Consider the following 69,028-nt stretch of genomic DNA (forward strand, 5'->3'; position numbering starts at 1 on the left):
GTATTAACCAAGAAATGAGACAGCTAGATCCTTTTATTTTTTTCTTTTTTTCTTTGAGAGCCTGCACCATTTTACTTTCCCACCAGCAATTCACAAGGATTCCAATTTCTCCACATCCTAGTCAACACTTACTATTTCCTGTATTTTCTTTGTTTATTTTTATAATAGCCATACCAATGGATATGAAGTAGTATCTCATTGTGGTTTTTATTTGCATTTCTCTACTGTTAACGATATGAAAGCACATCTTTTCACGTGCCTATTGGACATCTGTATTTCTTCTCTGGAGAAATGTCTATTCAAGTCCTTTGCCAATTTTTAAACTGGGTTGTTTGGATTTTTGGATGATTTGTGGGATTTCTTTATACATTCTGGGTGTTAACCTCATCAGAGATATGATTTACATGATATCAACATTTTCAAATGATACATTAATTTAAAAGGGGCTATAAAAGGGTAGATGCATTACAATAATTTTATATAAAACAAAATGAAACACAGGATAAAGATTGGAATACTATACATCAGAATGTAATTATTATCTCTGGTGGATAACAAGAATGATTTTTGTTTTCTTGTCTTTTTCTTTGTGCTTTCTATATTTCCAAGTTTTCTGTATCAGTCATGTATTATTTTTATAACTAGGGAAATTATCATAAAGTTACTGTTATTATTGATATTAAAGGTAGGGTGCCAGTAAAATTTTTAAAAGGAAGTTGTTGTTTTCACCATAGTTAAAACAACATTTATTGAGGGTCTCCTACATGCCAGGTACTACTCTCAAAGTTTCCAGTCTAGTAGGCAAGCAACTGGCAACACAGCACAGGGTGGATGGGCTCTGATGGGAAAACCCAGAATGCACAAAGGAACCAGAGGAGGCTGCCTCACCCTCTGGCCAAATATGAATAATTTAAGGATAAAACAAATACAGTACTGAATTATAATCCACTCTGTAACATGTGATTTCCCTGGTGACTCAGATGGTAAAGTGTCTGCCTACAGTGCGGGAGACCCGGGTTCGATCCCTGGGTTGGGAAGATCCCCTGGAGAAGGAAATGGTAACCCACTCCAGTAATGGCAACCCACTCCAGTATTCTTGCCTGGAAAATGCCAAGGATGGAGGAGCCTGGTAGGCTACAGTCCATGGGGCTGCAAAGAGTCGGACACAACTGAACGACTTCACTTTCACTCTTCACTTTCTGTAACATAAGAATCAATCCTTTGATTGATTTGAGTCCATACTGATAACAAATACGTGATACAGAAAAGTTCTTCTTTACAAAAGAATGTGCTTTTTGGACTCAGAGGGAGAGGGAGAGGGTGTGATGATTTGGGAGAATGGCATTGAAACATGTATAATAACATGTAAGAATCGAAGAAAAAAAACAAAACAAAACGAAACAAAAAAATGTGCTGCGCTGTGCTTAGTCCTGTCTGACTCTTTTGTAACCCCATGAACTGTAGCCCGCTCTGGTTCCTCTCTGTCCGTGGGATTTCCTGGGCAAGAATGCTGGAGTGGGTTGCCATTTCCTTCTCCAGGGGACCTTCCTGATCCAAGGATTGAACCTGCACCTCCTGCACTGGTCGGTGGATTCTTTATCACTTCGCCACCCGGGAAGCTCTTGCAGAAGAAGGCCAACTAAAATAAATGGAGACAGAACGATAGATTTAGAAAAATCAGGGAACTCCCTGGCAGTCCAGCAGTGAGGACTCAGTGCTTTCACTGTCATAGTCAGGGAACTAAGGTCCCACAGATTGGAGGTGCAGTCAAAAAAAAATAAAATAAAATCATTTCACACCCATCATAGTGATGATTGATTTAGGCAAGAATCATAAATGGACACTAGAATTAGTGGGTACAAACTTGATGAGAAACAAGATTTTAGATCACTTTAATATATCTCCCCACAAACTGCTTACTAATTACAAAAGAGAGGGAAAAAAAAGTATCTTCACAGTTGAAAAACATAATGGATACCACTAATAATGAGACAAACTGACATCATGGTCTCTTGATGTGATGTACTAATAAGGAAACAGCGTCTCTTCTCTGACATTCTTGCCAAAATTACATAATCTAGTTATGAGGAAACAGGAACCTAAACTAAAAGACATTCTACAGAATAAATGGCCTGTACTCTTCAAAATGCCAATGTTATGAAAGATTTAAGTCTGAGAAATTGCTCCAGATTAGAGGCTAAAGAGACATAAAAATTAAATGCCTTGCATGATCCTGAATTGGATTCTAGATAATAAAGCAAGGTCATATAAAGCACATTATTGGAGCAATTGGTGAAATTTGAATAGGATCTGTATTTTAAATACAGTATTGAACCTATAAGGGCTTCCTTGGTAGCTCAGTTGGTAAAGAATCTGCCTGCAGTGCAGAAGACCTGGGTTCAATCCCTGGGTTGGGAAGATCCCCTGGAGAAGAGAATGCTACCCACCCCAGTATTCTGGCCTGGGTCACAGAGAGTCAGACACAGCTGCACTCGCTCTCTGCGTTGGCCCACACTCTCTGCGTTGGCCCACACTCTGTGCTTCTGAATCTGAATAAATCTACTTCTTACCTATCAAAACAAAACAAACAAAAAGAGAATCAGAAACGACTGAGCCACTTTCACTTTCACTGAATCCTTGTTAAGTTTTTTATTATTTCTGATTTTCTGGTTATGTAAACCAATAGCTTGGTTTTCAGGAAATACACACTTAAGTATTTATGGGTAAAGGGGCATGATGTCGGCAAATTACTCTTGAGTAGTTCAGAAAAAGATAGTGTATGTCTTACACAGAGACAAAAACAAAAATGTGATAAAACGTTAATAATTGGTATAATTGGTTAGAGAACTTAGGTATACTGGAATTTTTTTATAGCAGTCTTGGGACTTTTCTGTAAATTTGAAAGTATGAAAAACAAAATTTAAGAATAACCATTCCAAAAAAATGACAAAATAATAAAAACCACCATTTAATTCCATCTCCACTTTATACTTACAGATGCGATCTTGGATAAACCATGAAATCCTCCACACTTCTAGAAAGTAGCTACTAATACCATCATAGGATCATTCTTGATTGGTAGACTGATTTACCAAATAAAAAAAGAGCCTGGGGTAAATGTAAAGGGGAAAGAGAGCCTGGGATCCCTCCCTCTGAATCCCCAAAGTCCCCAAACCCCAAAGTGAAAGCGTGAGGGGTTGTGGAAAAGGCGGCGGGGGCTGAAGGGGGGCTCAGTGTAGGCCCGAGAGGGCGAGGGTGTCAAATGAGGCACACCTGAGCGGGCTCCACTCAAGTCAATCAGCGCCAGGGGATTTAAGAACGTGCCTCCCAGGCCTCAGCCTCAGTCTCTCCCGACTCTCCCACCCTGTGCTGGCTGGCCCTCCTCCACCTAACCGTGGACCTGAAACTGCGGCACGTCGACTTCTGGGCCAGCCTCCACGGCCAGGTCCCGGGGTTGCTGGACTGGGACATGGGGAACGAGTCCTTCCTGGCCTTCGCCACGTCGCACCTGCCCTTAGCCGAACAGAACCGTGAGTGTCCTGGACGGGGGTCGTGGGGCATGGGCGCGCCGGGACGGCGGAGGGGGCGCTCGCGGGCGCGCAGGCCCGAGGCTCGGCTCTCTGACCTCCTCGCCCGCCCTCACGAGCCCTTTTACGATGTTGCGATTCTGGACTCCTGGCGCCCTTTGCTGCGCCCCTACCCCGCCCCTACTTTTCCCAAGAGGCGAGGGGGTCCCCATCCTCGACTGGAAGCCCGCGGAAGGTAGGGACCTGCCTGAACACTGCTTTTCCACCCTCGTTCACGGGCGCCGTCGCAAAACTTTCTAGGTCTCTTTTCAGCCTTTTCTCCGTGGCGCCCAGGCCGTTTGGGCACACTACTAATCTTCCATCATCTTTCTCTTTAAAAAGATTTTTAAAATCAATTTTGTCTGTGGCCGTATCCCCTCTTAATACATTGTCTGACACCTAGAGCCGCTCAGTATTTGCTGTATGGATAGTTGACCGTTGTCTTAAAAAAATTTTTTTTTTAGTTTGGTTCTCAGGTGTTGAGAGTTGAGGTAATTGCTTACTACATTCTTGATATATGATTGCCATCTGTTTGGGCAAAGTAGTTGGATTAACTCATTTTCTTCCTTCAGTCCCCACTCTCTTTCCTCACTTCCCACACTCCCAATCCATTTAATGTCTTTATAGATAAATGTATCTTTGAAAACTGTTTAGCATTATTTTGCTTCTATAGGTAACCTTACTTGTACAATAATACTTTGCTTCCCCCCATTCACACTATTTTTGAGAGTAATTTGGGGTTGCTAAATGAAGATCTGATTCATCATTTCTGATAGCTGTGTGATATTCTATCATCTGCATATATTATCTTTTTGTATTTTAATTTTCCTTACTGAAGGAGACAAAACTCCATTGGAACTCCTTGTCATCATGAGTAATGCTGAACATTCCTGTGTCTTGATTCAAGAAATATTTACTTATCAAGTGACTTCTCTGGTGGTCCAGTGGTTAAGATTCCACAATTCAGGGGGCCCAGGTTCAATCCCTGGTTACTAAAATCCTGCATGCCACAAGGCATGGCCAAAAAAAAAGAGAAATATTAATTAAGCACCTCCAATTTTCTCAAGCACTATTCTGGACACTCTTGATACACCATGAGCAAGAGAGACAGCTCTTTATGGAGCTGATATTCTACTGGGGCCACACAGGCAGTTTATATTAATATGTATACACACACAACGTGTGTGTGTATGTATATATGTGTATAGATATATATTATATATATTAGTCATGGCATGTGGGATATAGTTCCCTGACCAGGGATTGAACTGGGGTCCCTTGCGTGGGGAGCACCAAGTGTTAGCCAATGGACCACCAATGGATCACCACTGGACCACCAGGGTAGTCCCAGGAACATATTTGAGCACAACTGAAGGAGGTGAGATGGTGAGCTAGACCATACTTAGAGGAAAAGTTTCTCAAGCAGAAGAAATAGCTCATGTAAAAAGCCCTCAGAAAGAAATATGCCTGGAGTGTTTGAGGAACTCATAAAGAGGCTAGTGAGGCTGGATCAAAGTAAATAAAGAGAAGAGTTCAGAGGGTGTGGAGCATGGAGCAGAGGTCAGGAAGAGCCCTCTTCCCCTCTCAGGGCCTTAGGGTTGACTCAGTAAGATTTGGAGAAGGAAATGGCAACCCACTCCAGTGTTCTTGCCTGGAGAATCCCAGGGACAGGGGAGCCTGGTGGGCTGCCGGCTATAGGTTCACACAGAGTTGGACACAACTGAAGCGACTTAGCAGTAGCAGCAGTAAGATTTAGTACACTTGAAAGGTTTGGAACAGTGGAGTGACCTGATTGCCAGTATAGTGAGTGACCTGTGCCATTACATAGGGTGTTTATACTGGGTTTAATGTCCTGCTATCACTGTCAAGATTTTTAATAATTTTTGAACAAGGAACCCCACATTTGACTTCCCTGGTGGCTCAGATGGTAAAGCATCTACCTACAATGCAGGAAACCCGGGTTCAAACCCTGGGTTGTAAAGATCTCCTGGAGAAGAAAATGGTAACCCACTCCAGTGTTCTTGCCTGGAAAATCCCATGGATGGAGGAGCCTGGTAGGCTACAGTCCATGGGGTCGCAAAGAGTCATGACATGACTGAGCGACTTCATTTTCACTTGCAAATTACACAGCTTATCCTGAATGATCTAGAGTCTGAAAAGATCATTGTGGCTGCTGGTTGAAGTGTAGAGAGACTGGGAACTAGGAAACTATTTAGGAGGCTATAGTAGTAATCCAGACAAGAGCTGATGGTAGACTGGACCGCCAGGGTGGTGGTGGAGGATGTGGTGAGAAGAAACCAGCTGGATTCTCTTGATGGATTGGATGTATTATGTAAAAAAAAAAAAAAAATTAGAGGATGACTCCTCCAGAGCTTTTGGCTGACCAGGTTCAAGGATGGAGTTGTCTTTGTACGGAGATGTGGAAGATCTGGGGAGGAAAATCAGGAATTCTGTTCTTTACATGCCAAGGTTGAGATATTTCTTAGATATTCAAGTAGAAATGTTGAGTAAGCTGGTAGATATGTTTTAATTGTGGATAGAGATAGGAATTTTGAAAATCTTTGTTACACTTGTGGCAGTTAAGGTGAGAAAATAGAGTGAGCCCTAGGGGGCATTCCATTCTAAAGAGATTGGAGAGAAGAGAGAGAACCAACAAAAACTGAGGAAATGACCATTGAGAATCAAAGCTGAGATTGTCTTTTCCTGGAAACCAAGTGAAGAAAGTGTTTCAAAGAAGGAGTGGTTACAGGAGAGATCAGGGATGGGCTGACTTGGAGTTATCAAAGCAGAGTCTTGATTATATGGTTTTGGTGGAGTGCAACCTTAAGCATAGTGGTTTTGGGGGAGTAGTGGAGGAGTCTGATTGGCAAGGATATAAGAGTGGAAGGGAGGGGAAATGAAGACAGAAAGTACAGGCAATTTTTTCAAGGAGTTCTGCCTCAAAAGCATGGAGTAGTGGCCTGCACAGAAAGTAGGAACAAAAATTTTTGTTTGTTAATATTCATATTTATTTATTTGACTTCACTGGGTCTTGGTTGCAGTTTGCTGGATCTTTGGCCTTTGTTTACACGCCAGTGTTCTTGTCTGGAGAATCCCAGGGACGGAGGAGCCTAGTGGGCTGCCGTCTCTGGGTTCGCACAGAGTCGGACATGACTGAAGCGACTTAGCAGCAGTAGCAGCAGGATCTTTAGTTGCAGCATTTGGGATCTGGTTCCCTGACCAGGGATCAAACCCAGCCGCTTGCATTGGGAGCGTGAAGTCTTAACCACTGGACCACCAGGGAAGTCCGAACAAGTTCTTCTTTTTAATAAGATCAGAGAATTAACAGCATATTTGAATGCTGATATGGTCCAGAGACAGAAATTAATAACAGAAAAGAGTTGTTGTTGCTCTTGCTGTTCAGTTGCTAAATCATGTCCAGCTCTTTGTGATCTCGTGGACTACAGCACGTGAGGCTCCTCTGTACTTCACTATCTCCTGGAGTTTGCTCAAACTCATGTCCATTGAGTTGGTGATGCCATCCAACCATCTCATCCTCTGTCTCCACCTTCTCTTGCCTTCAATCTTTCCCAGCATCAGGAAAGAGAGGAGACGGAATTCCCTGGCAGTCCAGTTTGGACTCGGCACTTTCACTGCCAGGGCCGGGTTTGCTCACTGGTCAGGAAACTGAGATCCCACAAACCTCCAAGAGCTCCCCCCACCAAAAAAAAGGTACATTGTGTATGCTTGAGGAGGCACAGATCAGCCTATGTCAGAGCAGGACAGAAGGGACAGAGGCCTTGTCCTTTGATCCACTGAGATGACCAGTCTGCTGATCCTGTCACCATTTTTCTTGCTCTCAAAGAGTGGAGTTAGAGAGGAAGTCCTCTCTTTAACCTGGAATCCCGCAGTCAAACACAATCACTCTCTTGCATTTACCGTCAACTTCTTTGGCTCTGGAACACTTGCTACGCCAAACCATAACCCTGATTAAATCCAGCTCTTCCAAACCAGTGCTCCAAAGCCATAGATCCGTGGATTGGTGTTATCACTGGTATCAAAAGATGGTTGGGGTTGAGAAGAAGAAGGCTGGAAAGGGGAGGTGATGCAACACTTTTACAGGGTGCAGCGATGAGGTTATGGAGAGGTTGCAGTTACTGGTTCAGGTTATTACAGTGAGAAGGACTGTTTACATTAGGATGGAAGGCAAAATTTGGGGAGCAGAAGAATTCAAAAAACTTCGAGGCCAGGGTCTTTGGAGAATCATCTAGGTATCAACTGAAATAGCCAAGATTTAAGGCAGGAGTAGCATTAGTGACTGAGAGCCAGGAACTAAATTCCTCTAAATGAGTGGACAAGAGTTTGGTAGATGATGGCAACAATGAAGATTAGTGTATAAATTCCTCTGTTAACTAGAATAGACACACTCAGGGGCAGACAGTAATCTATAGTGCTGCTTGATTATTCTTCACCTGTACCAGTTGCTGTTCAGATCTGCAGTGTAATAAAGGATCTCGTTTCACTGCATCTTTGCCAATGCTTTTCTTTTTTTTTGCCTGTCTTTATAATTCTTGTCAGTTCCATTTAAAGTATTATCTCATTCTTTTATTGTGTTCCTCTGACTAGTGAGGTTGAGCGTCTTCAGGTATCCCCTCCTTCTGAATACTGATTCGTATCTTTTACCCACAAACAGGTTTGTCTTAGCCTTTTATTTTTTGATTTGTAGGAGTTGTCTGTAAGAATTGAGTTTGGGAGATGATTTTTTTTTTTTCTGGTTTCTTATCTATTGCTTTTTTTTTTCCCCTTGTGAGTTTTACTGTACAGACCCTTCTAATTTATGTGTTATAATATCTGCATTAAATGTATAGGTTAATTTGAGAATAATTGGCAGCTTTATCGTTGTTTTAGTTGCTAAATAGTGTCTGACTCTTTTGCGACCCCATGGACTGTAGCCCGCTCTGACTCCTCTGTCCATGAGACTTCCCAGGCAAGAATACTGAAATGGGTTATCTTACCAACCCAGGGATTGAACCCTCATCTCCTGCATTGGCAGATGGGTTCTTAGCACTATGCCACCTGAGAAGCCAATTGGCATCTTTATAATATGTATTATATGTCTTGGTTTATTGAAGTCTTTTAGGTCTTCAAATAGTAATTACATTTTTTTTCACATAAAGGTCCACATTATAACTTTGATTGCTATTGTAAACAGCATCTTTTTGGAAAAAATTGTATTTTCCAGTTTCTTAAAGCTGGTATAGAGGAACAGTGGTGATTAGTATGTTGCTCTTAATATCTATCAAACCTGCTGGACTCTTATTAGTTCTAATAATTTTTATTACTGTATCAATTTTATATGGTTTTCTATTGTAATCTGTTTTTTCCCCTGTAAATGATTATAGTTTTGCCTTTTTCTTTATTATATCTCTTACTACTTTTTCCTTTCTAGAGTGAGCTTTCCAATAAGTATATCATCATTTTCCAGGCAAAGACCTAGATTCTTCTGTAATATGACACTCATGGGGACAATGAGGGAGACAAAACCAGTTCCCCCTAACTGGACCAGAAGCCAGATTCATACCACGCAGCTAGCTCTAATATATACCTGATTTATTCTGATGAGCTTGCCATGTATCCATTCATTAATTTAAACTGAGCTCCTCCTATGTCCCAGGCAGTGAGGGAAACAGACCTGGAGACAGACTCTAAGCAAGCAATTAGAATAAAATGTGTACTATGTGAGTGGACGGATAGTCAGAGAAGGCTGCTTTAGAAAGATGTTTAAACAGACTTGATGGGTGAGTAGCAATTAATGAGGCAAGCAGGAAGAGGGTTTCCAGGAAAGGGAACAGCTTATGGGAAGACCTAGGATCTTCCTAGATAAGGTCTGTTGGAGATGGGTGGAGAGCCTGGAGCCAGGGCCTTATAGACTATCCTAGACTTCCCTGGTGGCTCAGACGGTAAAGTGTCTGTCTACAATGCAGGAGACCTGGGTTCGAGCCCTGGGTTGGGAAGATCCCCTGGAGAAGGAAATGGCAGCCTACTCCAGTACTATTGCCTGGAATATCCCATGGACACAGGAGCCTGGTAGGCTACAGTCTATGGCGTCGCAACACGACTGAGGGAGCCTGGAGCCAGGGCCTTATAGACTATCTTAAGGAATTTAGATTTGGCCCAATGGCAATGGAAAGCCATCCAAAGGTTTACAGTGAAGGGTGGCAAAATTGGATTAACATTTTAGATCACTCAAAACTGCAATTGTTGTTCAGTTGCTCAGTTGTGTCCGACTCTTTACCACCCCTGGGCTACAGCATGCCAGGCTCTTTGTCTTTCTCTATCTCCTGGAGTTTGCTCAAACTCCTGTCCATTGAGTGGATGATGCCATCCAACCATCTCATCTTCTATCACCCCCTTCTCCTTATGCCCTCAATTTTTCCCAGCATCAAGGTCTTTTCCAATGAGTTGGCTCAAAACTGCAATATGATAAGTTAAAGAAAAGGTAAACAGAACTTTTAGGTTACAGGCTTGGACTGGGATGGTAGAACTTGGTGATTGATTGGGTGTGGCTCTACAGGAAAGAGGAGACAAGAATGATTTCCACCCACAGACATAGAAAACAAGCTTATGGTTGCCAAAAGGGAAGTGAAAGTGAAGTGAAAGTGAAACCCAGTCGTGTCCGACTCTTTGCGACCCCATGGACTATAGCCTGTCAGGCTCCTCTGTCCATGGAATTCTCCAGGCAAGAATATTGGAGTGGGTAGCCTTTCCCTTCTCCAGGGGATCTTCCCAGCCCAGGAATCGAACCCAGGTCTCATGCATTGCAGGTGGATTCTTTACCGTCTGAGCCACCAGGGAAGCCCTAAAGGGCAGTGAAGGGAGGGATAAATTAGGAGTTTGGGATTAACAGATACATATGACTATATATAAAAAAGGTAACCAACAAGGACCTACTGTACAGCACAGGGAACTATATTCAGTATTTGTAATAACCTATAATGGAAAAGAATCTGAAAAAGAATACATATATATATGTGTGTGTTGTTTAGTCACTAAGTTGTATCTGACTCTCTTTTGACCTTGTTGACTGTAGCCTGCCTGGTTAAAGTGCTTGTGGGTTATCCTATAGACAGTTATACTTAAGGGCTAGCAGAGAAGTCTAGGCTAGAAATAAAGATATGGAAGCTTTGAGTTTATAGATGGTGACCGACTGAAGTAACAGGCATTAATGAGATGGTTCAAGGACATAATGTGGGGTGAGAAGGGAAGAATGCAGAGGATAATGAGAAGGTCAGAGAGGTAAGGGGAAACCCATAGAATAAGACATCACTTCCCAGGCAGGGCCCATAGCCATCTCCCAGGGAGGCTTCAAGGCCCAGGACCCTGGGGCCACAATGGAAATCCTAGGATGTTTTGACTCTCTTTCTTTTTGCCAGTTGCCAGATATAAACTCCGAATAGTTGAGCCACCAATGCTACTTCTGGGAAAAAAACCCAACCCTGATAAAGATGGTGAGTGAAGGGAAGTGACATGGCCCTGTGGCCTGGGTGGGACACCCAAAGTCCTTAAGCTATGGGCCACAGTCTCCTTTTTTCTCTACTGCAGGTCCAGATTTTGAGCCCAACTTGTGGATGTGGGTAGACCCCAACATCATGTTCCCCCCTGGAAAGCTGGAGGTCCCAGAAACCAATAAGGGGAAGAATCTGACAACCACAGCTCCCTCCCCTCAGCCAGTCCCAAAAGAAGACTTTGACAAATGTCCGGAGGCCACAGAGGTGGAGTCGCTGTCACCCCCTGGAGACCAGTCTTCCCCTTGGAAGCAGTTTGCCACCTCCCCCAGCAACTGGGAGGTAGGGATTTCTGGGGTGGGCTCTAGGCAGGGGGTGGGTCCAGGGATGACACAGCAGAGGGCTCTGTTTTCTTAGGACTGACAAAAGGTTAATGGGTTCAGAAATTAGCTGTGCCCCCCGTCTTCTGGGTTGGGGAGAAGCCCAGATGGTGGCCCTGGCCCACCGCACCCCTGGAGTCGAGACCATGGAGTCAGGACCAGTTCCTACTCTGTGCTCCTCCAGCTCACAGAAGAGAAGGAGGCCAAGGACCAGGATGACCGCTCCTCTGTGGCTCTCCCATCCTCTCACAAACAAGTCCCCCTCCAGAGTCGGAGGCTTCGGCAAGCCAACAGCCAGGAGGGGAGGCTCTGGTCCCGGCCCCCTCTCAATTACTTCCACCTAATTGCACTGGCATTAAGAAACAGTGCTCCCTGTGGCCTCAACGTGCAACAGATCTACAGTTTCACTCGGTATGTGCCAGGGGCCCTGTGAGGAGGGCGAAGGGAGGGGGCAGGGCCCTGCTCTGATACCTTACAGTCGGCTGGGGGCCCTGGGCTGCTGCCTCAGCTCCCCCACATGTATCCCAGAGGATCCCTCTCCGTCCCCAGGCCCTGGTTCCAGGTTGTCCCCGAATATGTGTCCTCACCTCACATAGACAGGATAGCCACCACCACCCCTCACATCTTTTTATAGCTTAGTTCTCTTTTTTTTTTTTAAGGTTTTGTTACAATATTGTTTGTTTTATGTTTTGTTTTTTTGACCATGAAGAATGTGGGCTCTTAGCTCCCTGACCAGGGATTAACCTGCTCCACTTGCATTGAAAGGCGAAATCTTAACCACTGGACCACCAGGGAAGTCCCTATCTTAGTTCTTCGAACATATTTTCACCTGGGTCATAAATTCTGTCATCTTCCCTCAAGATCCCCCAGCAGTTTCTCACGTTTTCCCTTGGGACTAAACTAATCTGGCACGGCCTGTCCCCCAGGGACCCAGGGAAGCCAAGCTGAGAAAGGATTTACATTGCTTTCTGACAGTCAGGTACCCATGAGTATGAGGAGTTTTTCGGACCTTTTCCCTCTGTTAGAAGAGTCAGTCACAGAATATTAATCCTCAAGAGGTGTCCTCCTTGACCAGGATTCCTCTGACAGAAGCTGTTGGCCTGATTTCAGCTCTGTTCCGTTGTCAGTCCTGAGCACTTGGAGGGAGGGAGGAAGGAAAGCGAGCCTGGGAGTGTAGGGGCAGTGGACTGAGTTCAGAGGGTGAGGCTTTCTACCAGCTGCGCAGCCACAGGCCTAGTCAGCACGGTGCCTCGTGGGCCAGCTTCTGCTTCACCACCTTGAGAGGAGGGCTGAGGGCTCCTGGCCCCTGGGTGGGAATGCTCTCCAGGAGCAGCATCTCCCAGGAAGACCACCCCTCTCCTGACCATTCCTCCATGTCCACAGACAACATTTCCCCTTTTTCCGGACGGCTCCTGAAGGCTGGAAGAATACCGTGCGTCACAATCTCTGTTTCCGAGACAGCTTCGAGAAGGTGCCGGTCAGCATGCAGGGTGGGGCCAGCTCACGGCCCCGATCCTGCCTCTGGAAGTTGACTGACGAGGGACACCGCCGCTTTGCAGAAGAGGCCCGTGCCTTGGCCTCCACCCGGCTGGAAAGGATCCGACAGTGCATGAGCCAGCCAGGTGTGAGGCCTTATCACACGCGAGGCCCAGGGGAGGGGACCTGAAGATCCTGACTGGAGGCCGGGTGTGCATGGAAGGAGCCAGGGTCACACCAAGGTGGAGGGGGGTAGCTTCTGGAGGAAGGGGAGAAGCCAGAGGTGTTCTGAGATGCTGGGTGGTGCCTGCCTGAGGAGTCCTCACATACACAAGCATGGCACGTGAAGTATTGGGAGCTGAGGCAGAAACAGCTGGCGCTGCTCACAGCCCTGCAGCCTGGGGAAGTGGTGACCATACGATGTGAGAAACATGATATGGGAGATTCTCTGCAAAAGGGGGCTTTTTCCTCTCTTGGAGACCAGGTGGCATTTGAGCTTGAGAGAAGTACGTACGTCATCTGCCGTAAGAGAGCGGTCCAGGCTTAGGGAAGAGCAGCTGCAGGGGGCAGACAGATCCCTTTGACTTTCTTCTTTCCTTTCAGATGTGATGTCCTCACTCTTTGACCTTTAGTTCCAAGAACCAGCCATCAGCCCATGCCTTATTAAAGAATCTGCAGCAGCCTGGTGTGTGTGTGTGGTCTGAGGAGGTAGCACGGGAGGTGCAGGTCAGCTCTGAGGTTGGACATGGGTTGCCCTCAGAGCTGTTGGGTACTCCAGAGGCAATGGGCTGGTTGCCTGGTGTGCAGCAAAGGGAGCCCAGACTCTTCTTTCCTCAAAGGAAGAAAATACTCAACCTTGTTCGAGATCTCTTTTTTCTTGGAAGATGGCTAGCATAAAGCAGCCAGCCCTGAAAAAGGTCCCCCAAATCACCACCCACTCACAGGAGTGGATGTAATCAGCTGGGGACAGTGAGGAGAGGCTTAGGGAAATGTATCGTTTATGGAATAGTTGAAGGGAATACCTTCTGGGAGGCCATGAGGGAGCAATGAGAAAGGTGAGAGGGAATTTCTTTTTGAAAACTATTTTTGGCTGCGCTGTGTCTTCATTGCTGTGCTTGGGCTTTCTCTAGTTGTGTCAAGTAAGGAAGGGCTGGTAGTTAGGCTGGTAAAGAATCTGCCTGCAATGCAGGAGACCCCAGTTTGATTCCTGGCTCAGGAAGATCCCCTGGAGAAGGGAACAGCTACCCACTCCAATATTCTGGCCTGGAGAATGCTATGGACATGACTGCGCAACTTTCACTATCACTCTTTGTTTGCGGTGCTTGGGCTTCTCATGGCGGTGGCCTCTCTTGTTGCAGAAAACCGGCTCTATGGTGGGCGGGCTTCAGTAGTTGTGGCTCCCAGGCTCTAGAGTACAGCCTCAGTCTTTATGGTACATGGGCTTAGTTGTCCTGTGGCGTGTGGGATCCTCCGAGACCAAGGATTGAATCTGTGTCCCGTGCATTGGCAGATGGGTTCTTGACCAACAGGGAAGTCCCAAAGGAAAATAGTTTGAGAAAAGGAGTAGCTGGGCTCAAGCCTCATTTCTCCCACTTAAGCATTAGGAGGGAGGGAGGGGAACTCGGAGCTGAGGGGCATGGCCCTTTCACACCTCAGGGTTCAGTAGAAGCCAGAGCATGTGGGGATTCAGGGTCCCCAGAGGCTATAGATCTCAGCTGGGCTGAGGTGGCTTTCTGGATTGCGGGAGACTGCGTCCAGGGCAAGGCCATCTGCCACCCTCAGACCTGAGCAATAGGGAGAGAAGTCAGTGGGACAGATAAGAAGGGAACAAGATTCAGAGCTGTGTCAGGATGCCATAGGTGTTCCCCACAGTGCTCAAAGATCATTCTGGGTTTTCCACGGGGCTGAAATACCTGTCCCGTTGCTGCTCCCCCTTACCCCAAAGCTGGCCTGCACAGAAGTATGGCTCCAGCCTCAGACACGATCCCAGGGGGGACTGGGTGTCACTCCTCCCCAGAGGTGGCAGTGGGTGGTGCTTGAGTCTCAGGAAGGGCACCCCTTGTCCGGGCAGCTCCCGGACAAGGATAGTCTCACTTCTCCTTTCCTTCCTGCTCGCCTTCCAGTTTCTCAGCTCTGATGTAGCCACTTGCTTCTCCTGCATCCTCATTGTAGAAGAACGTGCCTCAGGCAGCCACTTTCTCAGTGTCTAGATGAGGAAAATGAGTTAATGATGGCTTTCTTAGCACTGTACCAGTGTGGAGATCGACGGGGATGGAGTAGAGTGCTTCCTACCAAAACTGGAACTCAGTTCTAAATAAAGGGTAGCTACTTTATTGCTTATTGTGATGTCTAGTTAGGACACCCTCCCTGCTCCTGGAGGCTGGTGGGCTACTACCAGCCTATATCTACTTTCAGCACTTGGCAACTGTCAGTGGGAACTGGGACCTTGCTGTTGCCAGCAAAAGTCTTGTTCTCCATCTCTGACTCCCAGCTCAGCTCCCTCTCCGCAGATCACACCTGTCCTCTCTCATTGTATCTTTTTTAGCACAAGTTTTCTTAACACTTCTAAACTTCCATTTCTTTTGCATGCAAATCAGGGATAATAGAAGTACACACAGATTTTGATTTGGAAACTAAATAGGACAATGGAAAGTGTATACTTCCATGTCTGGCTTATTAACATTAACACTGAGTGCTTACAATTGGACCAGACATCATTTTATGTGCGTTTTCAGGGTTAATCCATACAATTAAACATGGATTAAAAGCCTTAAAGAGTAGGTACTGTTAATCTCCCAGGTGGCGCTAGTGGTAAAGAACCGGCTTTCCAATGCAGGAGCTGTAAGACGCAGATTTGATCTCTGGGTTGGGAAAATCCCCTGGAGGAGGGCATGGCAACCCACTTCATTATTCTTGCCTGGAGAATCCCGTGGACAGAGGAGCCTGGCGGGCTCTACAGTCCGTGGGATCGCAGAGGGTCTGACACGACTGAAGTGGCTGAGCACACGCGCACTGTCATTCTCTTCAGCTCACTGCGTGTGGTGGTCATTATATTTAAGGAGTTGCCTTCATTTTCAGTCCATTTATTCAGCTCTTAATCCCTTGTAGTCTGTATCACTATAAAATCAGACTGTTTCCTCCCTGGTCTCTGAAAAGTGCTATTCTTGAAAAGTACAAGCAGTATCCCACCTGACCAAAATCTCTACCTTGAAAGAAAGGCCCCAGTTCATGTGTGGTTTGCACATTTTTGGTAACAGAAATGAAGTCTCGCCCTGGTCACCAGTCTATGACCAGAGCCATCTCTTCTCGACCCGTTGCAGCTTTGCCTGCCTTCTGGAACATGCACCAAATGTCGTGCTAGGCCAGGGGCTCTCACTGACCCTGGGGAGCACTATGGTTGTGCAGTGATTTGGGGGATTGGCAGGCCCAGGAGTGTCCCATGTCAGTGTGGGAGATAGTGTCTTGTCTTGAAGAGCTGACCCTTATACCTAAGGCCATTGATAATGAATGAGCTGAGCCAAGAACCTAACCCAGTTTTACATCTAAGCAGAAACTATTTGTTGTATTGTTTTATTATACACTGACTTTTCCAGGAATGCAACTCTTATGTAAAATGAAGGAAGACTGTCCTTTTTTTCGTTTGGAAGTTTACCAAGTGTTGTTTGCCATTTTGGGAAATCACTGACAGTGAAGCTGCTCTGGTATTTAAGTCACCAGTACCACATCCTTGTACTGGCCTGTGTTTGTATCTGTTGTGACCACAAGGATTCTGCATGTATGAACAAATATGTGGTGGTGTCAAGGTAGCCAGTATAAAGGAAATGGATTTTCAATAATCATCTGAATGACATCTCTTAAATTTCAGCTACTTACTTTAAGAATGTGCAAATGTTCAACTGTTTCATGTTTTCAAATATAGTTTATCCATTATACTCTCATCCAATATACTCATTATAAATTTCTTTCCCTTTTTTTTCTGTTACGTTACAGAGCATTACAGTTTGTTTATTTTTTAAATTTTATTATGATTTATTTTTGGCTGTACTGGGTCTTCGTTGCTGTGCACGGGCTTTCTCTAGCTGGCGGCAAGCAGGGGCTACTCTTCATTGTGGGGTGTGGGGTTCTCGCTGTGGTGGCTTCTCTCGTTGCAGAGCTTGGGCTCTAGGGTATACAAGTTTCAGTAGTTGTGGCTCCCAGACTCCAGAGCTCAATAGTTAAGATGCATGGGCTTAGTTGTTCTTTGTCATGTGGGATCTTCCAAGATCAGGGATCGAACCCAAGTCTCCTGCTTGGCAGGCATATTCTTAACCTTCGAACTAGCAGGGAAGTCCTCCAGTTTGTTTGTTTTTTAATGATATGTATAGGTAGGTTATTTTGTCAGCAAGGTTCACTTCAGGGTGGTGGAGATGGTTGTACGGGACTTCCCTGGTGGTCCAGTGGTTAAGAAACCACCCACCAATGCAGGGGACACGGGTTTGACCCCCTAGTCCAGGAAGATCCCATGTGCCATGGGGCAGCTAAGCCCATGTACCACAACAGCTGAAACCCATTTGCCCTAGAGCCTGTGCTGAGCAAGAGAAGCCAAGGAAGTGAGAAGCCTGAGCACCTCAATGACGAGGAGCTCCGCTCGCTGCAGCTAGAGAAAGAGAAAGCCCATGTGTAGCAATAAAGATGGTCTTAGAGTATTTGCTCCATTCTAGGGTGTTAAGGCTAATGAAATAGAAAACCACCAAACCAAGGAATGTATAAGATATAGTCCCCTGTCCCAGAGGCGCTCACCCTCGGTGACCTTGGCAACCACTGAGGAAAATACAATGGAATAAGTCCCTTTCATGCCCAAACTCCAGAGCCTAGCGTGGGGCCCGTTAGGTAGTATGAATGCTGTTTGCTATTACTTGTCACTAGTAACTTCTCTTAACAGAGTCCATGTTCTCTGGAAGCACAGAGAAGAGAGCAATTAGCTTGAGAGGAACTGGGGAAGACTTCTCACAGAAGACATGAGCACAGGGTTTTTTTTCCAGGTCTGGAAAACAACAGCTAGTTTTTCTCCAGATGTGCTTAAAGGCAGCCCTGCCCTGCTGGGTGAGGTCAGGATGCTTTGGGCAAGCAGTAGAGGAGGCTGGGGAGGTGGGGTTGATCAGGGAAGAGAAACTGACTGGTGCCAAGAAAGAGATGACAGACTCATGCAGATTCCCGGCTGGATCAAGTCAAGAACTGCCTTTCTGAGACTTCCCTGGTGGACCAGTGGTTAAGACTCTGCTCTCAATGCAGGGGGCACAGGTTCAATCCTTGGTTGAGGGATTAAGATCCTGCATGCACAGCCAAAATAAAGTCTCCAGCCACTGGGGAAAAACAAAACAAGTATACCCCCCTTTTTAAAAAATGTTTTTGACTGTACTGGGCCTTCATTAGTGTGGGGGCTTTTCTGTAGTTGCAGAAAGCAGGGGATTCTCATTGTGCTGGCTTCTCTTGTTGCAGAGCATGGGCTGTACGGCTCAGGCCTCAGTAGTTACAGTGCCTGGTCTCAGTAGATGCCTCTCCCCGGCTCTAGAGCACAGGTTTAATTGTTGTGGCACATGGGTTTAGTTGCTCCACAGCATGTGGGATCTTCCCAGACCAGGGATCAAACCTGTGTCTCCTGTATTGGCAGGGGGATTCTTTACCACTGAGCTACCAGGGAAGCCACCAAGAATATTCTTTGAAAAAAAGAGAACTGCCTTTCCCTGGCCCACCTGGAGTGATTTTCTCTGGGCTATCTGGATGCTGTTTTTTTTTTTTTTTTTTTTTTTAATGTGGCATCCACCAGAGGAGGGGTGGAGGGCCAGGTCATTAGTGTCATTGGCTCTGAGCCCACCCAACACGCTGCAGCCGGAGTCCCCTTACTGACCGCCCTTATCTATACAGGTCCCAGGAAGAAGAGGGTCCTGAATCCTAAGCTCTGGTTTCAGCTGATCTGGCCTTAGCTTGCCTCACCTGTACTATGTACACATCTTTATCCCTGTCCACATTCTTGTTGATGTTTGGTTTAAGCCACAAGTAGATCCCAAAAGGCAACAGATCAGAAGGAAAGAATACAACACTATAGCCTTTGTGGGAAAAGGAACTCAGAGAAAAATCTGCCTTTGCTCATTTGTTCTCTAATAGACTATTATACTCCTACACCTACCTCCTCCTTTTTGTTCATTCAACAACTATTCATTTTGAGCTTTCATTATGCCAAGCCCTGGGCCAGCTGCTAGGGATAGAGTGAAACCCAAAATGACTCCTCCCTCACAGATAGCAACCTCCCTCACAGTCTCAAAGGATATTAAACAGACATCCTAATAATGTACAATGATGATAAATCTTAATAAAGTAGACTTAGGTTATTGTGAAAGAGACAATATGGATACTCAACCCTAATTGGAGAGGAGGTCAGAGAAGGCCTTTCTAAGAAAGGTATTTTAACTGAGACCTGTTTAATGAGTAGCCAGGCTGAAGCATGGTAAGGAAAAGTGTTCTAGCAGAGGGAACATAATAGACAAAGCTCAGGAGGTAGGAACTTCCTCACCTTGGCCTATTGAGAGAATGGGGATGGGCTACAGAATATGGTAACCAAGGTGATGCTGGGAAGGGAGGCAGAGACCAGACCCTTCTAAGCTATGATATGAAATTGAGAGGTTTTGGTTTTTTCCCAAGTATAGTGGAAAGTAATTGAAATAACTGACACAACTCCCTTTAATTTTTTAAATGATGCTTAGCTATTCACTGAAGGTGGCTTGTACGGGCAAAAGTGGAAGCAGGAAGCCTGTGGGGAGATGACTGCAGAATCCAGATGGCAATAGAAAGGGGAGAAGCAGCCCAGTTTGATGCTGTAGGGTAGAGACAGAATCAACAAGTCAACAGGATTGATTAGATGCGGAAGAAAAGAGTGACTCTGAGGTTTTTTGTTTGAGTGATTGGGTGAATGAGTAGCAGGTGTGAGCAGTTTTGTGTTTAGAATCTGAGACATCACAGTGGTTATGTCAAGATGATAACTGTTGTAAATCTGGAGTTCAGAAGATAAAGCCTGAGCTGAAGATGTAAACACATTTGACAGGGGGATATATAGACCGTACTTAAATCACACTCAGCGTACTGATAAAGAAAGATATCCACAATGCATTTTCAGGGTGAAAACAGCGGAACAGTAGGTTCGATATGATTCCAAATGTGACAGAAACTATGTTTATATAAATACACATATGTTGTTGAAGCAGAAAGTGCCTTGAAGAAAATAAATATCAAGCAGTAATAGTCATCTTCGGGGACTGGCAGGTAGCAAAGAGATGGGGCCAATCTTTTTTTATTCATAACCTTGGTACAGTTTTTTTTTCCTAATAAGTTTTTAGAATTTTAAAATAAGCTTATCCACTAGGCTGTTTTGTAGTTTGATACTATTAATTGTTAGGGAAGCATTGACTGAAACTGCCCACCTTGCCAGGCACAATGATGACCATTTGCTTAAGTTATCTCACAACAGGAGGTCCCAGTAAGGAACATGGTGCTGCCACCAAAAATGGGGAGAGTTGGGAGGGGCCAAAAGGAGAGAGGAGATGCCATAACATTGTCCTGCCAACCTCCCACAATCCTTCACACTGGAATCCATGTTGGCCGAGAGATGTGTGGGCCATTAGAAAGGACCCTGAGATCAAATATGGGCCAAGCAAGATGACTGGCCAGAGACAACCTGGAAATTAATTCTACAACCATAAGTGCTAGTGGTAAAAAAACCCACATGCCATCGGAGGAGACTTAAGAGACATGGGTTCAATCCCTGGGTCAGGAAGATCCCCTGGAGGAGGGCATAGCAACCCACTCCTGTATTCTTGCCTGGAGAATCTCATGGACAGAGGAACCTGGCAGGCTACAGCCCATAGAATAGCAAAGAGTTGGACACAACTGAAGCAACTTAGCACTAGCAACATAAAACCTGGGACTGTGAGCCAGGTGGCAGAGTAGTTCTGGAGTCCCTTCCCTCCTGCTCTCTGCCCACCTGTCCCTTCCCAATAAAGTCTTTTGCTTTGTCAGCACATGTATTTCCTTGGACAATTCATTTCTGAATGTTAGAAAAGAGGCCACTCTAGGCCCTGGAATAGGTCCCTCTTTCTGCAACATAATTAGGAGGCTGTTAGCTGCATGTTTCTGAGGCTCTTCCCAGCACAGATTACCATACCATGGGCATGTCAACACAAGGGTTCCTGGAGTTTTGATGATTTTAACTTAATTTGACAAACATGCATTGAAGACCCCTTTCTGCTAGTTCTACCAAGTCAGGCACGACCAAGATAGAGTCCCTACACTTGATCTTTCAACTGTTAGATTTTCAACTGATGATTGAAAAAAATGACAAGATGAGCAAAGGATCTTGGAATTGAAAAATTAATCCTGCAGGATCCACTCTGGTAGGCTTCACAAAAGGGGTGACATTTCATTCATTCAATCATCCAAGAGTTTATAAATAGACTGACATATTACTATGTTCCAGACAAAATCACCAGCCTTAGGGAAATTCCATTCTAGTTCATATTTCACAGCAGTTTCATATTTCTATTATATGTAATAGAATTTGTCAGGCAGAGCTGGAAAGAAGTAAATTCTAGGCTGGGGAACCAAGGGCTGGAGATGCTAAAGTGCAAAGAAGCTGTGGAACTGTAGGAATATTACCTGGAGAAGGGGAGGGAAGTGTGGGGTATAAGACTGAAAAGGAGGTTAGGAAACCTAGTGTAAAATTCTTGCTGCAAAACTTAGTTACTTCCTGAAGGCAATTTAGACATTAAATTAATCAGGAAAGTCATTTTAGAGACTACCTTCAGACCAGAGTCTGGAGGATGAATGGAAGTGAAGTACACCGGCCACTTGGAAACCAGTCAGAAAGATTTTACATGAATCAAAACAAGAAAGGAAGGGAATTGAAATAAAGTGTGCTCTGTGAGTGTAAAAGATGGAGAACAGATTTTAAACATCTCAGAAATCCAATAAGACAACTTGTGCAGGGTGGATGTGGGGACTAAAGGAGTGTCAAAGATAACTCACTCCAAAACTCCAGGCTTTAACTTGGTGGTATTTTCTGGGAGGATGAAAATGGAATGATCTGAGGAGGAAGATGGTGAGTTCCATTTCACAGAATCTAGTTCAAATGGCAGCCCAATAAATAGTGGTGAAGGACTCTAGGGAAACAGTTTCAAAAGCCAAACTGCAGAGGGCTGCAAAGTTAGAATTTGAAGCAGATGGTGTAGACTACCTAATGCAGTTTTGGAACAAATGACGGAGACAGATGAGATAGCTGGGTTGACAGTTGGGGTGTGACAGAATGAGAGGTCTTGGTAAGTCAAGTGAAGTGATAGGTTGCCATGAGAGTGTGGTGAAAATATTTCTGGGTTCCAGTGGGTAAAGCAAAGCCAAGAGGACCTAAGACCTAGACCAGTGATTCTTTTTTTTTTTTTTAAGCAGAGATAGGTTTTTATTGTTTTTTATTATTTATTTTTGGTTGTGCTAGATCTTTCTTGCTGCATGCAGACTTTCTCTAGCTGCATTGAGCCGGGGCTACTCCCCAGTTGTGGTACATGGGCTTCTCGCTGCAGTGGCTTCTTTTGTTGCGGAGCACCGGCTCTTGGCACGTGGGCTCAGTACTTGTGACACACTGGCTTAGTTGCTCCAAGGCATATGGAATCTTCCCAGACCAGGGATTGAACCCATGTTCCCTGCAATGGCAGGCAGATTCCTATCCACTGTACCACCAGGGAAGTCCTAGACCAGCAATTCTTGACTGGGCATTAGAATCACTTGAAGGGCTCATTAAACCACAGATTTCTGGGCCCTACTCCAGAGTTTCCAATTCAGTAGGTCTAGGGTGGGGTCCAAGCGTTTGCATTTCTAACAAGTTCCCAGATGCTGATGCTGCTGACCTGGAGGCCACACTTTAAAGATTTTAAAACCTTTAAAGGAGCAAAGTATTTAGCAGCTGGCAAATGCTGAATAATTTTCTCAGTGAACGGATAAGAGTGCTTATATTCATCCTTGCAGTTAAAGACTAGCTGGAAGGTAGGGCCACAAGGGAGGATGGAAGACGGTGGTCAGAGAAGAACTTCAGAGTTTGAAGTCAGAGAAGGTACAGTTTTTGGTGAAAAAAGTTCGGGATCACCCCTGCCAGGGGAGTGAAGAGAGGTCAAGGAATTGAGAACTGCAAGGGTCATCAAAATGGATCACATCTAGTGAAGGCCTGAGTCTAAGGGGAAGCTCCAACAGAAGTCAAGCTCTGAAGGGGAGTCTGCCTACTTCCTGGGTCTGAATAATGTAGAGTTGACTGTATACACCCACAGACATTGTAACCCATCCAGGTTAATGCACCAGTACAGGTAACACACAGTCAGGGGAGTTGGGGACCCTGTGACAGCTCTGTTTGCAAGTCCTACAAGTAGACTCTGGGCCAGGCCTCAGATATTTTGGAGGGAGCTCTAGGGTGCAGATCACAGTCACAGTCTGGGGATTTCAACCTATGAGTTCTTAAGGGAGCTAGACAGACAGGAAGGCTGTTGACTCTAGGAGAAGTGAGTGGCTTGTAAAGAATAAAGTTCCACTAGTTTAGCATGTTTATAGATTAAAGATGTCAGCAATGATTCTGAACCCCTTATAGCTTTCCCTTTACAGCTTTACAGGGGCAGCGTTCAGATCGCCCCTGTGGCAGCATGGGTGTGAGTGACTAGGTCTTAGATTAGGCCATCCACCTGTGCTCCCAAGAGGTCACTGGTGACTCAGAGGGTAAAGAATCCGCCGGCAATGAGGAAGACCCGGGTTCAACCCCTGTGTCAGGAAGATACCCTGGAGAAGGGAATGGTAACCCACGCCAGTATTCTTGCCTGGGAAATTCCATGGACAGAGGAGCCTGGTGGGCTACAGTCCTTGGGATCACAAGAGTCGGACACGACTGAAGCGACTTCAGCATGCATGCACAGAGTTACTGTGATCACAGAGTACGTGTCAACTTCTGTACATATACTGAGCACCCTATAAACACGAGTTACGATTTGTTACATTGTACGGGGCTTCCCTGGTGGTTCAGAGGTTAAAGCATCTGCCTGCAATGTCGGAGACCTGGGTTCGATCCCTGGATCGGGAAGATCCGCTGGAGAAGGAAATGGCAACCCACTCCAGTATTCTTGCCTGGAGAATCCCATGGACCGAGGAACTTGGTGGGCTACAGTCCACGGGTCGCAAAGAGTCGGACACGACTGAGCGACTTCACTTTCACTTACGGGTCCTTGTCAGTGTTCCCGATACGTGTGCGGTCTCCCTTAACTATTGTGGACGCTCTTTCCTTTCACCTTTCCCAGCCAGACAGCATTTGGCGATGCTGGTGACTGGTTGGGCTTGCGCACAGGGAGGAACCGGGAGAAAAACGTGCGCAGCCGCGAAAGGACTTGCAGTGGCGCCTACCAGCCGCTGGGGGCCGCGGGGCTCCGGAGTTCTCCCGCCCCCAGAGGTCAGAGGTCACGGGGCCGCGAAGGAGAAGCTTTGAGTCGCGGCTTCCCAGTCCTGGGCAGATGGCGCCGGCGCAGCGTTGTCCTCTTTGCCGCCAGACTTTCTTCTGCGGTCGCGGGCACGTCTACAGTCGCAAGCACCAGCGGCAGCTGAAGGTGGCTTTGGAGCGGCTCCTGCCGCAGGTACGGACGGGAGGCTGGAGGGGACCATGGACGGCCTGGGGCGGGGCTGTGAAGGCCCGAGAGGGTGGGATCCGCGGATCCCGCCGGGGTCCTACTTAGCCTGCCCGCCTTGGCATCCTCTCCGCCGCAGGTGGAGGCCGCCCGCAAGGCCGTCCGCGCCGCTCAGGTGGAGCGTTACGTGCCCGAGCACGAGCGATGGTGCTGGTGCCTGTGCTGCGGCTGTGAGGTGCGGAAACACCTGAGCCACGGAAACCTGACCGTTCTGCACGGGGGGCTGCTGGAGCATCTGGCCAGGTGAGCGCCGGGCCCGGAACCGCTTACAGCGGTAGTTGTATGATACAGCGGTTGTATAATAGGTTTATATTAATCTATAAATGAATGGAGGGAGGGTTTAGGGTGGGTGAGAGGAAGAACGTTTTTGTGATTTGATCAGATTGGATGATTCCGTCGTCTTGTAGGCATGGCCAACCCTGAGGGGTAGTGGCCTTATGGTCCCAGTGGTCCCAGTGCTGGAGGTGGCCTTGATTGGACAACTGGCTCAAGCAAGTTTCCTTCTCATCACTTCCTCTCAGATTGTCACATTTTTATTGGAAGGGGGAAACTGGAGATCTTGAGGAAACTACTGTTAGTATTCTCTCAGCCTTGCCCAGAGACCCAGGTGTCAGTTTGCATTGTTTATCAAATGCCATGTAATATTCTGTAACCTATCATTGAGATTACTTGTCCTTTCCATTCTCAGTCCAGAGCACAAGAAAGCAACCAACAAATTCTGGTGGGAAAACAAGGCTGAGTTCCAGATGAAAGAGAAGTTTTTGATCTCCCCCCAGGACTTTGCACGGTAAGTCATGCCTTCACATGATGAGGTGGCAGAGTGTAGATCCTTTGCATCTGTGTCTGGAGCTTCCTCTACTAATTGGATGGTTTAGAAAGGACTTCATTAGTGACCATTGTCTTTGTAGCACTCATTATTCTAGGCACCATGTTGAACAAAAATGAAATATGACAGAGTCCTTGAAAGGTTTATAATCTAGTTGGGGGTGGGGTGGGATTTACAATGTATTTAGCAAATAGAGAAGTGTATAATAAAAGGTGACCATAGTCAACTATTTAAATATGTGACAGACTACTAAGTTTCTTTAGCAATAAAAGATGCTTTTTATAGAGTGTAAAAAACTGATGCTCACCCCGTACCCACTTTTAATAGTTTTAACTGGCCTTGGAGGGCCCCAACTACCTGGAGTGCAGGAAGCTTGGTAGCACAGAGGGAGTGAGTTGTGACTGCCTTAGAAAGAGGACTCAGGCAGCCTCACATCACCACTTTTATTGGGACTGTATTGAGGTTATGGAGAGTGGAACCCAAGGGGATCCCAAAGCCAAAGTTAAGAAAATACATAGTGTTTATCATTCCTTTCTACTCAGTGTGGAGAATAATGAGGAATTAAGAAGGACTTCCCTGGTGGCTCAGACAGTAAAAGCGTCTGTCTACAATGCAGGAGACCTGGGTTCAGTCCCTGGGTTGGGAAGATCCCCGGGAGAAGGAAATGGCAATCCACTCCAGTACTATTGCTTGGAAAATCCCGTGGACAGAGGAGCCTGGTAGGCTACAGTCCATGGGGTCGCAAAGAGTCGGACAGGACTGAGTGACTTCACCTTCGACTTAACCTTCAAGTACTTAAATCCCATCACCTTGTCTTCCCGGTTCAGACCGGGAGGAGATGAGAAACTGAGGCCAGGGACGTCCCTGGAAGACTTTTTAAAAAGTGGTCCACATCAAAAATTTTTTTAAATTAGAAAAAGAAACAGGCCACTTACTTGTCACAGCCTGACCCAGCTCTATAGAATTTTTGGTGGATGAATAAAGGGTAGTTAGCAGAAAGGTTATAATTAAGAATTATACGGATGGACTCTCTAAACTTTTTATTTAAATATAGTTTTGATTTTTAAACTTTATAATTTCAAGCTCACACAAGACAAGGCCAGGCCAGGCTTGACTGATTTGACCCGTAAAGATACAAATGAGCCACTTTTAGATTCAGGCAGCTTATTACTTACATAGGCAGTGAAAAGAGTAAGCCCAAAGTGCCAGCTTCCCAGGTTGTCCCACACACCAAAAAGAACCATAGTGATACAAATAGGGCTGGGTAACTGTAGCATGAACTGTGGGATACTGTTGTTGGGGAGCCAAGACTAGGCTGAAGCCACAGGCTTTATATCTGCAGCTCTAATCTGAGAACAGAAAGCCCCCTACCCCATCAGAACTGGGAGTTAATGAAAAACTTTCGTAACGACCTCCCGTGAGAGATAAGGAGACAAATGGGAGATGGCCTCCTAGCAGTTCCTTTCAGACCTCCTGTCCTCTTGTGTTCTGGGAGGATCATGCAGACCTTCTGCCAAGACTTTGATAAGTTGCAGTTCAAGGCTTTGCCTGTCAGGACTGCCAGGGCACCATGGTAGAGCCATTCCCCTATATAATGTTTTACATATTAAAATTAGGCAAAGACAAATTATCATATAACTATTAAATTGATAACAGTGACAAAAGAGTAAGAATTTAACATCTTTAAAAAAAATTTTTTTTTTGGTTGCTCTGGGTATTGGTTGCTCTGTGTGCTCTTTCTCTAGTTGTGGAGAGTGGGGGGCTACTCCCTAGTTGCAGCTTATAGACTCCACAGTGCTGGTTCAGTAGTTGTGGGGCACGAGTTGGCTTGCATCATATGGGATCTTCCAGGACCAGGGATTGAACTGGTGTCTCCTGCATTACAAGATGGATTCTTAACCACTGGACCACCAGGGAAGCCCAGAATTCAAGTAACATTTGAAAACAAAAATCTGTACACCCTTCTAAGGACTAAAGAACTGCAAAGAAATCTTGAGCTTTGCTTAGTAGTCTCATTGATAGTAGTACTGATATTATTCAGATACCTTTGTGTATATTGTAGAATAAAAACTACTGCAAATATATTGTCCCAGATATGGGACAATTTGGACATCAGAAAGGGTAATTGATTTTTTAAGTATGGTGATGGTTTTATAGGCTGTTCCTTTTCCCAGGAAATGCATACTGAAAAATTTAGAATTAGTCTCATGTTCTTGGGAGAAAGGAAAAGAGAACTGGAGCCAGTATGGCAGAGTTAACAGTGAATCTGGGTGAGAGGTACATGGGTGTTCATTGTACTACTGAGATTTGGTTTCTGGGAGCCTCACACTATTCAGAATCTAGAGAAAAATTATCTACTGAGGATCTTTTCACAACTGGCAGGGACTGGGATTCTGGGGTGACTTGCCCCTTTCCTTTTTAGATTCAAGAAATCCATGGTGAAAAGTCTGGATTCCTATGAGGAAAAAGAGGATGAAGTGATTAAAGAGGTGAGTTAAAGGAAAGGCCTCTAAAGGACCCAGCCCCACCTTCTGGTACCTGTCTAAGTCACCCCTCTCCCACAGATGGCAGCTCAGATCCGAGAGGTGGAGCAAAGCCGGCAGGAGATGGTTCGGTCTGTCTTAGAGGTTGGTTTCCCTCGGAGGAGCCAGAGCAGTATCCAAATCCACTGATTCCTGGTTCTCCCTTCACCTACCAGCTCTTCTGATGAAAAATTAATGGACTCCATCAGCTTGTCTTGAATTCCCTTCCCTGCCCACCAGGGGGCAGGCCTTATCAGTGGAGAAAATATGGGCAGGGCTGGGAGGGAGGGAGGTTGCCAGATGGGGCAGTATCCTCAATTTGTCAATTTGTTTACTTCTGGAGGTGGGAAGCATGGCCTAGGCAAATTCTTAAGCATTCTAGACACATTTATTTTTCCTGAATCAAACTCAGCCTCAGACAGTGCCAGACCCAGAAGAGGGCTCTTCAGCACCTGGAAGCTGGAATGGGACAAACAGGTAAAAGACTGTTAGGAAACCTCTTACTGGACATTCTGATTATCTCTTAGAACGTTCTGTAGCTTTGATTAGGACATGGAAACAAATCTCATTCTTGCTGTCCTCATGGCTAAAGGACCTTGTCTGCCAGCCTGGCTCCTGTTTGTCTTTTTCAGCCAAGTAGCCTCCACCTCACAGCAGCCCTCATACTTGGACCTGCCACCAGCCCCTGAGCTTGACTGGATGGAGACAGGACAGCCTCTGACATTCATTGGCCATCAGGTACAATGGGAAATGGCTAGTGCCCCCTCGGTTCCCACGACACCCATCTCCCCTGGCTTTTCTGTGTATTCTGGCCTTTCCTGTGTTTGCAGGCTTTTCCCTCTGGCTGCCCTGTTCCACAGTATCATGTACTCATTCCTCAGCCTCCATGGTGTCCACACTACCCCGTCACATAGGAGCGCCAACTCCTACATCATCCCATGCAGAGTCCAGTTCCAGCCCAACAGAGGGACACTTACAGATATCCCATAGGCACCTAACCCCTACACTCCTCTTTCTAGTAACTGTAGACAGACTATCACCTCCTTTTTTTCATCTCTCACATTCCCTCAATGAGTATGCCCACCTCTTTTTTTTCATCTCTCACATTTGCTCAGTATGCCTTGTTTCCTGAATTTGGCCTCTATTTCACCTTGGGACAGTCTCTACTCCTCCTGCAATCTTGTGCCAAATATGAGAAAATAACCTCATCACCTGCTATCTTACATCCTATCCTCCAGCCTCCTGCTATGCTCTTTAGTTTTGAACATGTAATTGCTTTTTTAATTGAAGGATGATTGCTTTATAATATTGTTGGTTCCTGCCATACATTGTGAATCAGCCATAACTATGTCCCCTCCCTTTTAACTTCCCTCCCACCGTCTTAAATAACATGTCTTCCTTCCCTCCTCTACTTACCCTTACCTTCCCCTTCAGCTGTCACTTTTTCATGGAAAACTTATAAATGTATGCCATATCATGTAAAAACCTGTGAATGTAATTTGTGTAATTCATACTTAGTTCTCTTACCCAGTAATATGTATGCTCTGTGAGGAAGGGGTTTTGTTTACCTACCATGTAGTAGGCACTTTATTTTTGGACATCTCCAGCCTGAGCCCTTGAGTCTGGTGGGGACAAGACTCTCGATGATTTACTACGATCTGTGAGATTTAACATAAACCCAGTGCAGCGTTAGCAATATGGCAGTGGTTCCATCCACCTCCTGTACAATTTTTTCCTCTAGGCTGAGTATCCTTATCATCTCTTGGCTTTCTTATAATTTTCCGCCCATTTTCCACTACAGGATACACCAGGAATTGGTAACATACACTCAGGTAAGGCCCATGGCAATGTTTCTCAAACTGTAAGAGGTTTTTCTTTTTGAGTTGTAGGTCTTTCACTGGTAGGAGGGTACCCAACATGCATGTCAAATGCATCAAACTCAGAAAAATAACAGACATACGTTTAGCTGCTTACCAGATTTTTTTTTTCACTTTCATATCTAAGGTGTTTTAAAGTTAGTAAATGTTGGGACGTAATTCTTTTTGTTCAACGTCTATTTTTAAAAAAAATACTACTTAATATTTTTATATTAAAGAGAAACAAGAACTATAAGGATAATTCTTTTATAGCAAGAATACATGCAGTTGTGGAGAAGGAAATAAAAATAAGGGTATCAACTAAATAGGGTCCTACTACATAGCACAGGGAACTGTATTTAATATCTAAAATTACTTGCAGTTGAGGATCAGAGTCTCTGTACCTTACATAATGCCCACCATAGCATTAGACCTGCCACGGCCAGATAACCTCTTTGTGTTTCGACTAAGGGGAAAAAATATTCTGCTTGAAAAATGGAACACCGCAAAACTTTAGCTTAATAAACATGTTTTTCAAAAAAAGAAAAGCATCTGATGAAGAACTTGTATCTTCAATATATGAAGACCTCTCAAAACTCAATAGGCTTCCCAGGTGGCACTAGTGGTAAAGAACCTGTGTGCCAGTGCAGGAGATTTAAGAGATGGGTTTGATCCCTGGGTTGGGAAGGTCCCCTACAAGGGTCATGGCAGCTCACTCCAGTATGCTTGCCTGGAAAACCTCATGGACAGAGGAGCCCAGTGAGCTACAGTCCAGAGTCAGACACAACTCAAGCAACTTAAGCATAGCACAAAACTCAATAAAGGCATATAAAAAGTTGGTCATCAAAATAGCTAAAACTATGGATTTATCTGATGCTTCAGTGGTTAAGGCTTTGCATTCAATGCACAGGGTGTGGGTTTGATCCCTGGACAGGGAACGAGTTGACCATGTCACACAGCAAAAAAAAAAAAAAAGCATGTATGCAGAACTCTTCGGAGAAGGCAATGGCACCCCCACTCCAGTACTCTTGCCTGGAAAATCCCATGGACGGAGGAGCCTGGTAGGCTGCAGTCCATGGGGTCGCTGAGGGACAGACACAACTGACTTCACTCACTTTTCACTTTCATGCACTGGAGAAGGAAATAGCAACCCACTCCAGTGTTCTTGCCTGGAGAATCCCAAGGATGGGGGAGCCTGGTGGGCTGCCATCTATGGGGTCGCACAGAGTCGGACACGACTGAAGCGACTTAGCAGCAGCAGCAGCAGAACTCTTCTAGACTGCTGATGAAAATGCAAAATGGCATAACTACTTGGGAAGAGTTTAGCAGTTTCTTTAAAAGTTGAAAAAAATCGAAACCTGCCCCAACAAATCTGAACAATTCAAAGAATACTCCACAAGGAAGGAATGACTGATACCTGTTAACTCACAATCTCAGAATAACTCTGCTAAAAGGTAGACAAGAGTACATATTATATTCCATTTATGCAAAATTATAGAAGAGGCAAACTAACCTATAGCAACAGAACACACATCAGTGGTTGCCTGGGCCTGGGAAAGGGGTATAAAGGAGGTGTGCTAAAAAATAGTTTCAAGGGGCACAAGGATACACGGTGTAATTTTACCCCAAACATCAAACTGTACCCTTTAAATGTGTGCAGTTTGTTGTTATGTCATGCCTCCAATAAGCTTAAGCCCCTCTAATTCCCATGGTCCAGAACTCAAGTGTTTTCATTTCTTCTTAAAGGGTCTTCCTTTTCCAGGTGCCACACCCCCCTGGATGGTCCAAGATGAGGACTGTAGTTCTGGGAACCAACAAATAGGACCCTCCTATGAAGAGTTTCTTAAAGAAAGTAAGTTAATACAGGAATGGTGACGGAGGTTTCCTACTCTGTAACTCTTCCTACTCAAATAAAACTGCTCATTGTAGAGGAAAAACAGAAACTGAAGAAACTCCCACCAGACAGAGTTGGGGCCAACTTTGACCACAGCTCCAGCACCAGTGCCGGCTGGCTGCCCTCTTTTGGACGGGTCTGGAATAATGGACGCCGCTGGCAATCCAGGTACCAGCCCAGAGTCAGGACCTCAACCTGCTCCCCTCCCCGTGGAGATCGCACTCTTTGTGCTGCTAAGCTTTCGTTTCTTTTCAGGCATCAATTCAAAACGGAAGCTGCAGCAAGAAACAAACAGCAGTCACATAAAGGAAAAACACTAACGGCTTTCTGATGTACTTCCAACCACCATAAGGCTCAAAGCCAAGGCAACAAATCTGTTATAAGCTATTACCCTGTAACTGCCTTTCTTAGGAACCAGATAGGAACCAGACAAACCCACTTATTTGATTTAATAAAGTTTTATTTTTCAAAATGTACAGCTGGTGGGACCTGTTTAAAAAAAGAAAAAAAAAATCAGAACTATAGACCCTTGTGAAGGGGGTGTGTACTTCGTATAGGAGCCCCAGGTTCACGAATCTTCACCAGCTCACCTGTTCATGCATCTTCACCAGCTCACCTGTTCATGCATCTTCACCAGCAGCTGGGGCATCTCCACCCTTGGTGTTTCTGGTGTAAATCACTTGAGCTCTGTGCTTTGAAACCAGTTTAATAAGTCCTAGGAAGAGAGGATAAAATTTTCACACAATAGTACTATAAAAACTCAACAAACTAGAAATACTTAATTTAAACATGACTTTAGGAGACATGCCTACATTTCTTGATACTCACCCCTTAAAAAGAAGGAAGTACTTTAAGGGGTGAGTAACGTACTCTTGGGATGGCTACCCTCACAACACTTTACTGTAATCTGAAAATCACTGTTTCCACTGTTAGGCACTACCAATAGCCTAGATCACATGCTAGAATTGTATTGCTAACCTCCACCTGAAGTGAAGTCGCCCAGTTGTGTCCGCCTCTCTGCAACCCCATGGACTGTAGCCTACCAGGGTCCTCTGTCCATAGGATTTTCCAGGCAATAGTACTGGAGTGGATTGCCATTTCCTTCCCCAGGGCAGGGATCAAACCCAGGTCTCCCGCATTGCAGACAGACGCTTTACCATCTGTGCCCCCAGAGAAGTCCACCTACTACACTTAAAATGGCTAACATGGTCAGCCCAAACTAAGGTGCAAAAAGCATACAAACCAGTACCACACACCATCCTCTCACCTTTACTAAGGAGTTCCTGAAGGGCTGCTCTGGCCAGGGAACCACGAATCTTCAGTCTCTCAGAGACCACAGCTGGAGTTATAAGCTTATAGTTGGGAACTTCTTTACAGAGCTTGTCATATGTTGCTTTGTCAAACAAGACTAGGTTATTGAGCTTGTCCCGAACTTTGCCTTTGGACCACTTCTGCTCAACAACAAAAGAAAAAAAAAAAAAATCAGTGTCTCAAAGAATTGTTACATGGTTGCAGAGCTATGTAAGAGTGGGTCCCTCCCTTGGGCTGCAGAAACCTATAAAATTCAGAACCTGCAAACACTCAGCAAATTAAGGTTGAAATAATTATAGAGCCAAGTTCAAAGTAAAAGACTTTGGTTACTGCTGAAGGTATTGGAGACACTACTTTGGGGGGAAAACAAACTATCTTTGAGGCTTTCGGATATTGGCTGAGCCCCACTAGCCCAATTAAAGTAGCTCAGTACACACTTTTTCATTTCCGAGTAGCGTATACACCCCTGTTCTTTATATGAGTCAAAACCAAAACAGTGATGTGAGCATAAACTCTTAATAACCTGACTCTAAACCCCACAACCTTACAAGCCATTTGCTACAGTATAGGGAAATGAGACTAGACGTCCCCAACATCCCTCACCGTTTGAGGGGCTATACTCCTACCTTCTTTTTGGCCTTGCCCCCAGATTTGTTCACTGGATCTTTGTCTTTCTTGGCCGATTTTCCGGCATCTTTCTTCTTCTTGTCGTCCTTGGGCGGCTGTAGGAGAAAAGCCAGAATGCGGCCAGGTCACAAGGCAGCCCTCGACGCTCCCGCTACTGCTTTGCCCCCAACCCTGCCCAGACTCCACTACCGGAGCACATGGGGCAAGCTACAGCTCTCCCATCTCCACACGTGGCCCGGCAGTTATGTGAGCGCTCCTCTGATGCTGCCCCAAACGCGCGCCGGCACCGCCCGCTCCCAGAACCACGCCAGCTTCCCCTACACCAGGCTCACCATAGCGAAGCCCGGAGAGCAGCTGCAACCTCTGCCGCCTCGCTAAGATGTCGGACAAAAAGGAAATGCGCCCCGCGAGCAAGCCCAGAAACCTCCGGCCGCAGCGATTGCTTCCGGGACAAGGGGCGGAGCCGCGCGGAGGAAGTCAGGAGGCGCCGGTCGGGCTCAGGTCCGGAACTGGCTCCCGGAAGCAGGGTCCCCTTCCGCAACGTCACGCTCTCGGCGTTATCTCTGGCTTTTCGATTTTGCGGCCAGTTGAGAGGCAGTCACGTTTTACACTTTCCTGGCGCTAAGATCCGGTAAAAAGGAAAGGGGAACAATTTTATAGGTCCCGGCAACTAAAGTCCCTGTCTTAGTGACACCCAGGCGTACTCCAAGTGCGCAAGCGCCTCAGCGGGAAGGGAAGCGAAGCCTGGAGCCCCGAGGGCGGGTCCCGTGCTGCGCTTCCGGGGCGGGGCCGGGAGGAAGACGCCGTATCCTAGTCCGGCAGCCTCGGCGGCAGCTATGGCGATTTTCAGTGTTTATGTGGTGAACAAAGCTGGCGGCCTCATTTACCAGTTGGACAGCTACGCCCCACGGGCCGAGGCTGAGAAAACGTTCAGTTACCCGTTGGATTTGCTGCTTAAGCTGCACGACGAGCGTGTGCTGGTAGCTTTCGGCCAGCGAGACGGCATCCGGGGTAGGTTAGGCTCGGTCCCGGGGCGCGAGGGGAGGTGGGTGGGATGGGGAGGCGGGGCCAGGTGCTGCCTTGGTGGGCTGCTGTCTCTGGGCCGGGGGACGGATGAAGTTGGGGGCCAGGTCATTTGTACCGTTGGCGGGATCCGCAGTCTGAGCCTTGGTTGACGGTTAGCTTCGCCATTGCAGTGGGCCACGCAGTGCTGGCTATCAATGGTGTGGACGTGAATGGCAAGTATACGGCCGATGGGAAAGAGGTGCTCGAGTACCTGGGCAACCCTGCTAACTACCCTGTGTCCATTCGATTCGGCCGGCCTCGCCTCACCTCCAATGAGAAGCTCATGCTGGCCTCGATGTTCCACTCGTAAGTCCCACAACTCTTCCTAGATTCTGTCCGTCTACTCTTGGCTCATAGGCTGACTGGATTAGTGTAGTTCTGTGCTCAGAGACTTGCTGACTGGCGGTGCTTACCTTTCTCTAAAAAAGTAACATAGTCCCTCAGCTGTGTCCCACTCTTTGTGACCCCCCCCACCCGCCATGGACTGTAGCCCACCAGACTCCTCTGTCCGTGGAGTTCTCCAGACAAGAATATTGGAATGGGTAGCCATTCTCTTCTCCAGAGGATGTTCCCCACCCAGGGATGGAACCTGGGTCTCCTACATTGCAAAGGGATTCTTTACCATTTATTTGAGCCACCAGGGACGCCCCATCTACATAAATCCATTCCATAATTGTGGGAGATTTTATTCCTTGGCTAAACCTTTGCTTGTTTTTCTCTTTGAGCTTGAGTAATAGAAGAAAATTCCTATTTATGACCAGGGTCAGAGCAATCCTTATTAATTGGCTAGGTGAGGGGAGTCCATCTGGTCATACCAAGAGTGATCTGAACATAACTATAATTTTTCTTTAAATTTTCTTAGGGCCAGCCAGTTAGAGCATTTGAGGGAAGAAATCCACCAAGGTAACCCAGAACTACTAGACATAGGTAATCAGTCACAAACCCAACAATTGGATTGAACTAGCATAGGATCATGCCTGTGATAGAAAAACATGTGATTTGTTTGCCAAGGTTCACAGAGTCAAGAAAATATTATAAATGATTGTACAAGTCATGTCAAGGATTTTGAGCAAGTTGTCCACCTCCAATGTCTTCTATTCTTGCTGTGAGTGTAGGGTCCCATCAGCCTTCTCTGCCTCCTCCTAAATCGTCAGTTCTGTGTCATGTAAAGAATTGATCCAGTATGACTAGGCTTTAGGTAATGCTGGCAGTGGTGTGATTTTATTTGCCTAAGTCACCTTCTCCTTTCTGAGTTTTAATGTGTTCATCTTTAAAGTAAGGTGATTAAATGATATTTAAGATCCTCTCCTGCTGTCAGTTGGATTATAAGATGGGTTGGATATGCATCCCCAGCTGGTGGGTAAACATGGCCCGTAATCCCAGAGTGTTAATTTTACCCAAAGTTTTCAATGTACTGTGTTTTGTAGCAAAGTGTGAATGTAAAATATATGCAGAATTCAAATGGATTCTTACGAAATTTTGATACTGCTGCTTCTATTTCAAGCTGTAATTTAAGTGTTCAGAAGATAAGGGTCACCTTGGTGGAAAAGTTTGAGAAGCACTCCTCCCTTATAGCAATGAGGTGCATTCCCAACTTTGCCTTTCTTGCAAATAGGCTTTTCGCAATCGGCTCCCAGCTGTCTCCTGAACAGGGCAGCTCAGGCATTGAGATGCTGGAGACAGATACATTCAAACTGCACTGCTTCCAGACACTGACAGGTACGCGCTTCCAGACAGGCCAAAGGCATGCGATGGGTCTGGTTGGAGTAAGGCATTGACCAAAGTTGGCTCTGGTAAGCAAGGGGGTGGTGGTTAACCTTTTCTGGGACAAGTGCACAGTTATTTGTTTTGTGAATCTAAAGCCAATATTTAATCTCGACGCCAGTTTTGTCCATGCTCAGCCGTCGTCATCCTGTGCGCAGATAAACTCACCTTAGTGTTCTCTCATGTTGCACACATTTTGGAAGGTGTAAGTGTTGTTCCAAAATGAAACTGGAATGCCAGTTGAAAATGGCCTTTGGATCCTGAGTGGCATGTCCTCACTTCGTGAAGGCAGAGCACTGAAAACTGCCTGAGTTTGTTCCCTGCCTGGCACTTTCTGCTGAGGGGCACCCAGGCCAGAGCTAGAACCCAAAGCCTAGTCACTCAGTCAGCTGGGTGGTGCTATAAAGTCATCTCACTTTTCTGCTCTCACCTGTAGATTCAAAGTCTTGCTTTTCATGCTTTATGAGGCAATAAGGATAAAGTAAAAATGAGCATATAAAGTGCTGTACAAACAGGACAATATTATTTGCTGATTCTCTACCCTTTGGTAATCATTCCTGGTCCCTCTCCAGGGATAAAGTTTGTGGTGCTGGCGGATCCTAGGCAGGCTGGGATAGATTCTCTTCTCCGAAAAATTTATGAGATTTATTCAGATTTTGCCCTGAAGAATCCATTTTACTCCCTGGAAATGCCCATCAGGTAAGCGGTCCCAGTCTGTAGATTCTGGTCAAGCCTCCTTGTTTCCTCTCCCTGTATTTTCTTCCCCAATGTCATTTTGAAGTGGAATAGAATTATTTAAAAATAAAACAAAAGTAACTAGCCTTTCACTTATTTATTCTTTGAGAAAGCAAGGAGTTTCCTTGAGGTTCATGGCCTTCAAGCAGAGTTTCCACTGGCTCTGCCTGTGTACTCACAGTGGGGAGAGAGCTAGGCCTAACACTTTGTCCTTACTTGTGCCTCCTGGGCCTGGCCTAGGTGTGAACTGTTTGACCAGAACCTGAAGTTAGCCCTGGAGGTGGCAGAGAAGGCTGGAACCTTTGGACCTGGGTCTTAGGCTGAACCTGCAGTGGACCCCACCAAATTCTTAAAGAGATCCTACAGCAGGAATCCTGCGGTTTCCACTTTGATGGAGATCCCGGCAGCATTGTTATTGCACTTGAAAATGGGAGGATGCTGAGCCTGATGACATGTTCTGATCCCGAGCCTTAATACCAGTCTCTCTTTCCTCCTATATCTATCATGGTCCTACTTCCCAACTCTATACAAATTATTTATAGGAGGTGGGCCCATAAATGTTGTAATAAACATTCCTTTGAGTTCAGTGTTTGCTATCCTAATTGATGGTTTGGGGGAGAAAGCCTCAGAAGGGGAAACAGGAATGATAAGGGAATTCAAGGAAGCTGAGATAGTGTGTTCCAGTAGAAAACAAAACAAATATATATTCATTAAGTGAATGAATGAACATGGGACTTTGAAGCAGGAGTCTTGGATTGCCACTGACTTCCTGGGTGGTGTAGTGATGATGATAATGAAAACAATGATGGAACATTTATCAAGGGCTCACAGCCAGGTTTTACTGCTTTATCTCACTTCATCCTCTCCCTTAGCTCAGGATGTTCATCCTGTTTGTGTTACAGATGAGATTTAGCAAAGTACAAACTCTGCTTTGAAGTCTCAAAGCTAGTTACCAGCAGACCTTGAACCTAGACTTTCTGACTATACTGTTGCCTTCTTCCAGCAAGTTATTTAAACTGCCTCACACACAGTAGCGTCATCTCTAAAATGTTCATTGAATTCTGCAGTATGAAGTTGAAGGCAGAAGAGGCAGGAGCTTAAAGGAGTTTATTTACCCTTCAGCTTTCCCATTCCAGGGGAAGGAAGTCTCTCTTGGGGTAGAGAATGCAGGTATTAAGGGAGTATTTCCCAAAGGAAAGCTATCTCTGGCTTGTATTACACCTTTTGAAAGAATGATTCACTGACAAGGTTAGTATCAAATCTAGTTTTAATTCTCTATAACAAATCTTTCTACCCTCCCACCTATTGTACCCTTTGTATTGGTGAGAGTGACCCTTTGGCCCTGGAGTCCAAGGTATTGGCAGGAGCAGTTGCCCCCCATGCTGAGGCCTTCTGGCAGAAGTCTTGGGCTGTGGCTGCCCAGCCGCCGCAGGCAGGAGATGCCTCACCTCAGGTGAGGAGGGTGAGATGGAGACAGGATGGTGTTCAGGAGAGGGAAAAGGGTATAGGAGACACCCTAAGTGCAGGGGCTTCCTATTTGAAGGCAGGAAATAGGAGCTAATGGAGTCCAAGAACAAAGGTCCTTTAAATAGAGATGAGATGAGCTGGGACCTCATTAACTACTGATAACTTCTAGTGCCACGTAGATAAGGAAAAAGGAGCAGAAAGGGAAAGTCAAAGGTGTTAGTCAAGACGGCCCCCTCCCTCCTTTTCCTCCCTACCCCCACGGAGGGGAAAGGCCCCAGGTAGGACAGGATGCTCCGAGCCTGCGCTGCCTTCACTCAGCCTTCTTGGGCACTCGGCCCATCTTGGTACGGATGTTTCGTAGAAGGAAGAAGGCACCTGTGCTGGCCGCACAGATCACCTCAGCCACCCAGAAGGCTGTGCTCCAACTGTAATGTTTGGCAATGGTGCTGAAGGGTAACCCAGCCAGAAAGCCGCCCACTGTCAGGGAGGAGGAGAAGAGCCCGTGTCACTGTGAGGCTGGAGCCAGAGAGACTTAATCCAGCCCCTCGCTGGCCTGAGTGCAAGGCATCAGTGGGGGTATCACTTACCATTGGCCATGAGTCCCACAATGGCATGGGAGGTGCCACACAAGTTGGGAGGGGCGCACTCATTGGCTATAACTCCAAACAAGGCAATGGGACCATAAGAGGAGAAACCAAACACAGCTCCCAACACCAGGATCCAGAGCTGTAAGGGCAGTGCAGGGTGGCAGTTAGAGTCTGAGAAAGACTGCTACCTACCTGCCCCTGCCACGGGAGAGAGTGCTTGGCCCCAGGAACAAACAGTTGTAACAAGGAGAGAGAGGCTCCCACACACAGACCACTTCCCAGTACAACTGACTACAGGACTGGAGGAGCAGGGGCCACCCTGAACCAACATGGGGGCCTGTGTGGGTAGGTGAGGGAGGTACAGAAGCCATCCCTCTTGAGTTAGATGCTGTCCCCTCTCAAGATTTGTGCAAGCCAGATTGGCTAGGGACGAGGCAGAACGAGGTAGGATAAAGGTGAGACACACCAAGAGGAAAACCAGAGATAAAGATGGAGCACCTCGTTCTCTGTAAAGCCTGTGAGCTCAGCGAGAGGGTGAAGAGCCGGAGTCCAGAAAGCAATATCCTAGAGGAGCACAGAGAGGAGAAGAAACCAGGCCCAGAGTCAAGGAGGGGCACCAGAGCACAGAAGAGGGGAACTGAGGTATGAACAGCTGAAAAGGACAGTCCGAGAAAGGCCAGGGAGAGGGAGACAGTGGCCCTTGCTTTCTCATCCTTGTCCCTGCTGTGAGCCAGGCCCTCTTTATTTACCTTGGGGGAGTCACTGGTCACAGTGGCCCGGAAGAGGTACATGGACGCCGTCATGCCAGCCATCATGAACAGCAGCAGGCCATGGCGGGGATTCCCGTAGATGGACAGCCCTGCCTGTGGGCACAGTCCTGGCAGCATCAGGCCCCAGGAGCAGCAGAGAACCCCCACCCCTGGACTCTGACACAGCAAGCCTCTGCTGACTGGTCTTTGGCAATCCCACTGCAGTTCTTGGCCCAGGGCAGCTCTGGGAGGCCCTGGGACCTGCTTAGTATGTTCTGAGGCCAAACTCCACAACATCCCTTCCTCCACCTGGGGCAGGCTCGAGGACATGGGCTGGCAGGCTGCACCCAGTTTTCCTGGGGCTGTGGAGAAGCTAAGTGGAGAGAAATGCTGGCTTTCCTTGACATCAGTTAGCTTCATCTCCACATTCTTAACGAAGACAAAATATCCTGGAAACATTCCCACCTCAGCCAGCCTAAACCAGCACATGCCAAGCTGCATGTGCCCCAGGGCTCCCACTTCTGGTGGCCCAGTCATGCTGGGAAGATTTCAAGGGACCCTCCTCCTTCCTGTCCCTTCTGCCCACTCACCTTGGCCATGGCCCGGTCTGACAGGTAGCCAGCGGCGATGCTGCCTACAAGGCCCCCAACCTCCAGGGCACTCATGTAGGAGCTACCTGCAGTGAGGAGTTGCAGTGGGAAGAGGGAAAGGAAGGGTGTAAGGGTGTTAACACCTTGGGGTTTTCCCAGACTGGCTTAAAGCCAGAGAGGCACAGGGTCCCCAAGAGTGACTGACTACAGCTGCCTGAGTAGTCTCAGGCCTCAGGAAAGAGGAGGGGGGATAAAGGGAACTGGGCTTGAATTTCCCATCCGCTGCATTGGCTCCTGCTCCCTAGGCCTGCCCCATCCCAACACTCATCTCACCCACGAGGGCAGACTGTCCTCTCTCCTGGATGAGAAAGAACTGGCCCCAGTCAGTACAGCACGTCTTTACTCCAAACACCACAAGGTAGCCGGTGGAGAGCACCCACAGGTAAGGGGTCAGCAGCAGCTCCTGTAAGGTACTCTCCTCCTTCGAGGAGCCTGGGGGTGGGAGGAGGCCAGGCCTCAGACTCTGCTCCAGCTGCCCTGCCCACCTCAAGCCCCCACCACTCATTAACTAGCCACAGGGACAGAGTCCATCCACATAGACAAGGATCAGCACAAAGGTACCCCCTCACCTACTGTTCTGCCCTCTCCCCTCCACTGCAAGTCTCAACCAATGAACGAGAACGTGAGAACCAGTGAGGATGGAGGAGGTACCCAAGACACTTAAGCTTAGGATGCTGTCCACACAAAGAACAGGCTTTGTTATAAGGAAGGACCAGGCTATAACATGAGTCATAGCATTTGTTGGCTCTGCCACTTGGCTGGTACTGCTGTCTCTCAGGATAGAGTTTTACTCCCCAGTACTCCTGCCTGGAAAATCTCATGGACGGAGGAGCCTGGTGCGCTGCAGTCCATGGGGTCACTAAGCATTGGACATGACTGAGCGACTTCACTTTCACTTTTCACTTTCATGTATTGGAGAAGGAAATGGCAACCCACTCCAGTGTTCTTGCCTGGAGAATCCCAGGGAAGGCGGAGCCTGGTGGGCTGCATAGTCCAGTCTATGGGGTCACATAGAGTCGGATATGACTGAAGCAACTTAGCAGCAGCAGCACCCACTCCATCACCATCCCTCCCCTGACATCCATTGGCTAGCACAGGGCCAAGCATACAGCCATCTTCAGTGAGAGTCTGCCAGGTGAATGATAAAGGTTCCCAGAGGTTGGCTTCGGTGGGTACTCACCCTTCTTGCCCTTGGAGGGGGTGGGGTCCAGGTTTTGGAGGCCAACATCAGCAGGTTCATTGCGGATGAGCAGGAGACAGAGGAAAGAGACGGCTACACACAGTGCCCCAGACAGGGCCAGCGCGGTGCGCCAGCTGTAACTCCGGGCAAGGATGGTTGCCAGGATGGGGCCCAGCCCTCCAGCCAGGTTCATGCTGGTTGATAGGATGGCCCACCAAGTGCCAAACTGAGATGGCTCAAACCACTGTGGGGCAGAGAGGAACAGAGTAGGTGCCCAGACCTCAGTCCATTCGGAAGGTGGGGTCAGGTGGGACAGACCCAGGAGCTCACGTTACAGGAAGGAGGGAGAGGGCACTTCTATTGGCAAGGCCAGTTCCCTCATCTGCCACCTGATCCCACCATGTTCGGCCTCCTAAAATATCTTGACAAGCAACAGGAGCTGGGCTGAAACTCCTGAAGAACCTGCTCTGGGGTGGAGGTGCCGGCGCGCCCATGTGGTCTTTAGGTGTCCTCTCTGCCAATCTGAACCAGCTCCTTGGAAGCAGACACTCACCTTCCGCAGGACCTTGCCACATGGGGGCCAGCCCAGCCCCTGTGCCAGGCCATTGAGGAACCAGAGAGCAGCAAAGACAGGCACTGTGGAGCTCCAGGAAAAGACTACGTTGACCAGGCCAACCAGGAGGAGCCCAGAAGAGAAGAGCCAGCGAGCACTCATCTGGTCAGAAAGCACCCCGCTCACAAACTTGCTGATGGCGTAGGCAGCGGACTGGCTGCTGGTGATGAGCCCTGCAGAGGAGGAGAGCAGGGAGCAGGACACCTGGGGGGTTAGGGATGGGGCAAAGGCACAGGAGGGTGGAGGACGTCATGGGGTCAGGTGTGCAGAGGTGCCTGGCAGGGTGTGACAGGTTCCTTCTAAGAGGAAGGATTCCTGACATTCATTCATGGTGCCAGGCTGTCTCTCCATTAGCATTAGCCCCAGGCTGACCCATGACTTTTCAGTCTCTTGGAGAGTTCTAGCAGCAGCTGTCAGGGAGCAGGACAGCCCTTCTCCCTGTGATTCTCATATACCTGATTTCCCCCTCAGGGCCTCTGGCAGTTCTGATGCCCCATCTCTGAACAGGGGGCAAAGGCTTAGAATTGCAGTCGAGGACCTTATTCCTCCTGAAGGGATAGCCTGCTAGACCACATAGAGTCACTGTGCCAGCTCCCTGGTTCCCAGTGCTCACAGCGTCAGCAGGCAGCACTCACCCTGTGGTCTAAGCCTGCACCAACAGAGATGCAGAAACTGCTCAGAATCCCCCTAACACACACTGTCTCTGGGACACCTGTTGGTCACAGGCACACATGCACACACACATGAGAAACGCAGCCGTCAGACATGCATAGACCATACCCACTGTCCTTTACCTGTGCCCACTGACATGGATCTCAGAGCTTCCTCATCCTGCACATGCACTGCCCCTTGGGCTCAGCTGTGCAGACAATCCACACACATTCCGTGCCTATACCCACACACTGCACAGACACTCAGCTTGTCCTGCTGGTCCTGTGTTCCTGAGCCCACCACCCTGCCCTTCCAGGACTCACCCAAGTCATCTTTGTCCAGAGGGATCTCCTCCACCAACGATGGCATGACAAAGGAGAAGGTCTTGCGGTTGTAGTAGTACAGGCTGTAGCCTCCAAACATGGCCGAGAAGATCACGGTTCGGTAATAGCCGTATCCTCGGGCTGCCATGGTGGCAAGGCGCAGGCCCTACTGGCTGGGACACAAAGTCTCTGACCACGGCTGGGGCTGGCGGGCTCTCAGTGCCAAGTCTGCTGAGTTAGGCTTTTTCTGCTCCCTCCTCCACCCAGCCTCCCCGGCTCCCTTTATAGCCTCCTTCTGGACAATCATTAAGCCTGGGGCGGCTCCTAGGGAACCCGGTGTCCTGAGGGAGAAAAGAAAATAGGTTACTGACGCCCAAGCTGTGGGGGCTGGAGGGGGTTCGGGAGGGAAGGTTCCTGACCTGGGCCAGCACCAGGTGTCCCCAGGATTTCTTTCACGGCGCTTCCGCCTCCGCGAGCCTATGAGACCAGCGGTGATTAAAGACTTAGCCTAATTACTTTTGTCTCCTTGCGCCCAGGGGAGGCAGGGGTGGGATGATCCAGCCGGCTTCCTCAGCTACTTAGCTCATTCATTCAGGGAAAGTTTATTGAGGTTGCGAGGCACTGCACTAGGTGCTGGGTTAGTTTCTACACATACACATTCAATCAGACACGAACTCCAAACAACCTGTCTTCCAAGTCTTCCAGAGCTGACTTCCAAACCCTTTACTCCCGATGCTTCTTGGCACACGGTGGGGTGTAACTGTTTATTGATAGTTGCAGAACTGTAAGCAAGGGGAGGCAGGAGAAACTCCCCAGCTCTAGACACAGTGTCACATCGAAAGCCCCGCCAGGGGCTGAGGTCTGATCGCCTTTACCCTTGACGTCAGTATGGGCTCCGGTCTGGCAGGCTGGGGCTTCAGGGACCGTGACCAGACAGCCCGTGGGCGGGAAGGTGCAGCGGCGGACTCCCGGCGCAGTGCCCAAGCGCCCCGCTTCCCAGGGCCCCGGCAATACGTCCTCGGCTTTTCGGCTCGGTGGGGAAAGCGACCGGAGCAGAAGGCGTGGGCGCAAGCGCAGCAGTTGGCCGCTCGGAGGCCCCAGAGACCCCTCGCTTCGGCGGCCGAGTGGCTCCGCCTGACCGGGTGGAACCGAATGGTAAGAAGGGGAAGGAGGGAGCGAGGCGGGGTGCTCTCGGCACCTGCCCAGCCCCGTGTCCTCAAGCTACTCAGGACACCCGACTCCGGCTGGGAATGGACGAGGGCCCGAGTGCAGGGGCTGGAGTGGTGCGGAGACCCCAAGACTCGTGTAACACAAAGGAGCCGGCGCGGACTGGTCCCAGACAGCGCTTTGGCGGCCCCTCGACCCAGCGAGTGCCCCCACCCCTGAACCGGCAGCCGCAGAAACAGCTCCGGGTCGGGTAGAAAGCTGGGCCTCCGACAAAAGGGCCGCAACACCTGAGACTCGCGCTCCAGTGCCGCCCTCAGGAGACGCCCCTCCCCCGCACACCGCCCCCTACCTGAACAGAGGTGGGAGCCGGAGTAGCAAGGGGCGGGGCCGGCCGGGCCTGTCGGGCGCATGCGCCCGCGCCCTGAATGGGGCGGGGCCTCCGCTTGCGACTTGCAGTCCTGAGAGTCGATCCTGCTCTAAAGGTTTAGGTTTAATCTTGCGGGTCACCCTGGTCCTCGGATGAGGACAGCGCCGCTTAGGGGCTGGAGTCATATGTTCCCTTCTTAACTGATTGGCTTCGAGAAACCATTTTTTAGTAAGTGCCTCCGGCTACCAGTCACTGTTCTCACAGTCTGGGAGATGTCTTGTGTTTTCTGTAAGAAATTAGTGCAGGCCTCAGTAAGCACAATTTGAAGATATATCTTGTGGTCAGACTGTTGGGGACATAGTTAAAATAGCTGGAGTGTTTAAAGTGTGGACCCTGAGTAAAGCTTAAATTCGAATTCCAGACCCACTACTTGGATCAGCGTGTCCCTGGGTAATTAATAATCTGTATGAGCCCCAGTTTCTTACCAAGCTCATAGGGTGATTGTGAGGGTTGAACAGATTTAGAGCTCCGAAAATTTAGATAATTGCTTTCACCGAGTATATAAAAGAATTGCTGAAATTATTTTAAGTGCTTCAAAGTTGAGAGTAAAGCTGTGTTGTTTTGTTTTTTAATCAATTATCTATTTTTTGGCTGCTCTGGGTCTTCAGTTGCTGTGTGGGCTTTCTCTAGTTGTGTTTTGTTTTGTTTTTTAATCAACTATCTATTTTTTGGCTGCTCTGGGTCTTCAGTTGCTGTGTGGGCTTTCTCTCATTTTGGTGTGCCTGCTTCTCATTGCGGTGGCTTTGCTTGTTGCTAAGCATGGGCTCTAGGGTGCATGGATTCAGTAGTTGTGGTGCACATAGGTTACTCCATGACATGTGGGATTCTCCTGGACCAGGGGTCGAATCCTTGTCCCCTGCACTGGCAGGTGGATTCTTTACCACTGGACCAAGAGTAAAGCTCTTTTAGAGTGATGTTAAAAACACAGCAGCAGGTCCAAAATTGAGTTGCTTAGCTAAGCCCCACATCACCAAAGGGAGACTTCATTACAGTTTTGCCTCTCCCAGAAATGGAATCTTAAATAAGTTAATCAGGAGTTGCCTGATCAGTACTAGTTATGTCATCTACCTGATAGATCCTCTACCATTCCCTAAAGGAAAGTAACCTGGTAATAACCAATCTGCTTTTTGCCTAGTTTAATTTCTTGTTCCTTCTACCTATAAAAGCCTTTCATTTTTTACAGCTCCTCAGAGTGCCTTTCTAAGTGCTAGATTGGATGTGTCCTGATTTATAAATTGCTGAATGAAGTCAATAAGATCTTTAGAATTTACTCAGTTGAATTTTGTTTTTTAACAGCAGAAAAATGATCAGGAAAGGGAGGAGGTGGAGGAGAGGCAAGATAAGATAGGACAATTGGTGGCTGAACTTGATTAATTGAACAGATATCTACTGAGCCAGAGCCTAGTGTCTATCAGGCACTGTGCTTTCATGAGGTAGAGCCCAGGGCCAGGAAAACAATTCTCTCCAAAACCAAGCCATATCAGAATTCATACTTCACCTAGCAGACAGGGAGCCATTGTTCCCCCCTCACTTACTGTTAAAGTATAAAATACAAAAGGTATGAAAACAAACAAAAAAAAGTGCAAATCTTAAGTGTACAAGTCAATGTTTTGTTTTTTAAAAAATACGTTAATGCCCTTATAACTACTGCTTAGATTAAGTTAACTTTCCTATCACTTTATTTTGGAAATGTTCAAACCAATAGAAAAATTGCAAGAATACTCTTCACCTCTCAAATCTTACATTTTTTGCTATGTTTTGAAAATCTCTGTATAACTATACATGTGTTTGTTGTTGAATTATTTGAAAGTTAGTTGAAGGCATTGTGAACCTTCACCCCTCTATATTTTAGCCTGTATTGCCCTAAGAACAAGGGCATTCTCCTATATAACTAACTACAGTTCTCACATTCAAAAAAAAAGTTTTTGTTAATATATAGTCCATATTTAAATGTCTCCAATTTTTGCAAAGATGTCTTTTAGAGCTTTTTTAAAATCCAGAATCCAATCAAGGATTATATGTTGCATGTCAGTCAGTCAGTTCAGTCACTCAGTCATGTCTGACTCTTTTCAACTCTATGGACTGGAGCATGCCAGGCCTCCCTGTCCATCACCAACTCCCAGAGTTTACTCAGACTCATGTCCATTGAATTGGTGATGCCATCCAACCATCTCATCCTCTGTCATCCCCTTCTCCTCCTGCTTTCAATCTTTCCCAGCATCAAGGTCTTTTCCAATAAGTCAATTCTTAGCATCAGGTGGCCAAAGTACTGGAGTTTCAGCTTCAGCATCAGTCCTTCCAATGAATATTCAGGACTGATTTCCTTTAGGATGGACTGGTTTGATCTCCTTGCTGTTCAAGGGGCTCTCAAGAGTCTTCTCCAACACCACAGTTTGAAAGCATTAATTCTTCAGCACTCAGCTTTCTTTACAGTCCAACTCTCACATCCATACATGACTACTGGAAAAACCATAGCTTTGACTACACAGACTTTTGTTGCCAAAATAATGTCTCTGCTTTTTAATATGCTGTCTAGGTTGATCATAGCTTTTCTTCCAAGGAGCAATCATCTTTTAATTTCATGGCTGTAGTCACCATCAGCAGTGATTTTGGAGCCCCCAAAATGAAGTCTGTTACTGTTTCCCCATCTATTTGCCATGGACTGATGGGACCAGATGCCATGATCTTAGTTTTCTGAATGTTGAGTTTTAACCCAACTTTTTCACTTCAGTCTTTCACTTTCATCAAGAGGCTCTTCAGTTCTTCGCTTTCTGCCATAAGGGTGGTGTCATCTGCATATCTGAGATTATTGATATTTCTCCTAGCAATCTTGATGCCAGCTTGTGCTTCATCCAGGCTGGGATTTTGCATGATGTACTCTGCATATAAGTTAAATAAGCAGGGTGACAATATACAACCTTGACATACTCCTTTCCCAATTTGGAACCAGTCTGTTGTTTCATGTCCAGTTCTAACTGTGCTTCTTGACCTGCATACAGATTTCTCAGGAGGCATGTCAGGTGGTCCGCTATTCCCATCTCTTGAAGAATTTTCCGGTTTGTTGTGATCCACACAAAGGCTTTGGCATAGTCAATAAAGCAGAAGTAGATGTTTCTATGGAACTGTCTTGCTTTTTTCATGATCTAACAGATGTTGGCAATTTGATCTCTGGTTCCTCTGCCTTTTCTAAATCCAACTTAAACATCTGAAAGTTCACGGTTCACATACTGTTGAAACCTGGTTTGGCGAATTTTGAGCATTATTTTGCTAGCATGTGAGATGAGTGCAATTGTGCAGTAGTTTGAGCATTCTTTGGCATTGCCTTTCTTCACGATTGGAATGAAGACTGACCTTTTCCAGTTCTTTGGCTGCTGCTGAGTTTTCCAAATTTACTGGCATATTGAGTGCAGCATTGTCACAGCATCATCTTTTAGGATTTGAAATAGCTCAACTGGAATTCCATCACCTCCACTAGCTTTAAATAGCAAGGAGAGATAAGAAAGCATTCCTAAGTGATCAATGCAAAGAAATAGAGGAAAGCAATAGAATGGGAAAGACTAGAGACCTCTTCACGAAAATTACAGATCCCAAAGGAACATTTCATGCAAAGATGGGTACAATAAAGGACAGAAATGGTATGGACCAACAGAAGCAGAAGATAGTAAGAAGAGGTGGCAAGAATACACAGAAGAACTGTACAAAAAAGATCTTAATGACCCAGATAACCACAATAGTGTGATCACTCACCTAGAGCCAGACACACTGGAATGTGAAGTCAAGCAGGCCTTAGGAAGCATCACTATGAACAAAGCTAGTGGAGGTGATGGAATTCCAGTTGAGCTATTTCGAATCCTAAAAGATGATGCTGTAAAAGTGCTGCACTCAATATGCCAGCAAATTTGGAAAACTCAGCAGTGGCCACAAGACTGGAAAAGGTCAGTTTTCATTCCAATCCCAAAGAAAGGCAATGCCAAAGAATGTTCGAATTACCACCTAATTACACTCATCTCACATGCTAGCAAAATAATGCTCAAAATTCTCCAAGCCAAGTTTCAACAGTATGTGAACCGAGAACTTCCAGATGTTCAAGCTGGTTTTAGAAAAGGCAGAGGAACGAGAGATCAAATTGCCAACACCCATTGGATCATTGAAAAAGCAAGAGAATTCCAGAAAAACATCTTCTACTGCTTCAGTGACTGCGCTAAAGCCTTTGTCTGTGTGGATCATAATAAACTGTGGAAAATTCTGAAAGAGATGGGAATAGCAGACAACCTGACCTGCCTCCTGAGAAGTCTATATGCAGGTCAAGAAGCAACAGTTAGAACTGGACATGGAACAATGAACTGGTTCCAAGTTGGGAAAGGAGTATGTCAAGGCAGAGTACATCATGCAAAATTCCAGAGTGGATGAAGCACAACCTGAAGTCAATATTGCTGGGAGAAATATCAGCAATCTCAGATATGCAGGTGATACCACCCTTATGGCAGAAAATGAAGAGGAACTAAACAGCCTCTTGATGAAAGTGAAAGAGGAGAGTGAAAAAACTGGCTTAAAACTCAACATTCAGAAACTAAGATCATGGCATCTGGTCCCATCAGTCCATGGCAAATAGATGGGGAAACAGTGGAAACAGTGACAGACTTCATCTTGGGGGGCTCCAAAATCACTGCAGATTGTGACTGCAACCATGAAATTAAAAGATGCTTGCTCCTTGGAAGAAAAGCTATGATCAACCTAGATAGCATATTAAAAAGCAGAGACATTACTTTGCCAGTAAAGGTCCATCTAGTCAAAGCTATGGTTTTTCCAGTAGTCATGTATGGATGTGAGAGTTGGACTGTAAAGATAGCTGAGTGCTGAAGAATTAATGCTTTCAAACTGTGGTGTTGGAGAAGACTCTTGAGAGCCCCTTGAACAGCAAGGAGATCAAACCAGTCCATCCTAAAGGAAATCAGTCCTGAATATTCATTGGAAGGACTGATGCTGAAGCTGAAACTCCAGTACTTTGGCCACCTGATGCAAAGAACTGACTCATTGGAAAAGACCTTGATGCTGGGAAAGATTGAAAGCAGGAGGAGAAGGGGATGACAGAGGATGAGATGGTTGGATGGCATCACTGATTCTATGGACATGAGTTTGACCAAGCTCTGGGAGTTGGTAATGGACAGGAAAGCCTGGTGTGCTGCAGTCCATGGGGTCGCAAAGATTCGGACATGACTGAGCAACTGAACTGACTGACTGGAGTCTTAGTATTAGCGAAGTATGGACAGTAAATTATCTGGAAGATATCAACAACATTGTGGACTTGCCTTCCACAGTGAAGTAGAAAATCATGATGGCGAAGGCAGTGTGGCTGGAGATAATGGTGGTGATGAGGAGGAGGATTCTCCTGACTCTGAAAGTCCAGATGATTCTGAAAGTGACTCACAGTCAGAGAAACAAGAATGTGGTGAAGAACTCCAAGCTACTGATAGCCTCAGTGAAATGAAGAATCCTCAAAACAAAAGAGATGCTTAAAGCAACTATAAAATGATGTTTGTTAAATTCAGTCATTCAAAACTCCCAGATATTTAGTCTTTGTATTAAAAGTAGGACTTCCCTGTTGGTCCAGTGGTAGAGTCTGCCTGCCAATGCAGAGGAAGCAGGTTCATCCTAGTCGGGGAGGATTCCACATGCTGAGGGGCAGCTAGGCTCATGCTCCAAAACTACTGAAGCCTGCAAGCGCTAAGGCCCCTTGCATAAGAGAAGGCACTGCACTGGGAAGCAAGCACACTGCAACTAGAGAAAGCCCGCGTGCAGCAACAAAGATCCAGAAAGTGAAAGGCGCTCAGTTGTCTCCGACTCTTTGCAACCCCATAGCCTATACGGTCCATGGAATTCTCCAGGCCAGAATACTGGAGTGGGTAGCCTTTCCCTTCTCCAGAGGATTTTCCTAACCGAGGGATTGAACCCAGGTCTCCTGGATTGCAGGCAAATTCTTTACCAGCTGAGTCACAAGGGAAACCCAAGAATACTGGAGTGGGTAGTCTATCCCTTCTCCAGGGGATCTTCCTGACCTAGGAATCGAACCGGGGTCTCCTGCATTGCAGTTGAATTCTTTACCAACTGAGCCACCAGGGAAGCGCAAAGATCCAGCGAAAATAAATGAGTTTTTTAAAATAAATGAAAGTAAGCCTTACCATTACAATGCACAGTGGAAGACTGCTCAAAAAGCACAGAGCTTTGTACTATAATTTTAAAAGTCCTTTTAAAATAATTATAAAGACTTTTCTTTCAGATGCCATGGGTCACACTGTTATGGGTGTGACTGTAAACACTGTTGTAAAGAGTAAGCATTGTACAAAATAAGAAATAAGTACAATACTCAATTTCCTTTCTTATTAGCATCATCAATCACACTTTTCTACCCCTTCAAATAGAGTTATGGAGATTGGGGGAAGACACTAATTTTTTGTTTGTAGAAGCTGTTTTATATTTTTTTGTTCCTTCATACTTTTCTCTTATAAAAAGTTCATCTGGGACTTCCCTGGTGGTCCAGTGGCTGAGAGTCTGAGCTCCCAATGCAGGGGGCCTGGGTTCAATCCCTGGTCAGGAAACTAGATTTCACATACCGCAACAAAGACCCAGAGAAACCAAATAAAATAAATTATTTTTAAAAGTTCATCTGATACTGTGATGTCTTCCTGATAAATATTATTTTTTAATGTTTTATTATAGTAGAATTATTCATCATGGATGTTTCTGCTACTAATAACAGTCTAAATTAATGCTGGCAAAAGATTGAATATGTCGACTGAGAAAAAAAAAAAAGCACAACCTAAAAGCTGAGAATTGTGTTTCATTTGGCCAGCTTTGCTGAAGATTTAATCCTGGAAGACAGTCTCTCAGAGCAGCTCTGAGAGACTGCCCCAAAGAGATGAAGAAGGAGTCAGGCTATATAGGAGTTCTTTGCAATAAAAACAGGTAGTCCAGAACATCAAAAGATTACTGTTAATTAAAGAAAAAACAGATATCTCAAGTTAATGAATTTAGCACTTCCTTATGTATGGGAAGTTGTAAGAGTCTGGGCTCATTGAAATCATTTCTTTCCTAAGCACATTAACTACTTGGGCCAGTATCCTATTTTACTCCACCCTAAATCCCCTTAGACAGCAAGAGATCAAACCAGTCAATTCTAAAGAAGATCAACCCTGCATATTCATTGGAAGGACTGATGCTGAAGTTGAAGCTCCAATACTTTGGCCACCTGATGCAAAGAGCCGACTCATTGGATAAGACCCTGATGCTTGGAAAGATTGAAGGCAGAAGAAGGGTTGACAGAGGATAAGGTGGTTGGATGGCATCACTGATTCAGTGGACATGAGTTTAAGCAAACTCGGGAAATAGTGAAGGACAGGGAAGCTTGGCATGCTGCAGTCCATGGGGTTGCAAAGAGTTGGACATAACTGAGCAACTGAACAACAACAAAATTCTCTCAGGGTGCACAGTTAGGGGTGGCTGCAGTGGCTGAGAGGTTGATGACTTCAACATCCTTTGTTTACTGATACAACATTCTTCATCCATAGATACTAAGTTTATTCTTGCAGATTCAACTCTAGTCTTTTGAACTGAAGCCACAGGAGAGCAAGTATTTTCACAGCTAATAGAACAGCATTGCAACTTTCATATGTTCAGAATGATATGATCCCAAGCAGGCTTTATATAATTTGAATTATCTTGTACGTTAGATGTTTTATAAAATTTGGCCAATTTTTACAGAAGAAATTATTTCTCTGATACTTTGGTCCTATCTATGTAAAACTAGCTTTTTTTTTTTTTTTTTTTCATTTTGGCCGTGCTGCAGAGCTTGTGGCATCTTAGTTCCTCTAACAGAGATTGAACCCAGGCCACGGCAGTGAAAGCCTGGAATCCTAATCACTAGACCTCCCAAAACTAGATATTTAAAAAAGTAGTATTAGTGACCAAATTTAATTTTCTTCCCAAAACTAGATATTTAAAAGGATAAGGTGATTAGATGGCATCACTGATTTAGTGGACATGAGTTTAAGCAAACTCCGGGAAATAGTGAAGGACAGGGAAGCTTGGCGTACTGTACTCCAAAACTAGATATTTAAAAAAGTAATGTTAGTGACAAAATTTAATTTTATTCCTAAGGCCTAATTGGAGAAGGCAATGGCACCCCACTCCAGTACTCTTGCCTGGAAAATCCCATGGATGGAGGAGCCTGGTAGGCTGCAGACCGTGGGGTCGCTAAGAGTCAGACACGACTGAGCGACTTCCCTTTCACTTTTCACTTTCATGCATTGGAGAAGGAAATGGCAACCCACTCCAGTGTTCTTGCCTGGAGAATCCCAGGGACGGGGGAGCCTGGTGGGGTGCTGTCTATGGGGTCGCACAGAGTCGGACACAACTGAAGTGACTTAGCAGCAGCAAGGCCTAAATAAAAAGAAATCGGTTTCCCGTTACAGAAAGAAAAGGAAGAGAAAGAAGGAAAGATAGAGTAGGAAATGGCAACCCACTCCGGTATTCTTGCTTGGAAAATTCCATGGACAGAGAAGCCTAGTGGGCTGCAGGCCATGGCGTCACAAAGAGTCAGACTAAGCAAGCATGCAAAATCAATGTTTCAAAACACTTTATTACTTGTTTCAGTCCATTTGAGTTTAGGTTGAGCATGTAAATGCCACTTCTAAAAGGAGATATAATAAACATGTTTTTAAAAAAAAGAAAAAGAAATTTTCATGACTTTAATATTTTTCAAAAGTCTAGTCAGTTGTTTTGCAAGAATGTCCCTCTTATGAATTTGTCTGCTTGTTTTTGCAATATGGATCATGTTAAATAGTTTTGGCAGAAGTACTGTATAGATGGTGATGTGTCCTCAGTGGACCACACATCAGGAGGCAGGTGATAAATTTGATCATTTATAGTTAAAATGACACCCACCTGATTTCTATACTGTAGGAAGCTTTTCCTGCTTGTAATTAGTCATCTATGGGACCATACTTTGATCCTATAGATGTATCCTCCTGTTTCAACAATCTTTCACCCAGTGGTTTCAGCATCCATTGGTGATTCTTGCCTGAATCATTTATTAACATGGGTGGTTGCAAATTGGAGGTTTTCTCATTCTATCATCCTTTTTGTATTTATGAGTTAGTACCCACTCCAGTGTTCTTGCCTGGAGAATCCCAGGGACGGGGAGCCTGGTGGGCTGCCATCTATGGGGTCGCACAGAGTCGGACACGACTGAAGCGACTTAGCAGCAGCAGCAGCAATCTCCTGTAAAGACCTTGTCCCCCTCCTCCAACCTTGAAAAGATTAGGATCAATGTGGATTCCCAGGTTTTTGTATTTCTGTATTATATTCCATGCTACCATTATCTATGTCATGCCATGTGGTGCCAAGTCACTTCAGTCGTATCTGACTCTTTAGGACCCAATGGACTGTAGCCCGCCAGGCTCCTCTGTCCATGGGATTCTCCAGGCAAAAATACTGGAGTGGGTTGCCATGCCCTCCTGCAGGGGATCTTCCCAACCCAGAGATCAAACCCATGTTTCCTATGACTCCCACACTGTAGGTGGATTCTTTACTGCTGAGCCACTGGGGAAGTCCACCATTATTTTTATTAATGCTCAAATTGTCCCACATTTGGCCAGAGGGAGCCCCATTTCTTTTTAACTTTTCAATTTTTTTCATGTTATACATTATCTTTAGAGCAAATTTGGAAAACACCAAAAAGAAGTTTTAAACACTAGCTGATGAGTGTCATGTAAAATTGAGTGTTTCTGTTTTTACTCTTTTCTATATACATACATATGTATACCTTAGCATATATAAATATAATCCTATAATTTTCCCTATTGAGTTGAAATTGCCCATTTACTTGTTAGCCTCTCCAACTACATACATTCCCTGAGTATGGACGATGGTCCCTTCACCACAGTGCCCAGATAGTATTTGATACAAAACACTACTGTCATAATCTGTAAATTGCTAGATGAACAGTTGCTCACACCATCTAAATACTTTTATATCTTGATTTTTTTTCCTATTATAACATAAACATGTTCTATAGAGTTAAGAATTTTGAGCTGAGTGGAGTGAAACACAAAAAACTAAGAATCAGCTTGTGGGGATTCCCTGGTGGTCCAGTAGTTAAGAATCCTCCTTGCTAATGCAGGGGATGTGGGTTGGATTTCTGAGGAGGGAACTAAGATTGCGCATGCCAAGAGGTAATTCAGCCCAAGTGCACAACTACTGAGCCTGTATACTCTAGAGCCCATGCTCTGCAACAAGAGAAGCCCAAGAAAGGTCAGGAAAGGAAATAAGAAGATGACGTCCCCCCGAAGTAAGCCGGTTTTCAGTTCAGTTCAGTTTAGTCACTCAGTCATGTCCGACTCTGCAACCCCATGAATTGCAGCATGCCAGGCCTCCCTGACCATCACCAACTCCCAGAGTTTACTCAAACTCACGTCCATCAAGTTGGTGATGCCACCCAGCCATCTCATCCTCTGTCTGTCATCCTCTTCTCCTCCTGCCCCCAATCCCTCCCAGCATCAGTCTTTTCCAGTAAGTCAACTCTTCTCATGAGGTGGCCAAAGTATTAGAGTTTCAGCTTTAGCATCAGTCCTTCCAAAGAACACCCAGGACTGATCTCCTTTAGAATGGACTGGTTGGATCTCCTTGCAGTCCAAGGGACTCTCAAGAGTCTTCTCCAGCACCATAGTTCAAAAGCATCAATTCTTTGGCGCTCAGCTTTCTTCACAGTCCAACTCTAGATAATAAAACCTAGTGTGAATAAGTGCAAATCATACTATATGCCTGAAAAATAACCTGTGATTTTGATACAGCAAAAACATCAATCCTTTCTATATTCATTTGGAGTTTTTTGTTTGTTTGTTTCCTTTTTGGGGGGCCATGCTGCTTGCAAGATCTTAGTTCCCTGACCAGGGATTGAATGCAAGTAGTGATAGTATGAAGTCCCAACTGCTACACAATCAGAGAATCCCCTTCATTTGAGGTTTTAAAAGTGATTTCAATCCAATCAAAATGCCCAATAAAACTTCTTGGAAACTGGGCAAAAATATTTTAGAGATCATCTAGGAGAATAAAAAAATCAGAGTAAGAAACTCGACAAATTAAGAAGAGTAAAGAGAATTTCCACTGCCAAACATTAGCAATTATAAGGATATGGTAATTATGTGGTGTAGAGCATAGCCAGGCCTTTTTTTTTTTTTTTTTTAATTTGGCTGTGCCAGCTCCTAGTTGTGGTATGCAGTGATCTTCACTGCAGTGCATGGGCTTCTCCCTACTTGTGGGCTCAGTAGTTGTGGCACTCTGGCTTAGCTGCCCCGCAGCATGTGGGATCTTAGTTCCTCCACCAGGGTTTGAACCAGCATCCTCTGCATTGGAAGGCGGATTCTTAACCACTGGACCACCAATGAAGTCACTAGCCAGACAGTAAAAAGGAACAAGATGTACTAGCAGCCTTCACATGTATAATTTAAACCATGATAAATCAATTGGGGGAGGTAATTAATTAATTAATGTTGTAAGATTATTGTTTAGTTATTTAGGAAAAAAATCCATTTAGATATCTGTTGCAAACCCCACACAGAATAAACCCCAGATAAACAGTGCTATTGAAGAAATGGACTTCCCTATAGCTCAGATGGTAAAGAATCTGCCTGCAATGCAGGAGACCCCGTTTCAATCCGTGGGTCAGGAAGATCCCTGGAGAAGGAAATGGCAATCCACTCCAGTGTTCTTGCCTGGAGAATCCCAGGGACAGGGGAGCCTGGTGGGCTGCCATCTATGGGGTCGCACAGAGTCGGACACGACTGAAGCGACTTAGCAGCAGCAGCAGCAGCATTTAATTCACCACCTCAAAATCTGAATGATTCTAAGTGAGGAAAAGAACTCATCAAAAGGCAGTTGTACTGCCCTGGATAATTTTAACGTCTCTCCTTCTCATCTCATACCCTCCTCCGAATACAAACCTGCTTCACCAGGAGGGGCCTGTGCTAGCAACCAGAATGCTTGCCCTTTCTCACGAGTCATGCACCAAAGTAGCAAATATCCCTAGGGGAATATAAGTTCAAGGGGGCAAACTCTAGGGAAGAAACCACCATAAGAATAAATTATTATTTTTTTAAATTTAGGTAAAACAGGGCCTCCCTGGTGGCTCAGTGGTAAAGAATCCGGCTGTCAAAGCAGGAGACACAAGTTCAATCCCTGATCCAGGAAGATCCCACATGCTGTGGAGCAACTAAGCCTGTGTACCACAGTTGTGAGCCTGTGCTCTAGAGCCTGTGCTCTGCAACAAGAAGCACCACAATGGGAAGCCCACACACTGCAACTAGGGAGTAGCACCCCCTTCCTGAAACTAGAGAAAAGCCTGTGCAGCATGAAGACCTAGCACAGCCAAAAAGAAATGAATAAATACAAAAACATAGATAAAGCAAATTGAGGGACTTTCCTGGTGGACCAGTGGTTAAGACTTTCCTTTCCAATACGGGTGGTACGGGTGTGGGTTGGATCCCTGGTTGGGGAGCTAAGATCCCACATGCCTCCGGGCCAAAAGAAATAAACCATAAAACAGAAGCAATATTGTAACAAATTCAATAAAGACTTCAAAAATAAATAAGATAAATTGAACAGCCTATATGAGACAACCCACTCCAGTACTCTTGCCTGGAGAATCCCATGGACAGAGGAGCCTGGTGGGCTACAGTCCATGGGGTCACAAAGAGACAGACACGACTGAAGCAGCTTAACACGCACATAAGAGACAAGGCAGACTGGTGGGCCAAGAAGCTAAAATCAACATATTAAATATTCTAAAAAAGATAGAGCAGTCTCATGAAAGTATGAGGAAAAGCAAGAAGTCATCAAGGATGTTTTGCTTTGAGTAATGTCAGACTAGCTTATTTCAGACCAATCTTCCCACCAATAACAAATAGAAAAGCTGCTCAAAATATAAAATATTAATAGGTGTTTGAAGGTGTCAGAGAGCTACCATAGGGGCAAGGTATCAATTAGCTTTTGCAGTTAGCTATTATTATAGAACAAAATCACCCCAAAACTTAGTTGTTTAAAACAATAATAAGAATTCTATTATGGCTCACAAGTCCATGGGGTAGTTGGACACCTGGACAGTTCTGTTGATCCAGGTTAGGCTCAGGGGACATGTCTGCAGTCAGGAGGTGACTTGGCTGGTGTCTGGTTGATTTAAGATGGACTCAGGTGAGACAGTCTCTTTCTATTCCACGTGGTCTTGCATATCCCAGCAGAGTAGCTTTGGTTTGTTCTCATGGCAATTCTTGCTGCAGGGGTCTGAGGCTGAACTGAAGCATGCCAGTCTCTTAAAGAGGCTTAGTTCCAGAAATGGCACAATACTGCTTCTGTCATCTTCTATTGGCCAAAGCAGACAATAACACCACCCAAAATTCAAGGGATAAGGAAAGTCTCCACCTCTTGATGAAAGGAGTTGCAAAATCACATTGCAAAAGTTGTAGATAGGGACTTCCTCAGGGTTCCAGTGGTTAAGAATCCACCTTGAAGTGCAGGGGACCAGGGTTTAATCCCCTGGTCAGAGAACTAAGATCCCACATGCCTCGAAGCCACTGAACCTGCCTGCTCTGGAGCCCCTGTGCCACCACTAGAGAGTCTGTCCCTGTGACCAGGATGCCACGTGCAGCAACGAAGATCCCACGTGCCCCAGCTACCCGACGCAGCCAAAGAAATGAAGATCCCACGTTCCCCAGCTACCCAATGCAGCCAAAGAAATGAAGATCCCACGTGCCCCAGCTACCCAACGCAGCCAAAGAAATAAACGAAAAGTTGCAGGTGAAGAACTAGAGTCATTTCTTCTAATCGATATACCACAGAGGTCAAGATCCCAGAGTGAAGAGAAGCCCAAAGAAGTGAACCCAACATTTGGTGCTGTTTGTCTCACAAAGGCTTTTGCAATCCAAGAGAAACTATGGAGAGGGAGGGAAGCTCATCTCTGCTCTTGAAAGTTGAAGATTTGGGAGACAAGAATTGAAGTTCAAGGCCATCAAGGAGAAGGCAGCCTGAAAACCTGCCCAGGCATTAACCGGGGGCACCTGATGGATGACATTCTGGGACTACGGATCAACATGAAATACCACAACCTTCACAAAGACAACAGTATAACTGGGGGTTCCCTGGTGGCCCAGTGGTTAGGATTCTGGGCTTTCATTGCCATGGCCAGGGTTCAATCCCTGGTCACGGGAGCTGATATCCTGCAAGCTGCCTGCCATGGCCAAATTAAAAAATTAAAAAGTAAATTATTAATTTAATAAACATAGATTAATAATTAAAAATTAAAGTCCTGTCAAATCAGCTCAAATCCTGGTTGGACTAAGACAGTGTTTTTCAAAGTATTACCTTTGGACTCTTCAAGGTCTTTTCAGATAGGAAGGTCAAAACCATCTTTATAGTAATAAAGAGATGTAATTTGCCCTTTTTTAAAAAACATATTAATATCTGTACTGATGGTACAAAAGCAATGGAAAATTAAGCTGCTGCCCCCTTGGCATGAATCAGGCAGTGACATCAAACCACGCTAGTAATCATTGTTTTCTTCACCACTGCACAAAGTTAAAAAAAAGAAAAGAGACAAAAGTCAGTTTCACTTCAGACTGTCCTCGATGAAGCAGGAAAACTCATTAATTTTATTAATTTTGAACTCCTGAATACACATCTTTTTAATGTTTTGTGTGATGAAATGTGAAGTATGCCTAAAACATTTCTGCTGCCTCTGGAAGTACCATGGTTGTTCAAGGATGCATTTCCTTGGCGCATTTCTTTGCAGTTGTTTGAGCTGTGAGCTGAATTAGCCTCTTATTCAAAGAAACATGCTTTTTTACCTGAACGAACAAGTGAGAGAGGAGCTATGGTTAGACTTTGGGCATTTGGCAGACATTTTCTCCAAAATGAACAAAGTAACCCGGTCACTGAGAGAGTCAATTCCTAGGCAGGTTGATAAGAAGTCCGGGGGTCCCTGAGGAGAAGGGAGTATGGGATTCTCAAGGAGGAGGAAAGGATGAACTCTTTTTTTTTGCCCTCTACATTCCTTAGTCTTAGTCACAAAAAAACACATTTTTTTTCTTTAAGCCCGGAACTGATGATTACACAACAAACAATTCAGTTTAACCTCTGTACTAGGGATTATATAACAACAATGTATCCTGCTTGAGGACAGTTTCTCCTTTCTGAAAAACTTCTGACTAATCCTGATATTTTCCGCTGTACAGTGGAAACACTGTCAGACTTTATTTTTTGGGGCTCCAAAATCACTACAGATGGTGACTGCAGCCATAAAATTAAAAGACACTTACTCCTTGGAAGAAAAATTATGACCAACCTAGATAGCATATTGAAAAGCAGAGACATTACTTTGCCAACAAAGGTCCGTCTAGTCAAGGCTATGGTTTTTCCAGTGGTCATGTATGTGAGAGTTGGACTGTGAAGAAAGCTGAGGGCCAAAGAATTGATGCTTTTGAACTGTGGTGTTGGAGAAGACTCTTGAGAGTCCCTTGGACTGCAAGGAGATCCAACCAGTCCATTCTAAAGGAGATCAGTCCAGGAAGGAATGATGCTAAAGCTGAAACTCCAGTACTTTGGCCACCTCATGTGAAGAGTTGACTCATTGGAAAAGACTCTGATGCTGGGAGGGATTGGGGGCAGGAGGAGAAGGGGATGACAGAGGATGAGATGGCTCGATGGCATCACTGACTCAATGGACGTGAGTCTGAGTGAACTCCAGGAGTTGGTGATGGACAGGGAGGCCTGGTGTGCTGCGATTCATGGGGTCACAAAGAGTCGGACATGACTGAGCGACTGAACTGAACTGAACTGAATCCTGATATTTTAGAATGATACCCCTCATCCAAGGTAAGGAGCAGCGGCTGTGCTTTGCTGGAGCAGCCGTGAAGAGATACCCCACGCCCAAAGTAAGAGAAACCCAAGTAAGATGGTAGGTGTTGCAAGAGGGCATCAGAGGGCAGACACACTGAAACCATACTCACAGAAAACTAGTCAATCTAATTGCACTAGGACCACAGCCTTGTCTAACTCAATGAAACTAAGCCATGCCTGCGGGTCAACCCAAGATGGGCGGGTCATGGTGGAGAGGTCTGCCAGAATGTGGTCCACTGGAGAAGGGAATGGCAAACCACTTCAGTATTCTTGCCTTGAAAACCCCATGAACAGTATGAAAAGGCAAAATGATAGGATACTGAAAGAGGAACTCCCCAGGTCAGTAGGTGCCCGATATGCTACTGGAGATCAGTGGAGAAATAACTCCAGAAAGAATGAAGGGATGGAGCCAAAGCAAAAACAATACCCAGCTGTGGATATGACTGGTGATAGAAGCAAGGTCCGATGCTGTAAAGAGCAATATTGCATAGGAACCTGGAATGTCAGGTCCATGAATCAAGGCAAATTGGAAGTGGTCAAACAAGAGATGGCAAGAGTGAACATCGACATTCTAGGAATCAGCGAACTAAAATGGACTGGAATGGGTGAATTTAACTCAGATGATGATTATATCTACTACTGCAGGCAGGAATCCCTCAGAAGAAATGGAGTAGCCATCATGGTCAACAAAAGAGTCTGAAATGCAGTACTTGGATGCAATCTCAAAAACGACAGAGTGATCTCTGTTCGTCTCCAAGGCAAACCATTCAATATCACGGTAATCCAAGGCTATGCCCCAACCAGTAACGCTGAAGAAGCTGAAGTTGAACGGTTCTATGAAGACCTACAAGACCTTTTAGAACTAACACCCAAAAAAGATGTCTTTTTCATTATAGGGGACTGGAATGCAAAGTTGGAAGTCAAGAAACACCTGGAGTAACACGCAAATTTGGCCTTGGAATGTGGAATGAAGCAGGGCAAAGACTAATACAGAGTTTGCCAAGAAAATGCACTGGTCATAGCAAACACCCTCTTCCAACAACACAAGAGAAGACTCTACACATGGACATCACCAGATGGTCAACACCGAAATCAAATGGATTATATTCTTTGCAGCCAAAGACGGAGAAACTCTATACAGTCAGCAAAAACAAGACCAGGAGCTGACTGTGGCTCAGATCATGAACTGCTTATTACGAAATTCAGACTGAAACTGAAGAAAGTAGGGAAAACCGCTAGACCATTCAGGTATGACCTAAATCAAATCCCTTATGATTATACAGTGGAAGTGAGAAATAGATTTAAGGGCCTAGATCTGATATAGAGTGCCTGATGAACTATGGAATGAGGTTCATGACATTGTACAGGAGACAGGGATCAAGACCATCCCCATGGAAAAGAAATGCGAAAAAGCAAAATGGCTGTCTGGGGAAGCCTTACAAATAGCTGTGAAAAGAAGAGAAGCAAAAAGCCAAGGAGAAAAGGAAAGATATAAGCATCTGAATGCAGAGTTCCAAAGAATAGCAAGAAGAGATAAGAATGCCTTCTTCAGCGATCAATGCAAAGAAATAGAGGAAAAAAACAGAATGGGAAAGACTAGAGATCTCTTCAAGAAAATTAGAGATACCAAGGGAACATTTCATGCAAAGATGGGCTCGATAAAGGACAGAAATGGTATGGACCTAACAGAAGCAGAAGATATTAAGAAGAGATGGCAAGAATATACAGAAGAACTGTACAAAAAAGAGCTTCACGATCCGGATAATCACGATGGTGTGATCACTCATCTAGAGCCAGACATCCTGGAATGTGAAGTCAAGTGGGCCTTAGAAAGCATCACTACAAACAAAGCTAGTGGAGGTGATGGAATTCCAGTGGAGCTATTTCAAATCCTGAAAGATGATGCTGTGAAAGTGCTGTACTCAATATGCCAGCAAATTTGGAAAACTCAGCAGTGGCCACAGAACTGGAAAAGGTCCGTTTTCATTCCAACCCCAAAGAAAGGCAATGCCAAAGAATGCTCAAACTACCGCACAATTGCACTCATCTCACACGCTAGTAAAGTAATGCTCAAAATTCTCCAAGCCAGGCTTCAGCAATACGTGAACCGTGAACTTCCTGATGTTCAAGCTGGTTTTAGAAAAGGCAGAGGAACCAGAGATCAAATTGCCAACATCCGATGGATCATGGAAAAAGCAAGAGTTCCAGAAAAACATCTATTTCTGCTTTATTGACTATGCCAAAGCCTTTGACTGTGTGGATCACAATAAACTGGAAAATTCTGAGAGTGATGGGAATACCAGACCACCTGACCTGCCTCTTGAGAAATCTGTATGCAGGTCAGGAAGCAACAGTTAGAACTGGACATGGAACAACAGACTGGTTCCAAATAGGAAAAGGAGTACGTCAAGGCCGTATATTGTCACCCTGCTTATTTAACTTCTATGCAGAGTACATCATGAGAAACGCTGGACTGGAAGAAGCACAAGCTGGAAACAAGATTGCCGGGAGAAATATCAATAACCTCAGAAATGCAGATAACACCACCCTTATGGCAGAAAGTGAAGAGGAACTAAAAAGCCTCTTGATGAAAGTGAAAGAGGAGAGTGAACAAGTTGGCTTAAAGCTCAACATTCAGAAAATGAAGATCATGGCATCTGGTCCCATCACTTCATGGGAAATAGATGGGGAAACAGTGGAAACAGTGTCAGACTTTATTTTTTGGGGCTGTAAAATCACTGTAGATGGTGACTGCAGCCATGAAATTAAAAGATGCTTACTCCTTGGAAGAAAAGTTATGACCAACCTAGATAGTATATTCAAAAGCAGAGACATTACTTTGCCGACTAAGGTCCGTCTAGTCAAGGCTATGGTTTTTCCAGTACTCATGTATGGATGTGAGAGTTGGACTGTGAAGAAGGCTGAGGGCTGAAGAATTGATGCTTTTGAACTGTGGTGTTGGAGAAGACTCTTGAGAGTCCCTTGGACTGCAAGGAGATCCAACCAGTCCATTCTGAAGGAGATCAACCCTGGGGTTTCTTTGGAAGGAATGATGCTAAAGCTGAAACTGCAGTACTTTGGCCACCTCATGTGAAGAGTTGACTCATTGGAAAAGACTCTGATGCTGGGAGGGATTGGGGGCAGGAGAAGAAGGGGATGACAGAGGATGGCTGAATGGCATCACTGACTCAATGGACGTGAGTCTGAGTGAACTCCGGGAGTTGGTGATGGACAGGGAGGCCTGGCGTGCTGCGATACATGGGGTCACAAAGAGTTGGAAATCACTGAGCGACTGAAATGAACTGAATTCAACTGAACTGAAATTAGTTATTACAATAAATCAAAAGAATGTCTCAAGGTTGTAAAAATTTTACCAGACCCACTCCTACGATTTACATTTTAGGATAACAGGATTAAGAATTTAAAAATAGAAAGTCCTATCAGACCCACTCCCATAATCTGTTCAGTTTAGTCACTCAGTGATTTCCAACTCTTTGTGACCCCATGTATCGCAGCACGCCAGGCCTCCCTGTCCATCACCAACTCCCGGAGTTCACTCAGACTCACGTCCATTGAGTCAGTGATGCCATTCAGCCATCCTCTGTCATCCCCTTCTTCTCCTGCCCCCAATCCCTCCCAGCATCAGAGTCTTTTCCAATGAGTCAACTCTTCACATGAGGTGGCCAAAGTACTGCAGTTTCAGCTTTAGCATCATTCCTTCCAAAGAAACCCCAGGGTTGATCTCCTTCAGAATGGACTGGTTGGATCTCCTTGCAGTCCAAGGGACTCTCAAGAGTCTTCTCCAACACCACAGTTCAAAAGCATCAATTCTTCAGCCCTCAGCCTTCTTCACAGTCCAACTCTCACATCCATACATGAGTACTGGAAAAACCATAGCCTTGACTAGACGGACCTTAGTCGGCAAAGTAATGTCTCTGCTTTTGAATATACTATCTAGGTTGGTCATAACTTTTCTTCCAAGGAGTAAGCATCTTTTAATTTCATGGCTGCAGTCACCATCTACAGTGATTTTACAGCCCCAAAAAATAAAGTCTGACACTGTTTCCACTGTTTCCCCATCTATTTCCCATGAAGTGATGGGACCAGATGCCATGATCTTCATTTTCTGAATGTTGAGCTTTAAGCCAACTTGTTCACTCTCCTCTTTCACTTTCATCAAGAGGCTTTTTAGTTCCTCTTCACTTTCTGCCATAAGGGTGGTGTTATCTGCATTTCTGAGGTTATTGATATTTCTCCCGGCAATCTTGTTTCCAGCTTGTGCTTCTTCCAGTCCAGCGTTTCTCATGATGTACTCTGCATAGAAGTTAAATAAGCAGGGTGACAATATACGGCCTTGACGTACTCCTTTTCCTATTTGGAACCAGTCTGTTGTTCCATGTCCAGTTCTAACTGTTGCTTCCTGACCTGCATACAGATTTCTCAAGAGGCAGGTCAGGTGGTCTGGTATTCCCATCACTCTCAGAATTTTCCAGTTTATTGTGATCCACACAGTCAAAGGCTTTGGCATAGTCAATAAAGCAGAAATAGATGTTTTTCTGGAACTCTTGCTTTTTCCATGATCCATCGGATGTTGGCAATTTGATCTCTGGTTCCTCTGCCTTTTCTAAAACCAGCTTGAACATCAGGAAGTTCACGGTTCACGTATTGCTGAAGCCTGGCTTGGAGAATTTTGAGCATTACTTTACTAGCGTGTGAGATGAGTGCAATTGTGCGGTAGTTTGAGCATTCTTTGGCATTGCCTTTCTTTGGGGTTGGAATGAAAACGGACCTTTTCCAGTTCTGTGGCCACTGCTGAGTTTTCCAAATTTGCTGGCATATTGAGTACAGCACTTTCACAGCATCATCTTTCAGGATTTGAAATAGCTCCACTGGAATTCCATCACCTCCACTAGCTTTGTTTGTAGTGATGCTTTCTAAGGCCCACTTGACTTCACATTCCAGGATGTCTGGCTCTAGATGAGTGATCACACCATCGTGATTATCCGGATCGTGAAGCTCTTTTTTGTACAGTTCTTCTGTATATTCTTGCCATCTCTTCTTAATATCTTCTGCTTCTGTTAGGTCCATACCATTTCTGTCCTTTATCGAGCCCATCTTTGCATGAAATGTTCCCTTGGTATCTCTAATTTTCTTGAAGAGATCTCTAGTCTTTCCCATTCTGTTTTTTTCCTCTATTTCTTTGCATTGATCGCTGAAGAAGGCATTCTTATCTCTTCTTGCTATTCTTTGGAACTCTGCATTCAGATGCTTATATCTTTCCTTTTCTCCTTGGCTTTTTGCTTCTCTTCTTTTCACAGCTATTTGTAAGGCTTCCCCAGACAGCCATTTTGCTTTTTCGCATTTCTTTTCCATGGGGATGGTCTTGATCCCTGTCTCCTGTACAATGTCATGAACCTCATTCCATAGTTCATCAGGCACTCTATATCAGATCTAGGCCCTTAAATCTATTTCTCACTTCCACTGTATAATCATAAGGGATTTGATTTAGGTCATACCTGAATGGTCTAGCGGTTTTCCCTACTTTCTTCAGTTTCAGTCTGAATTTCGTAATAAGCAGTTCATGATCTGAGCCACAGTCAGCTCCTGGTCTTGTTTTTGCTGACTGTATAGAGTTTCTCCATCTTTGGATGCAAAGAATATAATCCATTTGATTTCGGTGTTGACCATCTGGTGATGTCCATGTGTAGAGTCTTCTCTTGTGTTGTTGGAAGAGGTTGTTAAAAAGTATTAATTCCCTTGCTAAAGACTAGCAGGGGGGCACTCTCCATTCCCCTTCTGATGTCTATGTCAGAAGCTTTCTCCCTTTTCATACTTTAATAAAACTCTGCTACACAAAAGCTCTTGAGTGATCAAGCCTGGTCCCTAGTCCCAAAGCTAAATCTTCTTCTTCACCAGGAGATCACGAATCCAACACTGTTCACTGTAAGCTATCATCACTTCGAGGAAAACAACTGATAGTATTTGTAGCCAACAATAAAGCTTGAGCTTGACAACTTCCCACCATCTTAACATGTTTCTGATAAGGTCGGTGGTGTATTATCAGAATCATTTTTTGGTATCGTTTCATGAAATGCGCTAGCATTTGAAGATCTGTGTAATTCAGTGAACTAACACTTTCCAAATTACCAATGCATGATATTAAAAAAAAATCACGCAGGGGTAAAAAATATCCCTTCAAAGTGCAAAATAGGTCAGTAGGTTTTTAACTGGATAAGATATGAAAAGTTCCTGAGTTGGTTTCTGATTCCACATTGCAACTAATCTTTAAGAAACTGCCACTTGTCTAATTTAGTGTAGACCAAAAAAAGAATATTCACAATTGTCTGAAAGGGCTATTATTAAACAACTTCTCCTTTTCCAACTACATATCTGTATGAGGCTGGAGGTTCTTCCTATATTTCAACCAAAATAGCAGGGGTGGCAGCTGAATGCTGAAGCAGGTGTGAGGATTTCAAAGCACACATCAAAGAGATTCACAAACATGGTGCAAAACAACCCTGCTGTTCTCAAAACTCTTTCTTCCTTTTTTTTTTTTAAGTTTCCCAACTAGGAGTTGAAACTCGGGTCCTCAGCAGTGAAAGCACAATTTTCTAACCACTGGTTCACCAGGGAATTCCCTCACAATTCTGAAAATATAATTGTTTTTCATAAGAATATGTTATTTACATTGACCTGTGGTAGTAGGTTTACTAGTGTTATTTTAATATAAATTTATATAATATTTATTGTTTAATAATATTTATGTATTATTGGTGCAGGCTGCTGTCCATGGGGTCGCAGAGTCAGGCACGACTGAGCGACTTCACTTCACTTCACTTCATGTATTATTGACTGTGCTGGGTCATCACTGGGGCTCACGGGCTCTCTCTGGTTGTAGCTAGCAGTGCCAACTCTAGTTGCGGTGCCTGGTGCCTAGGCTTCTCACTGTGGCAGCTTCTCTTGTGGGGGAGCACCGGCCCTAGAGCACACTGACTTCAGCACTTGTGGTGCCCAGGCTTAGTTGCCCTGCAGCATGTGGGATCCTCCTGGAGCAGGAATGGAACCCGTGTCCCCTGCAAGGTGGTTCCTAATCTCTGGACCACCAGGAAAGCCCTACTGTTATTTAAAATGTATTCAAAATTAAATAGTCATTAAACTGTCTCTGTTTTAATCTTGTAATATGAAAAATACAGAAAGAGATAATCCACATACATAACAGCTTTTTGGAGTCCTTGATAAGTTTTTACTTTTTATTTGGAAGGCAGTTCCCCCTCGCACTCCCCGTGTCCTTGCTAGCACTTTCTCTGACAGCAGTTTAGAAAACACCTGAACGGAGAACTGGGCACACCTGGACCTCCAGCACTCTCTGTGGGACATTGGGGGTGGGTTTCCAATCACTGGGCTCAGCGCTAATCTTGGCAGGAGCGGGGCAGCTGGTGTGGGTTGGGGTGGCTGCAGAAAGGCAGCCTGGCTGTCCTCTAGTAGAACTCCCTGTCTGTGCAGTGGATGACACTGTCCAACCCCAGCACGTTGCCCTAGCTCTCTCTGCAGAAGGTAAGGATATCCTGTTATGGTGAGCGCCTTTTTTTTTCCTGTTCCAGATTTAACTTATTTTAAAATCTCTTTTATTTATTTTTAATTGAAGGATAATTACAATATTGTGTTGGTTTCTGTTATACATCACCGTGGATCAGCCATAGGTATACATATGTCTCCTACCTTTTGAGCCTCCCTCGCACCTCCCACCCCATCCCACCTCTCTAGGTTGTCACAGAGCCCAGGTTCCAGTTTCCCGAGTCATACAGCAAATTCCCACTGGCTATCTATTTTACATATGTTAGTGTAAAGTCTTTCGACTAAGATTAAGTGTAGTGTCTGTTCTTATCAGTTTTTTGGATCATTTCTAAGAAGGCAAAATGAACAAGCCATTTCCTCAACCTTAGTTTTGTGGCTGTGATGTTTCTTGGCCTCACCACATTTGGGTTGCTACTATATTTAGAGACAATTTGATTTAGCTTTGACAGCTGAACTTAT

The 69,028-nt window shown here is 45.5% G+C and overlaps 5 protein-coding genes across 10 annotated transcripts; 3 read left to right on the forward strand and 2 right to left on the reverse strand.

The window, feature by feature from the left end:
• The first annotated feature begins 3,454 nt into the window (after positions 1-3,454).
• FOXR1 (forkhead box R1) lies at positions 3,455-17,569 on the forward strand. The gene is made up of 6 exons (XM_040257794.1): positions 3,455-3,530; positions 10,979-11,053; positions 11,148-11,392; positions 11,615-11,841; positions 12,814-13,052; positions 17,466-17,569. Exons 1-6 carry the CDS (start codon positions 3,470-3,472, stop codon positions 17,567-17,569), a joined length of 951 nt encoding a protein of 316 aa, XP_040113728.1. The 5' UTR covers positions 3,455-3,469.
• Positions 17,570-24,415: 6,846 nt separating this feature from the next.
• Positions 24,416-32,212, forward strand: CENATAC (centrosomal AT-AC splicing factor). 2 transcript variants are annotated; one of them, XM_040258189.1, is made up of 11 exons: positions 24,416-24,587; positions 24,718-24,881; positions 25,327-25,425; positions 27,887-27,953; positions 28,029-28,091; positions 28,399-28,463; positions 28,619-28,724; positions 29,788-29,818; positions 31,605-31,694; positions 31,772-31,904; positions 31,992-32,212. In XM_040258189.1, the coding sequence occupies exons 1-11, from the start codon at positions 24,468-24,470 to the stop codon at positions 32,065-32,067; spliced, it is 1,014 nt and encodes a 337-aa protein (XP_040114123.1). In that variant the 5' UTR covers positions 24,416-24,467; the 3' UTR covers positions 32,068-32,212. The 2 variants fall into 2 exon arrangements, with proteins under 2 accessions (XP_040114123.1, XP_040114121.1); XM_040258187.1 differs by having other exon boundaries at positions 24,417-24,587; positions 31,772-32,212.
• Positions 32,199-34,434, reverse strand: RPS25 (ribosomal protein S25). Its single transcript, XM_040258225.1, has 5 exons — positions 34,007-34,434; positions 33,674-33,769; positions 33,004-33,187; positions 32,353-32,451; positions 32,199-32,225 (listed from the first exon to the last, which is right to left on the reverse strand). The coding sequence occupies exons 1-4, from the start codon at positions 34,007-34,009 to the stop codon at positions 32,357-32,359; spliced, it is 378 nt and encodes a 125-aa protein (XP_040114159.1). The 5' UTR covers positions 34,010-34,434; the 3' UTR covers positions 32,199-32,225; positions 32,353-32,356.
• On the forward strand, positions 34,121-37,824 carry TRAPPC4 (trafficking protein particle complex subunit 4). 2 transcript variants are annotated; one of them, XM_040258198.1, is made up of 5 exons: positions 34,121-34,685; positions 34,871-35,045; positions 36,355-36,458; positions 37,076-37,202; positions 37,479-37,824. In XM_040258198.1, the coding sequence occupies exons 1-5, from the start codon at positions 34,511-34,513 to the stop codon at positions 37,555-37,557; spliced, it is 660 nt and encodes a 219-aa protein (XP_040114132.1). In that variant the 5' UTR covers positions 34,121-34,510; the 3' UTR covers positions 37,558-37,824. The 2 variants fall into 2 exon arrangements, with proteins under 2 accessions (XP_040114132.1, XP_040114134.1); XM_040258200.1 differs by lacking the exons at positions 34,121-34,685; positions 36,355-36,458 and having other exon boundaries at positions 34,910-35,045.
• A 670-nt stretch (positions 37,825-38,494) lies between these two features.
• On the reverse strand, positions 38,495-45,061 carry SLC37A4 (solute carrier family 37 member 4). 4 transcript variants are annotated; one of them, XM_040258178.1, is made up of 10 exons: positions 44,975-45,061; positions 43,459-43,799; positions 42,425-42,657; positions 41,872-42,115; positions 40,965-41,123; positions 40,632-40,717; positions 40,042-40,155; positions 39,791-39,856; positions 39,293-39,431; positions 38,495-39,182 (listed from the first exon to the last, which is right to left on the reverse strand). In XM_040258178.1, the coding sequence occupies exons 2-10, from the start codon at positions 43,604-43,606 to the stop codon at positions 39,016-39,018; spliced, it is 1,356 nt and encodes a 451-aa protein (XP_040114112.1). In that variant the 5' UTR covers positions 43,607-43,799; positions 44,975-45,061; the 3' UTR covers positions 38,495-39,015. The 4 variants fall into 4 exon arrangements, with proteins under 4 accessions (XP_040114112.1, XP_040114114.1, XP_040114116.1 ...); XM_040258180.1 differs by lacking the exon at positions 44,975-45,061 and adding an exon at positions 43,878-43,959; XM_040258182.1 differs by lacking the exon at positions 39,791-39,856.
• Positions 45,062-69,028: the final 23,967 nt, after the last annotated feature.

This window comes from Oryx dammah, unplaced genomic scaffold (genome assembly GCF_014754425.2).
Source record: "Oryx dammah isolate SB20612 unplaced genomic scaffold, SCBI_Odam_1.1 HiC_scaffold_17, whole genome shotgun sequence".
Lineage (NCBI taxonomy): Eukaryota > Metazoa > Chordata > Mammalia > Artiodactyla > Bovidae > Oryx > Oryx dammah.

Bases quoted from the DNA above. Each gene is read 5' to 3' on its own strand.
- FOXR1 (XM_040257794.1), top strand. From the start codon at position 3,470: ATGGGGAACGAGTCCTTCCTGGCCTTCGCCACGTCGCACCTGCCCTTA. The intron at 3,531-10,978 runs GTGAGTGTCCTG...TCTTTTTGCCAG, and splicing joins GCCCTTAGCCGAACAGAACC to TTGCCAGATATAAACTCCGA. The intron at 11,842-12,813 runs GTATGTGCCAGG...CCATGTCCACAG, and splicing joins CAGATCTACAGTTTCACTCG to ACAACATTTCCCCTTTTTCC.
- CENATAC (XM_040258187.1), top strand. From the start codon at position 24,468: ATGGCGCCGGCGCAGCGTTGTCCTCTTTGCCGCCAGACTTTCTTCTGC. The intron at 28,092-28,398 runs GTTGGTTTCCCT...AATCAAACTCAG, and splicing joins TGGTTCGGTCTGTCTTAGAG to CCTCAGACAGTGCCAGACCC. The intron at 28,725-29,787 runs GTACAATGGGAA...TTTCCACTACAG, and splicing joins TGACATTCATTGGCCATCAG to GATACACCAGGAATTGGTAA.
- TRAPPC4 (XM_040258198.1), top strand. From the start codon at position 34,511: ATGGCGATTTTCAGTGTTTATGTGGTGAACAAAGCTGGCGGCCTCATT. The intron at 34,686-34,870 runs GTAGGTTAGGCT...TCGCCATTGCAG, and splicing joins CCAGCGAGACGGCATCCGGG to TGGGCCACGCAGTGCTGGCT. The intron at 37,203-37,478 runs GTAAGCGGTCCC...GGCCTGGCCTAG, and splicing joins TCCCTGGAAATGCCCATCAG to GTGTGAACTGTTTGACCAGA.
- SLC37A4 (XM_040258178.1), bottom strand. From the start codon at position 43,606: ATGGCAGCCCGAGGATACGGCTATTACCGAACCGTGATCTTCTCGGCC. The intron at 40,156-40,631 runs GTGAGTGGGCAG...CTGTGCCCACAG, and splicing joins CAGACCGGGCCATGGCCAAG to GCAGGGCTGTCCATCTACGG. The intron at 39,432-39,790 runs GTGCTCCATCTT...CTGCCCTTACAG, and splicing joins CAGGCTTTACAGAGAACGAG to CTCTGGATCCTGGTGTTGGG.
- RPS25 (XM_040258225.1), bottom strand. The intron at 33,188-33,673 runs GTAGGAGTATAG...GTTGTTGAGCAG, and splicing joins GGGGCAAGGCCAAAAAGAAG to AAGTGGTCCAAAGGCAAAGT. The intron at 32,452-33,003 runs GTGAGAGGATGG...CTCTCTTCCTAG, and splicing joins TCAGGAACTCCTTAGTAAAG to GACTTATTAAACTGGTTTCA.